The sequence below is a fragment of the Cantharellus anzutake genome (genome assembly GCF_015039405.1).
Source record: "Cantharellus anzutake strain C23 chromosome Unknown EI90scaffold_142, whole genome shotgun sequence".
NCBI lineage: Eukaryota > Fungi > Basidiomycota > Agaricomycetes > Cantharellales > Hydnaceae > Cantharellus > Cantharellus anzutake.
The window spans coordinates 1-67694 of NW_024067092.1; the positions used below are offsets into that span (position 1 = coordinate 1).

Genomic DNA, 67694 nt, shown 5'->3' on the forward strand with positions numbered 1-67694 from the left:
CTGATTGCCGCCGATCTTACATTCAAGAGTCATATGTGCAACTACATTCTACGCGAGCAGAATGTACCCATTTTCTACGTTTATGGAGCGTTTGACATGGTAAATTTTGGTCCCGCGGCTGAACATTGCTGCACAGTATTTGCACTAAACCACATGTTTCAATTAGGGCCTTCACCTTTCCACAACTTCTCAATGTTGGTATGACTTCCTAGACACGCGCTCGCCTTGCTCTGATGAGTCTCGTCGCCACACCTTGTGGGTCTTTTTCTTAGCTCATTTCCTCCGTCATATCGCAAGGATTCTTCGTTTATACCACATATCGTCGTAAGTCCTAATATGCTGCGTCATCATAGTTGGGAGGGTTTGATTCTAATGACTTCTCCATAGTTATATCAAACATTTCCTTAGCACTTTTTCAGGTGGGGGCGTTCTCGTATCATACTTTTTACCGAAGCTGTCTAACCGCTATTCAGCTTTTCTTAATATTGAACGAGACTGCTTTTGGATTGAGTGCGTCCCTGTTTTATTGCTTGGTATCATATAATGATGGGATTGACTGAAGTCGTGTCCAATTATTCACTCAGTGTTAGCGGTGAAATTGTATGTGTGCGGTCGGTCTTTTGGGTCCGCTTTCTTTGATCAAATTCAAAGTTTTCGATGGTCTTTGGGATCCGCGAACCCCCTGGGCTTAGCAAATGCATGGGTACACTCGTGTGTTTGCCATGTTTGGCGTCAATTTGTGACCTTGTTACAGCTGGCGCGCTCGCTTGGAGCGTGAACCGACGTCGGAATGGCTCCCAAAGGTATTTCTCGAGTCAATTGGTAACGACGGTACGATAAAAACTATTGCTTCCCCCACCCAGGGACAGTATCCTTAAGGTTATTATCCTTTATGTTGTCGGAACTGGGCTCATATCGGGGTGAGTGTCCGTCTTGCTGCTGTGAAATATCTACGATCGTCACGCTTTTAGGGCAATTTCTGGCTTATTGGCTGTGGTATGTATGGTCTTCTATCACTAGATCACTTTGGAATGTAATGCTGGATCAATAGGGAGGCTTCCTTCACTTGACGCCAGTTTTTCCCCTATTTGGGCAGTGTGTTGGATCAGGTATATTGATTAGCGTCAGAGCCGTTGGTTATTGACAACTGATATGGATGATTTCTAGTGTCAACAATCGGTTTTCTAGCCAAGTATGTTCATTTTTTCGGCTCATTGGCCGGGACAATATCTATAACTATTGAAGCCTTCATTCTCGTTCCCCATTATACAGTTCTCGTCCTGATAGACCAAAGGGGTTAGGAGGGGCAAGTTGTCAAACTTTCCTTCCTACATTGACCGAATTCTCATTTCCATAATTCGCATTAGGGTTTGAGCACTATGCTTATCACTATCACACGAGACATGGATCAAGAGTCGAATTATGACGGACAGCGGGAAAACGAACTACAGAATCGAATGACGAGACACTATGTGAGTATTAGAATTGGCTGGTCCCTTGATTGCCCCGGGTCCACGATCTCGTACTGACTAGGTGTGCGAACAGCATGAGTATGATGTGGAGGAATCAAAGACTTATGGTGACCGTCCAATGTTTGAAGGTCGTCTCACACCCGACACACCCCTGACTTCACAAACCCTGAACAAGCCTGACTTTTAGGTGAGTCCCCATCTGCGATGCCGAGCGGCGCATCCACGTGACCACAGCGCTACACATATTGATACCATATTAGGTAATGGGCGCCGGGTCGCGGTTCCGTCGAGCTGGGCTGGTCGGAGTCGCCGAGCGTGAACGCCAGAACCTTGGAGGCAGTGCACAGCAATTTTGAACTGGAGTCAGTTGCACCACGGACTTTTAGGTCCTTCTGCTCATTGCACATCTGCAAGCGAATGAAATGCCTAAATTTGTTGTCAATACCTAACCCATAGGACAGCTTTCCTACGACGAATACGTGAACGATTCTCTCAAGTATATAGATACTTCGAGGTTGACCTGAGGAGCATGGTAAACTGTTACCTATCAGCCGTCCCTGCCGTGCCAACGGGAAAAGAGAGGCGAAAAGATTGGCCTGTCAAACCCTGAATTCTCCATTCTAAATATAGTCCAAGTACAGCCCGGGAACAATGAAGTAAATTATGGCGTGCGCATTGAGCTCGGTCCAACTTCCGGGGCATAGTTTATTGCGAGATCAAGGGAGCTGAAAGGCACACGAATGACACTAGTGAGACTTTGATGGATGGGAAACTGGGATCACGAGATACATCATCCCACAAGTACGGCCGCTGGGACTGCAACAAATCCGTTCTTACACTCGAATAGGCACGTCTGGGCTCCAATTGTTCAAACAACAGAATTCGAATCAAAACCAGGGTCCAGTACTAGTATGGCTCTAACTCTGCGTGAACACGTGCCATGTTATGCCTTTTCACTTGACGCTACTTATGGCTTAGGGAATATGCCACTAGTGGTGTCCGGGGATATGGTGAACACACATATTCAAGCGGGCATGTCTGATGCGTTGATGAACAGGAGAATCATCCGGGGCTACATGGATCCGCGGGCTTCTCACGCCCTCTCCAAGAGCCCAAACACGGACGGATATCATACGGACCGAGGGCAATCATTGGTGCGCGATCAGGAGCTGTGCGCAACTCCACATGCTGAGCGGCGATTTTTGGGGAATTATTCGATGCTCCCTCGGCACCGATGGCCCAGAGATTTGGTTACAGACAGAGACTACGTAGCTTACTTTTTATTATATGTGTGGCGACGAAGACGGCAGGGAAAAGTGATATGCTGTATGAGAGATAATGATCTAAAAAGGAAACAAGCGTTTTTGATTGCCCTGATGCGATGAATTACTAATATACGATCCAATGTAGGGTGGACAGCGCTCTCCAGCTGCGGACAACTCCTGTAGCTCCGACGTGAGAGCTACGAGTTTCCTTGGATGCAACGTTATATAATGGACCTGATCAAGCTTTGGGTCCTCCCCGAACCTCGTCTCTCACAGGAGACTTGGGCCTACTTCCCAAGCCAAGAAGCTCAGGCTCGATACGCATGGATAGCACACACCCACCATCGCCAGAGGTCCTAAGTATTCTCCAGACATGGATTGCATTCTCTGTATTAGGCTCCGCACTTTCAGCAACGTAAGTCGCACTTCATCCTTCTGGCTGCTAGTACAGCTGGCTTTGTGCGGTTAGAAGCTACGTTACTTTTCAGAATTACTAATCCAAAATCTACACACAATAGGCTCTTTGGCATTATCACGGTCCAAACCTTTTTCTACTACAAACGTTTTCCAACCGATCATGTTTTCTTGAAGATCACGGTGAGTTAGGAGGATCGATTCCTAGGCGCCCAGTGTCGTCGCTGCCATTTGAGCGAGAAAAGTATGGATTTGGTGCTCACTTCTGACAAACCGTGCGCAGGTTGCTTCCTTATGGCAAGTTTCTGTCTTGTACCCGGTCAAGGACCTCGAGTGTGCTCATCCCCATCCTGCACATGTATTTAAGGATTTTGCTACCACTTCAAATGTGAGCCTTCCGTGGTGGATGCCTGTCAATTCGAATCTGACCTGTCTCCATCTCCGCCCTGGCCTCCTCCCTCGCCCCGGGTAAACAGCTTGTTAACGGCAATCGATATTTATGCTTTCGCAATGTCTCTCGGTTCGGCAGCTGGTAGAAAATTGATCTGGTAAGAACGCTGACTGTTGTTTCATGGCGCGCAAGTGACGTGCATTCTCTCCCCCATGCCTCTCCAAATATCGTCTGGGCGCCTATTAACTTCGAATTGAGCATAGGGCTCAAATATTACCGCAATTTACGAACGTATGCGCAGCCCTTCTGGAATCTCACTGTTACATGTTTGATTTACACCTTTTCACCCAAGCTGCTAGCAGGTATTGTGTCGCAATCACTCTTCGTCTATACCACCTTCCGTCGTCAGTGGCCAATTCTTTTCTTAATTCCTTCTCACATTCTCACAATCTGGCATGGCCCTTTAACTTTGAACCGTCCCGATACTGCAGTACTGCGAAACATGTTCTTGCTGCTCGCTTTGGTATGTCGGGGATGGTCGTCTTCCACTACCCTTCATCGGACTGAGCTCCTGAGGAATAGGCACTCCTGGTGTCATTCGAAGCTGGTTGGGGGCTTTGTACGTTCCATTTAACTACCCACTCAACTTTCTCGAGCGTATCTCACCAATATCGCGCATAAAATTTCTGTCTTGGTAGTTGTCTCCGTATCGATGTGAGTAACCCCAGATACGTGCCTGTCCTCCTCATCATGCGCTAAATACTAATATTCGCTGGATCTCGCCAGATTACAGCGTACATATCAAAACCCCAATCCACTCTACGCCGCACGATTGTGGCCCAGTCGTATATTCGGTCCCCTGAATGCTTGCTGTGACATTGTTGTTGCTGGTGCTCTTGCTTGGGGTATCCATCGACGAAAGAACGGAGCCGTGAGGTGAGTCACTGCTCGTTCCTTCGAGTTATGTTGAGCATAGGAAGCTGAATCTCTATTTTCTCTCGCCACTACTGTTGGAAATCGTAAGCGATAACGTTTTGAGAGACATCATGCTGTACATTGCTTGTACAGGTTTATCAACTGCGTAAGTGGGCCGTGCTGTGATTCGTTCGAGCTTGACGTTCATGATGGAACTTCTTAGGTCAGTATCAATTGTGCTAGCTGCGGTAAGTTCAGAGTTGTTTGGATTATCGTGAACCAGCGAGTTTTACGCCGCGTACTCTTAGGGCGTTGTGGTCGCTTCTCCAAGGGTCATCCCATTCATTGGGCCAAGTGTTGGTGCTGGTAAGCCACCACCTCCCTAGTAACGCTGTTGTCGAGCTGATGTATCCCTAGTCTCAATCATTGGATTTCTTTCAAAGTGCGTTACCCACTTAATCTATCATTATGAATGTATCGCATATTCATTGAGGCTGGTACTTTATGATAGCCTTCACTCCCGTTCACTTCTGTATGATGCCAGGACTCAAAGAGGCGTGAGTATATGTTAGGGAATGATTCGTTCCAAGCGCCGCTGGACTTACCTTGGAACGAAACGTAGGGGATAAGTTTTCTTATTTCCGTCATGCGTGACGTGCAGCAAGCGTCTGATCGTGAAGGCCAACATGAAGTTGCGCTGTGGTCAAGAGTTTCAAAGTTCGATGTGAGTTTACGTTTCGTTCGAGCTCTCTCAGCTTTACTATCTTTATCGCAACCCTTCCTTCACCTTGCCCCACACATCTTATTTATTCGCTGACTTACTTGTATCGCACAGAATGAATACAACGTAGAGGAATCAAAAACATACGATGATAACCCAGCTTTCGAACGACAACCCACATGTGCTAGGAGGCCAATCTCAATGCCTAAACGCGAGAATTCTCACGTGTCCGGGATCGAAGAAGAGATCGTGGAGGTTGATCCTCAGCTTGGGTGTGAAAGGACGACTAGATAACGTTGGTGGTGATGCCGAGCTTCCTCTAGGTTGGATCTTCTTCCATCTAGTAGAGACGGACATTTACGACGACACACAGGCACACAGGCACGCGCGCACATACATCGCATACACATCCCGTCGCTTCTCGTTTACTCCCCGAAATCACCGCTGTGTTATTCCATGTTATTCAATTATCGTTATTACATGTCTGCTTCCATCTACTTCTCTAATTCATCCCACATCTCGATCTTATCTCACGCGGACCTTGCTTCGTTGTTGCCGCATTTTGAAAGTGTGATGCCGGCAGGAACCTGACTCAGCCTTCATGCGACAAGGACCCAATCACCTGTTGGCAAAAATGCTCCAGACATAAACAGCCTATCGGTGCCTCATCGTCCATTTCGGCATCTTCGATGTCGGGTGGGCAAAAGCCACAACTTCCAACTCCGGCTTTCTGAGTGTTCGTCTCGAAGTTCCGCTTGAAGTTCCGTGATTGGCTACCAATTTCTCCCCACGTTCACTGAATCGTGGTTACATGGCATCAGTATGCCTGTGCACCAGTGTCAACTATCGCCGTTGATGACCCGGAATCTGGTGCGTCAGATGCTCGGTGTTCCTGGCTCCAAAGCAGCTGCGAATGCACATAGACTTCATCTTGGATGGTCCTTTTCTGGCCTTACTCGGGCCTTGTTCTGATTGTCGTCTCGAGCTTTGGCAACCCTTACAGACACGCCGACCTCCCAGCCCTCCTTGAAATTGTCTCGATATCCGGTTTCGGGTCTGGCTCCCTGAGTAATGTGAGCAATGCTTTTCTGATTGATCCTTAGCATCCTGGTCTTAATTAGCTGGATGGGGCTCCTTTTGCACATGCGAACAACGTAGACTTTTTTTGGCGTGGTTTACAGTTCAGATTTTACTCCGAACGATTTCTGGGCCGATGGGAGGTTCTTGAAACTCGAATGATTGGTGAGTCCAAGCCGCTGCGCGTTCGCTTGGACCATTCCATGTGGTTCATCACTTTGACGGACACTTGAGACTGAACTGGCATGCTGTGCACTATCACTAGGTTGGCCTTTTATGGTGTGTTGAATTGCTGGAAGTAGCCAATTGCCCCTCGCTACGAATTTCGCCCGCCGATAGGGTATGCATCCATCGCAACATAGGATTCTGCAATCGCTTGTCACCTATCTTACTGTACCCAAGCCGTTGCGCTCGCGGTCTTGATTGCGGCTCACATTGCATCGAAGGACCATATGTACAACTACATTCTACGCGCGCAAAATAGACCCTTATTGTGGCGTTTGACATAGTAAATTTTGGTCCAAGCTGTTGAGTGCGCATTGTGGGCACAGTATTGCGCTTGAGCCATATGTAGGGCCTTTCACCTTTCCACAACTGGGGTATGAGTTCACTCGGAAGCGCGCTCGCCTCGTGCTGATGAGTCTCATCGCCATGTCCTGTTGCCCCCCCTGCTGGTTTCCCCTTTCAGCTCATTTCCGTCCTAATTCATTCACTTACGCATCGCCGTAGTGAGGCCAGCCGATACGCAATCATGGTTCTACATAATAGGTTTTCCATAAGTTACATCAAATGTACTTTTTTAGATGGGGGTTGTTCTTGTGTCATACGTTTAACGGAAGATGTCTCACACGGACCTTGCGCAATTCAGCATTTGTTGGTACAAGACTTCCCTGTGTTGAAGTTGCTTGGTATTAGATAATGATGGGATTAACATGCCCGATTATTCATCCAGTAAAGGTACGCGTTACATATGGAGGTTGGAGTCTTAGAACCTCGGCATTGTAGCCCGCGCCGGACTTATTGTAAGGCGAGCCATCACATTGCGGGGCCCCATCAACAAACGGAGCTGGCCGAACATAATATTGTGTCAGGAGGCATCATCACCAGCGGTCCCGTCGAGCTACTAGTCGGAGTCGTCGAGCGCGCGGATGCCGAGACCTTCGAGGCAGTGCAGTGAATTGAACTACTTGGATTTCGACTGCACCGCGTTATCTTAGGTCCTTCAGCTTATTCAGGCATAAGTATCCGCTCTTTGATCACTGCCTTAATGCAGCAAATGTTACGGTGCATGATTTTGTAGGACACATTTCCTACGATGAGGTGAGGGATGTGAGTTAGTCCAAGCGCCACTGGATTCGGTTCAACTTCCGGCATAATTTGTTGCGAGATCAAGAAGTTGAAAGGCACATAACACATGAATGAACTCCACGAGTACGATCGCTAGGACTGCAATGAATCAGTGGTCTACTAGGACGGGCATGGCTAGCTATTTGACGGTTTTACAAGTGTCACTCGACAGTTCGCAGCAGCTCCAACTCTAACTGTTTCTACGTAAACACGTACCACGTCATGCCTTTGCACTAAGGCTTAGGACCATATAGGACCATGGTATTTAGGGGGGGGGGGGGCATGTATGAGTGTTGATAGGGAACAGGAGACCTGATACCGGGTAACAAAGAACCGCCAAACGCATGGATCCGCGGGCTTCCTTTCTCATGTCCCAACAACGCAATATGTCCAATGAGAAACTTCTGGTTGTCATTGGCAAGTGCGCACACCATCATGAGCTGTGCACACTCCAGAAGCTATTTGGAGGAGTTTTCTCCGCATCGATGGCTGACCTAGAAGTGGATAGAGTTGATTAGTTGGGAAAAGGGACATGCCGTGCGAATCAATGGGAGATAATAATACTAAACTAAAAAGGTTCTGATCGCCCTGATGCAATTATAAGCTTCGGACTTCCCCCAACTCCGGCGTGAGAGGTATAGTTTCCTTGGGTACAACGTATATAATAAACTTAATCAAGCTTTGGGTTTCTCCCCAACCTTGCCCTCTGGCAGGAGACTTGGGGGCCCACTTCCCAAGCCAAGAAACTCCACACGCATGGATGGCCGCAGTTGCGCGCCCCCTCCAGGAGGCCCACCATCGCCAGAGATTCTAAGAAATCTCGAGACATGGCTTGCATTCTCTGTATTGGGTTTCGCACTTTCAGCAACGTAGGTTGCAATTCAGCTTTCGTTCTCAACCTTAAATCTGTCAACGCTTCGCTGGCATTTGTGCCGTCCAAAAGCCGTGTTACTCCTGTAAATCACTAATCCAGAATCCGCACTCATTAGGCTCATTGGGGTTGTCACCGTCCAAACCTTTTTCTACTACAAACGCTTTCCAACCGACCATCTTTTCTTGAAGATTACGGTGAGTTAGGAGGTCCGGTTTCGTGCCACCTGTGCGAGGGAACAAAATATGATTTGGTACTCATTCTTGGTAAATCGTGCGCAGGTCATTTTCTTGTGGCAAGTTTCTGCGATGTACAAAGACCCGAGTGCGCTCATGCTCATTCCACACATGTATTTTAGGTTATTACAACCACTTCAAGTGTGAGCCTTCAATACTGGACGCCCGTCAATTTGAATCTTGTAACCCATTTTTTTGTAAATAGATTATTGATGGCGACCGACTTCTATGCCTTCACAATATCTCCTGGTTCCGCAGTTAGCAAAAGATTGATCTGGTAAGAAAGCTGACTGTTGTTTTATGATACATAAGTGACGTGTATTCTCTCTTCCCCATGCCTAATCCCCAACATTCGAATATCGTCTGGGCTCCGATCAACTTCAAATCGAGCCTAGGGCTCAAATATTCCCGCAATTCACGAACGTATGTGCAGCCCTTCTTGAATTACACTGTTACATGTTTGTTTTACACCTTTTCGCCTAGCTGGTAGCAGTTGTTGTGTCGCAATCACTCTTCGTCTATACCACCTTCCGTTGTCAGTGGTCAGTTCTTAACCACATCTTCATATGTTCACAAGAAATTTTGGCACGACCCTTGATTTTGGACCGTCCCGATTCTGTAGTGCTGCGAAACATATTCTTGCTGCTCGCTTTAGTATGTCGATGACGGCTATCTTCTATCGCCTTTCACGGGACTAAGCTCTGTGGAATAGGCTTTTCTAGTGTTATTCGAGGCTGGTTGGGGGCTTTGTACGTTCCTCTCAACTACCACCCAACTTTCTTAACTCGAGCATATCTCACCCATATTGCGCATGAAACCTCGGTCTCGGTCTCGATAGTTGTCGCCGTATCAATGTGAGTAATTCTAGTTACACGACTTGTTGTCTTCATATCAATATTCACTAGCACGCAACAGATTACAACGCACATATCAAAACCCAAGTGATCCGCTTTTCGCCTCACGAATGTGGCATAGTCGTATATTCGTTCTCTCGAATGCTTTTTGTGATGTTGTTGTTGCCGGTGCTCTTGCTTGGAGTATCCATCGACGAAGGAATGGAGCCGTGAGGTGGGTTGCTCACTTCTTCGTGTTATGTTGAGCACAGAAGCTGAATCGCTCGTTGGCTCTATTTTCTTTCACCTTTGCCGCCGGTGCATTGGAAAAATAAAACTCAAGCGATAGCATTTTGAGAGACATCATACTGTACGTTGCTTGTACAGGTATATCAACTGCGTAAGTGGGACGTGCTGCGGTTCGTTTGAGCTGACTTTCACGATAGAACTTTCTAGGTCAGTATCAATTGTGCTAGCTGCAGTAAGTTCAGGGTTATTTGGATTATCGTGAACGAGTGGGTTTTACCCTGCAAACTCTCAGGGTATTGTAGTCGCTTCACCGAGGGTCATCCCATTCATTGGGCCAAGTGTTGGCGTTAGTAAGTCACAACCTCGCACCCCGCTCCCTTCGCCGAGCTGAGGTATTTTTAGTTTCAACCATTGGATTTCTTTCAAAGTACGTATCCTACTCAATTTAAGTATCATCATGAGGGTCTGCTGCATATCCACTGAGGCCGGTGGCACTTCATGGCAGCCTTCACTCCCGTTCGCTTTTGTATGATGCCACGACTCAGAGAGGCGTGAGTATTTGTTAGGGAATAATTGGTTCCCAGTCCCCGGACTTACCTCCAAACCTTAGGGGATAAGTTTTCTTATTTCCGTCACCCATGACGTGCAGCATGAGTCCGATCGTGAAGGTCAACCTGAGCTCGAGCTGTGGTCAAGAGTTCCAAGGTTCGATGTGAGTTTATATGTTTTATTCGGACTCTCGATTTTTTGCTATTACTCCACCTCACCGCAATCCCTTCTCTCGCCCCGCCCGTCTTATTTGTTTGCTTACTTGCTTGTATCGCACAGCATGAATACAATGTGGAGGAAGCAAAAACATTCAGTGATAACCCCGCTTTCGAGCGACAGTCCAAATGTAGGAGGCCAACCTCAATGCCTGAACACGGGAATTCTGGTGTATCGGGGATTGAAGAGGAGATTGTAGAGGTTGATCCTCAGCTTGGGTGTGAAAGGATGACCAAATGGTGTCAATGGTAATACCGAGCGGCTTGGTTGGCCCCTTAGGCACCATCACTTATGGCTTGCAATTGTGATTTTTTTTTCCTCTGGTGAACGCCCAAGGGATTAGATGGAGGCTGGAATCATGATTGCGGATTTTGACTTGTTGTCATGTGTGTTAACGTTCGGTTCTCGTGTTTACTCTTCTCGCTAGCGTAGCCCGGTCACCATGCACGACCTTGAGATGACCCTGCGGCGAATTTGGAGGTTACGGCTTTTTTATGAGCTAGGGATGCCTTCTGAGTAGTTGTGATGCAAACAACACACTGATCCATAGGGATTGGTCTATTTTTACTTTTTTACTTTTCACGTTTTTACTCTTTTGTACAACGGACTCGCGCAGAAACGCGTATAATTTTTTCTCCCCCTCAGATCTCTTCTATGTCTTACACATCATAACCTTGCGTTTAACTTGTAATCCCCTGCGATGGTCTCCGAGGCGAGCTCTGCAATCGCATAAATTGGAATCTGAGGGTGGGCTGCGGGTGCGAGGGGCTGGCAAAAACAAAAAAAAAAAAACATAGGTTTGCTCAGCAACGTAAGAAAGAGTAGTACAGAAAGCCGGGCACGCACGAAAATACTAGCATCGACGACGCGGAGCTTCTTAATACCCTTCACAGTTGAGTCAGGATTAACGACACCCTCAGGACTGTCCTTGGCCGAAATGGCAAGAGTGCCTAACGAACAGGAAGTGAATCAAAAAATTAACCCATTCGCTAACCCAATAATAATCAGAAACCTACTGGTAGGATGGAAAGCGGAGACTGGAAGATGAAAAGCAAATGTCAGCACCCCCTAGATCAAAACCCTCGTATCACACGCACCCGTATTGTTACGAATATACTGTATAATCTCTTCATCCGTTTGTGCTTGAGCTAATGAACCCCATTCTCCTAGAACGTAGTCTTTGAAAATAGGCGCAGTCAAGAAGTTTCGTGCATGCTTGATGGCTAGTATGGGAAAGAGTATAGTAAGCTTAGCTTCAGCCAAGTCAGTCACACCCGAGCCTTACCGGCCACGGCGGTGTGGAGATCGGGTTCCTTTACGAAGAGTGCAAGATCGATCAAAGGAGCATCGAAAGGATTGCTTGACCCAAGTTTCACGCTTCCCCTAGAACTAGGAGACAAGTTGACCGTCGCAATGGTCATGAAATTCCCCTCCGAAGGTTCGGGATAGAGTGTACTCGCAAATCCGTCATCTAAGATTAATTCAAAGTGCGGTGAATTTGGACCTGGGCAATCGTCGACGATGCCAGGTTGCGACCAGATGGGATCGTCAGAAGGTAAACGGAAGAACCCAATCGATTGAGCGATCGTGTTGGACAAACGACCTAAAAAATGGATAGTTCAGCCATGTTGCGGTGCTTGGCCTGATCGACAGTACTAGTGCGGAGGTTGATTTACGTACCGGCTTTGTTTGGGTTATACAAACATTCTTGTTGTTGAGCGAAGGCAGGATTGTGGGAGAGTTCGTCCCTTGTGCCCTTGTCATTGATAATCCACTTTTTTTTCCCGAAATTAACGATATATTAATATATATGACCTTCCACACCAAAGTGCAAAACGCCCGGAACTCACATTGTTCAAAAGCAGCGTGTGGTCTTGTAGGTTCTTGCCTACTTCGGGGTGATCTTTAACCACTTTGATCCCCAATGCTTCGAGTTCTGATTTTGGTCCAACGCCTGAGAGCAGAAGGATTTGGGGAGAGTTGATGGCGCCAGCGGCAAGAATGACTTCTTTGGATGCACTAACGACAGTCCTTGGACCTAGAATCCAAATCATTTCATGAGGACGATTTTTACTAACCAAAATCATTCCCTAATGCAATAATTTTACCATTTGGGCTTTCGGTAAACTCGACGCCAGTGACAACTGGTACTTTGTCCTCAGAGAACAATATTCTAGTAACATGGGCATTCCGTAACAAATCCAAGTTCAGTCGGGCCCCAACCGCTTTGAAGTAGTTTCTCGAACTATTCCTAACTCCTGTTCCTACGGTTCCAAATAGTCTGCCAATACCGAGAGGTTTCCCAGAGTTAGTGTCCGAGTTCCAGCTGAAGTCCGGGTGCTCGTGTGTAACGCAGACTAGAATAGAATAATACTCAGTCTCGCGGTTGTGAACGCAATGAGAACTATAATTGGATATCTACCTAGAATAGAATAATACTAGGTGAAGGTTTTTTTTTTTTTTTTTTTTTTTTTTCTTGGTGGAACCTTCGGTAGCTTTCGCGGGCGTGATGCCTGAAGGTTTGTAGGGAGGGCGGTGCCTTCCAGTAGTTGATGATTGGTGCCTCGGTGTGAGGGGAATTGCCACCACGGGGGAATGCGTTATCGCACTGGCGAGGATCGCTCCGTGTGGGGCTCCCGTGACCGCGGAGGGTCAGGTATACCCACTAAAACCCCGTTGCACTTTAGCCAATTCTCGGGGAGGCATAGTTCATTCTCCAGTGTACCGCTCCGGGTGTGTAGAACGAGCCATTCGGGTAGAGCTTTATTATGGTATTTTTTCTTGTTCGTGAGGGATCTGTCTTGGTTAAGTTTTTCGTTCATGGCGGCTTTGAGGGAGTTTATGGCTTCGTTGTGCGAGATTTTAATTTCGCCATTTGTGTCGTCGCTGAGGACTCTTTTACATCTTAGTTTCCATGTTTGCCAAGCGCATTCGAGGACGGCGATTCTGAAGAATCTAGTAGCACCGTGGTTTGTGATGCCGCTCCGGCTTTTAATTAAGGTTAGGGGGGCTGCCATTACATGGTGTATATCCATGGTATTGGGCCAGCGTATTCCTTTTGTTGTGTTCATGGATCTTATGGCGGCCCAAAGTTTAGGGCCTTGGTTGTGTGGGCACACAAAAACGATATGGTTCATCGATTCAGGGACGTCGCATTTCGCGCATAGGCCGCGGTCTTCGTATCCAGGGATTTTACTCCAGTAGGGGCCGACTTTGTGGGCGCCGTGGACAAGTTTCCATACGAAGTTTCTAAGGCTGGGGTTCAGTTCATTCTTATTTCTTAAGATGGCGCGCCAGATTAAGTCGTTGTTTGGGGCCGGGCAGTCAAGGCTTTTCAGGGTGTCTCTGATGTGGTCAAGGTTCTTCGTTGATCTTTGACTTTTGTTGTGGTTGTTCTTTGCTGATTCTCGGATTATTAGTTTCGTGGCGGTTGCTTGGGTTAGGGCGCACAGTCTAGCGCCGTTCTGGGTGAAGGGGAGGCTGGTGATGGTGGGTTCGGCATTGGGGGGTTTTGTGGAGCCTGTTGCAGCGAGGTTATCAGCATTTTCGTTGCCTTCGCAGCCGTTGTGGCCTTTAATCCATTCGATGGAGACAATGCCGTTTCTTGTCCGGAGGGAGTTGATGGTGGTCTTTATAGCAAGGGGATGAGGGGATCCGATGAAGTTCTGGTCTTCCGCATTGTCCAGATCTATGGTTAGTGTATTCATGCACCATTTAGAATCAGTTTTGATGTGGAGTCTAGCTCTTCGGGGCGTCGTAGCGGCTGCGTGGTTTATTGCTAGGATTTCAGCAGTATTGTTTGTTTGGGGGAAGGTGCGGTTTGCGGGGAGGCTGGCGTTGTTGGGGTTATCTGTACTGTACCACACTCCGTAGCCGGCGCTGGCATCGATTTCGCCGTTGCCAGTGCAGGACCCGTCTGTGTAGGCAACGATGTCAGTGCTGAGGTTCCTTGAGAGTCTCAGCGTGGGGGGATTTGTCTGGTTGAGTTCTTCGCGGAAGATGCGGAAGTAGTCTGACGTATTGTTTTTCAGGTCGGGGAAGGTTTTGATGGTTTTGACGTTCAGCACGTCGCCTAGGGAGTGGGTTCCGGTGTTTTCTATATCGGTTCTCGAGGGGGGGGGACGGCATGGTAGGACCGATCGGGGGTTGACTTGGGGTTTCAGGTTCGAGATTATGTTTTCAGCGGCTTGGTAGCAGGTCTCAGGGTTTTTACAACCCATTGTACGGAATCTTGTGCAGGGGGGGCAGGAGCAAGATTTACTCCAGCGTCTGTGGAATGGATCGTCTAAAATGTTTGCCATGGTGAGGAGGTCGCCTGTGCGGAAGCAGTCGTGGGTTTTTCTCAGACATTTTGCCGCGGGCGTGTTTTCTCTTGTTCTGACACGGTCTTTTCTTCCGATGTGGTGCCATGCTGGGAGATCGAGTCTGATGCTCAGAGGAAGGTTAATGTCATCGAGGGCTAGGTTATACTTGACTCCTGTGTTGAGTATGGCTTTGATTTCGTGTGGGAGGGTTCTGCTCGTGTATCGTTGCTTGATGAAGATTTGCTGGGTGAAGATGTCGGTTATTCGTGGGTCGCGGGACTCTTCGTCCCGGACGTGTTTCGGGAGTGAGGAGATGATTAACGCTTCTGCGGCGTCTGCAGCCGGTGATCTGTTGGGGGACCTGTTGAGGATTCTCTTTAGTTTTACAAGGTGGATCGCCTCGTTCCTCGCCTTGATGTTTAGGATGTTTCTTCCCCCTTCGCCAGGTGGGTTGTTTAGAGTTTTCATGCTGATTGGGGGGATTTGAGAATTCCAGATGAAGTTTTTTGTTAGGGTGCCGAGCTCTTTTTCAATTTTTTTTGGCATGCCCTGGGCGGAGGTGTGGAATTGGGTCATGCCGCCGATGACCATTTGGGTGATGTGTTTTCGTCCTTCGATAGTCGGGTAGGTTTTTTGCCAGTTTTTAAGACTAGTGCTGACTTTGGCCATGATGTCTGGCCATGGGTCAATCCCGCTTGGGTGGTTTCCACAATGTGCTCCTAGATATCTCGTGGTTTGTCCATCCTCGAGGATTAATATATCGTTGTGGAAGGGGCTGGTCGAGTTGGTGTTTAGATTTCTTGTGTTGAGTAGGGTTTTGCGATATGTTGGTGAGCCCACAGGGATGACTACGGATTTTTCATTGTTGAATTTTGCCCCGGAAGCAGTGCACCAGGTATTGAGGATACTCATTAGGCAGTCCACATCGTCGTCTTTTGAGAGGAAGACCGCGGCGTCATCCGCGAAGAGGGAGACAATGACTCTTTGTGTGAGTGACGGGGTTTTAATTTCTAGGCCTCGTATTTTGTCTGATTCTCTTAACATTATTGATAGGGGCTCGATTGCTATGTTGAACAGGAGGCATGACAGTGGGTCACCTTGCCTTACACCTCTGTGTACAGGGAACTTGTCGCTGATTTCGCCGTTCAGGATTACGCGGGTTTTTGGTTCGGAGTACAGTGATTTTATGGTGTTGATTGTGGGGGCTGGGATTCCCATGGCCTCTAGAGTGCGCCAGAGATAGTCATGGCGTATTCTGTCATATGCTTTCTCCTGGTCAAGGGCAACAATCGCACCATCTTGATTAATGATTTCACATAGGTCTATCATGCGGTTAACCAGGTCGATTTGGTCATGAATACTTCTGCCTTTTATGAAGGCAGCCTGGCATTTATTTATGAGGTTGGGGGCAATTGGGGCAATTTTATTCATGAGGGCTGTTGTCATAATTTTATATTCGGCATTTAGTACGGTTATCGGTCTGTAGTTTTCGATCTCTCTCCTGTCTTTTTTCTTGTACAGGGGGCATAGCCAGCCAGCTGTAAATTGAGGGGAGGATATGCCTCGCGTTTCGATATCATGAATTACATTGTGGAGGAGTTTGACTATGTCTACACGGCTTTCAGACTTAGCTAACCATCTTTCGTGGAGCCTTTTGTAGAGTTCGGTTGGGATTCCGTTAAGGCCTGGGGCCTTTCCATTTGGGGATTGTTTTAGGGCGGCACGGGTCTCATCGTAGCTGATGCTTGTTGACATGGGAATTGTTTGGGTTGAGGGGGAAGTGGTAATTTGCGAGAGGGACTCTGCGATGCAATTTTCCCTTTCAAGGGGGGAGGAGAGGTCGAGGTCTCTTGTTTGTACTGCATTGTAGTGTTCAGCAGTGATTTTGGCCATTTTGGAGGAGTTTGAGGTGTAGCAGGGGGGGTCGGTGTGGGGAATGCGCAGTTCAGTTACTGTGTCATGTGGTTTTTTGTTTTTCCCCCATCCGCACCAGTATTTGTTTATTGACTCGGCAAATAGGCGTCTATTCGTGCTGGCTGAGGTTTTGTTGTTCCTATGGCGGGTCTTCTCGATTTCTTGGATCCTTTCGGTTAGGGCCATTATCTGGTATTGGGTTTCCTCCAGGTGGTGTGCATAACGGGGTGAGTTTAGATTTCTGATTGCTTTGTCTCTACGTTTCTCAAGGCGTCTGAGGGTTGAGTTTAACTTGCCTGACTTAGTTTTAGCGAGTTTGCGTGCAAGAGATATGGTGGCCTGTGTGAACTGGAGGAATATATTTTGTATTCCACCATCGTTTGGCAAGGGGAGACTGATCATGTCGGCAAGAGCATCAGATCCTAGTTTTTCAACTCCGATCAGGAACTCCTGGTCGTTTATTAGGAAGTTTGGGATGGCCCATCTACCTTTGCCGATATGGGGTGCGCGGGGGTCATGGATATCGACCGAGATTAGCTGGTGGTCGGCGGTGGGGATTCCGGGGTTTTGGATGTTCCAGGTGAGTGTGCTGTTGGTTATTTCGTTTGTGGCATAGATTCTGTCGATTCTTGACATGTGGGTTCCAGATCTATGGCCAAAGGTGTAGTTTTTTGATGGTGGGGGGTTGGTCTTGCGCCAGCCGTCCTCTAGATTGTGGAGGTATAGGAGTTCTTTGAGGGCCCTTACCGCGGTATCTGCGTCTTCGTGTTGGGGGGTACGGTCAATCGCGTCCTCGATGATATTGAAGTCTCCTAGGATCATGTCGATTTGGAGGTTTTCTGTGAGTTCACTTAGGTTCTGCCAGAAAGCAGCGCTTTCAATACCCGTTCCTCTGACGTTTGGGGCATATATTGCTAGGATTGTGATCTTTCTATCGGTGGGCCATTCAATCGTGGAGAGGAGGGCACGGCCAGGGATGAGGTTGATTGTTTCTGTTACATTTTTCTTAATAATGTTTTTGTTGATGATGATTGCGACCCCTGCAGCTCTGGAGTGGGCCGGGTCGAAGGAGTGGAAGATTTGGAAGTCGTCACCATAGCGGTCGGATAGTTGGTTTTCCTGTGTGGAGTCAGTGTGAGTCTCAGAGACGCACATCACCGCGGTTTTGTCATTTTTCATTTTGTCTATGATTAGGTTCCATTTTTGTCTAGTTTGTGGGCTGTTGGCCCCCTTGATGTTGAGGGCGGCGATGCAGAGGTGGCCATTTGTTGTCGTCTTTGGGCCACTTCCTCCTCTCAGGCGGAGCAGTCTAGGCGGGGGTTGTGGTTTGGGTCCGTTTTCCGATCCCAGGTGCCCGTCATTGGGTTTTGGTAAAACGGTATAAACTCTCTGCCCTCCGGGCACCGGGGGCTGTGGTCGGTTGACTGGTTGAGTATTCACCGTGTGATTGGGCTTTCGGGTTTTGATCTTTTTACAGGCAGTTGGTGGTTTCCCGATCCGATTGCCAGCCGGGGTTCAGGATGTTGGGGTTTTCTTAGGGGTTGAGCTACTGGGCTTTCCTGTCGCCCGAAGGCTCAGTAAGTGTGGGCTCAGTAGGGGGGTTGTGAGGTGGGGAGGTTCGGAGTAGGGTAGCTGATTAAAATTTTCCGTTCGAATTTCAGATTCAAGTGTATGGGTCATAGAGGTATTTACAGGGCAGGACGGAGTAGCTACGATGGTGTGGGCTGAAATAGTTCAGGCTATTTAATCAATTTTTTGCTAGTTGTCCGCGGTTTTTAGGGTGAAGTCTGTTTTTGTGCGTGTTAGTCGAAGTTGTATTTAGGGGGGACGTAGGGGGGGAATCGCGAGCCGTATTGAGTAGGGGGGCGGCCACGTCCTCTTCCTCGTTGGAAGTTCGAGTAAGGCGCGTATCGGGGGAGTGAGGGGAACGGTCCTCCGTTGGAGCTGGAGGGGATCATGTCACCGTCGATACCGGCTTCCGTGTCAGCCTCTTGTTTGGGGTACCGTTGATTCCAGGCTGAGTGAGAGTGGATCGGGCAGCAGTGGAAGAAGTGGTCGGAAGCCTTACAGGTGTTGCAGACTCTTTGTCTATTGAAGGCGTGTCCTGCCTGGGTTTTTTCACTTACAAATGAGGCTGTTCTGAAGGATTGGGACCATTGGTCATGTGGAGTTTCGCGTGCCTCCTTGAGGGTTTTGAAGGGGGGGTCCATATGCAACTCCCACATGGTTACCGATTTGTCAGAAGTTGGTCTTCTTTTTTCTTCGGTGTTCTCATTGTTTTCCTTCCCATTGGGGGCGTATCCTCTCGGGATTACGCAGACGCTGTCCACAATTACTCTTATCTGGTCATCTGTCATACTTGCCTCCTTGAGGAATTTTTGGAAGGGGCTCGGGTTTTTGGAGATCGTTTGTTTGACGGCTTCTTTTATGTTGTTCGCGTCTTTTAGCCTGTTACCCATTCCCACAATGGAAATCATGAAGGATGAGGGTTTGAATCTGGTGCCGATGGCGATGAACCCGATCGTTTTGCATATCCATAGGTGTTCACGAATGAGGAGGTCGGCAAATTGGGGATTTAGGCCTTCAACTAAGAAGCCCCACGGTTTGGCGTATTGGGGGGTTCCACCACGTCTAAGGTCAATAGGGACAGGGGGGATGATGTTTACTTCCCCGACTTGGTCTGGGAACGCCCTTTCTAGAAAGGCTTCCATGTTGGTTTGGAAATTGCTAGTGTTTTCTTCGCTGTGGGCGGCGTCAAGGGGCATGGCTAGGATGGCACCTGCCTTTTTTAGCCAGGCTTTGGCACGGTCAGGGTTTGCTCCTTCGAGGAGGCGGCCTGGGCGGAGGCCGTGCGCGTAAAAGTTTGCCAGGTCAGGTCCTAGTGGTAGCCAGTTTAGATCGTCTCTTCCATCGTCGGGTTGTTCAGCGATTACCGGTATGAAGGTTGGTTGGTCAGTGGTGATGGGGGATCCATTGCCTTCAGAGGCCGGGCTACGGGACGGGGGGAATTCAATGGGGTTTGTGTTTTTTTGGAAGGTTGTCGAGCCACCCGACCCGAGGTCGAAGACGTCGGGAGTGGGCACGAGGGAGGATTTTTGGTTCTGGGGGGTAATGAGGGGGGGCCTCATCGCTTTTGGAGGGAGGAAGTGGGGGGGGGCCTTTAGGGGGCCTTGAATTCTCGCGGCAGTGGGTGATCTCGCGTGTTTCCTCATTTCATTTTCGGTTACTAAAGTGAGATCTTTGTTTTTACCATTCCCTTGATGATTTTTCCCAAGGAGGGGGCTGGATTGGGCAGAGTCTGGGTTGTCGGAGTCAGAGTCGGAGATATTCTCGTCCTCCACTTGGTCAGCGATAGTGACTGCGAAGTTTTGCGGTGCGTTAGTTATGGCCGCTATCATGTGTTCATCCTCAGACGTCAGCTGGGTTTGAAAGGTTGTATGGAGGGGTATGAATGACTGTTCGGACTGGGCCTTGTCAGAGGTTGTAGAGAGGGCAGGGGGGTATTTACCTCCATGGTTTAATGGGGAGCTTGTTAGGGGCTAGGACGGTGGGCGGACTAGGGGGAACTGACACAGTTTCTGTGGAGTTACCCGCTTTTATTTCCAGCTACTGGGGTGTCCCGGTGTTTTCAACGGGCTGACGTATGCGAAAGGCAGTTCAGGGTTTGGAGGCGGTACAATGTTAGTCTAGGTGCTTTCCGGGTTTTCACTTGGTTGGCGCATACGACGTTGCGTTATTGGAATTTTTTGCATTAGGGCGAATTTAAACGTTGAGTCGCAGCGGTTTGGTTTTAGCTTATGCATTTAGTTGACAGCCAGAGGGTTTTAGTGCTTGGGTTTGATGGCGTCTCAAGGCCGGGACATAAGGGCAGTTTGGCATGTGAGGGTGGGGCCGGGGTCTGGTTGAATTGTAAGGTATAGCAGTTTTCCTTGCCAGGTTGCTGTGGTCCTGTCAGGGCGGAGGTTTGGCAGTGATGGTCTGACTTAGATCGGCAGGCAGGCTGGCCTCTCAGTGGGTCATGATATTTGTAATGCTCATTTGGTTGTAATATGCGTTAGTTCGGATAGGTTGTATGAGTACTCGTAGCAGGGTGGTGGGTGATGGGGTGGATTCTGGAGCACAGACTGTCGCACGTAGGTTACTAGTCGGGGTTTCGACAGAGTGTTGCTCATGTCTCAATGTTACGTTAGGGATATCGTGTGTGGGTTTTTGCGTTAGGGGGAGAGCGTGGAGAGCATGGGGCGTTTAAACCTTCCATGGCCGAGGGCCGCTTTTAGCGGTCTTGGGGTTCGTTGAGGTTTAAGCAGACATGTATTTCTCGGGGCGTTACAGTCCAGATATGGGGAATGCAGAGTAGTCGTGAGACAAGGTGGTTGGGTTGGGTGAGGGGGCATTTCTGGTTGCGCCGCCATGGACGTATAGTGGCCAGGGATCATCAGGGTAGCTATTATGTGTCAGGGAGGAGCCAGTCACGTTTGGTGGCTAGTGGTATGTAAGGGCATCATTGGGGTGGAGGTGACATGTGTAGTCTCGTGAGCCCCGCACAGCGGTTTGGGCTGGTTGGTTAGGTCTAAGGTGGGTGGGGTGATTGGTGAGGTTTTTTTTTGGGATTTAGGGGAGGACCCTAGGCTCGGTTGTCTGTTCGGGCTGCGCCCTCGTCAGGGGGTATGAAACCAACGGAGGTGATACCTCATGACTCTGCGAGTCTTTAGGGGGACACCTAGTCTACGGCGCGTAGGCTGTGTGGATGTTCCTAGGAACTGTCCTAGTTCATGCGGAACTACCCATATGAACCCAATTGCCTAAGCCGCGCTCGGCGTTTTTAAGTGGCAATTAGGCGCTCTTGGTCGACGGCCCTGGGCTCGGGGTCGGCGCGACGCCCGCCCTGGTGCCGCCTGAGCTTTTACCCCCTGGTCGACATTGCCGGCCTGTGGTACTTTTTTTTTTTTTTTTTTTTTTTTTTTTTTTTTTTTCCGTGAATGTACTAGTTTTATGCTATGTCTTTTGCTTTTGCTTTTTACCTTCCTAGTTTAACGACTTTGCGGTCGGGAGGTGAAGGTTTTAGAACAAGTAAACGAGTGAATATGATAAAAGATATACCGACCTCAGTCTCGCGGTTGTGAACGCAATGAGAACTGAGGGCGTCAGCGAAGAAAACATCGAGCTTTTAAGCGTCGATTAATCGAGTGTAACAGGAGTGAGGATTATTACAAATAAAGGAAAGTGAAGCGACCAACAGGTCGGAAAAAGGAAGATAAATGCTAAATAAACATGGAATGATCAGACAGTAGAGACCGACTAGAAATAAACCTAACATCAATCATCGGGCATCTCACCGAGATAATGTAGGTCGGGTATCCTTGCGCTAAACGTCGAACCAACCGTTGCTGTCTTACAACAGTGTGCAGCTATACATTGAATAACTGGTATATTCAAACATTCTCGTGCGACATGGAAACTGGATGTGGCATACCTTGTTTAACCCTTTCGGCGAAAGGAGTTGCGAAATTAGGAAGGGAGACTTGTATAGGGCCTTGGTCTCCGTAGAGGTCGGGATTATAATCCCCGGTGTAGTCGTGACCACTGGTGGGAAGCTTGCGGGTTTCGGACTAGGTGAAGGTCGGAAATGAGATTGCAAGTCGGAACGAGGATTGCGGCTGGAATGAATACAATGAGTCCGAACCTTTTTGGAAAACGAGAGGATATTATCCCACGACCAACGTTGATCGCCGGTGATGTTGGCGATTCGGTCGTACTCTTCGAACGACCCGCGAGTATAGCACATGAAGTTGATCTATATCAATATTCAAGAGATTGGAAGGGACTACGGACAGGTAAATCGCGCACACACCATTGACGTCCCACCGACCACTTTTCCACGTGGGAATGCGACTGTTCTGTTGTTGAGGCCGACTTGAGGCTCGCTCTGATATCGCCACAACCCCGGGCCCTCTGGGCCGAACGCTGGTTGCGGAGCATATACCGGGACGTTCCACGCCGGAGTGTTTGGCGCGCTGTTGGGAAGACTGAGGGTGCAATTCCGGCGCGGTATTAACCAACCCACTCTGTGCCAGCCTCAAGCACGAGAACCTTGAAATTAGGGTTCTCCGATAGTCGCGCTCCAACGACAGCGCCTGCGGTGCCAGCTGCGTATACCATAAGTACAAAGCGCGATCTTGGTAGTATGAGAACGTACCCCCGATGACAATGAAATCGTAGGAGGTTTTCAGCACACTTTCTGCAGTATGAGAGCTAGAGGACATGGCGGGTTCGAACTACTACAGGATGATGTTCTGTTCCTTCGGATCCTTAAATACGAGTGAAGGAGGTATTTCGCTCTGTACATTTTTGCTTCTGTGTGACTGGGTATTCGCATGGATAGTGCGGGGCTGATTGGTCATCTCGCCGTGCAGCTAGCGGACAAGGCTTGACTGGGCAGTTCAAGGCTACAAGACTCAACGTTTCCTTTCATCATCAATCAATTTGTTGATGTGACTATTCTACCTCACACTTAGGGCTCGGGCGGGCTTCACCGACTAGCGCTCATTAGTTAGAGCGCTCGCTTCTCGCTCACCCATTGGCTGGCGTTTGGTGGCATTATAGCTTACCCAGCACTTGCGCTGGATGAAATCCTATCCGGCAGGCGGATACACTCAGGACCCTTTCGCCAAGGTCAGAGACTGGGAAATTCGACCTCTGGTCCGGGGGGCCATGACTATGAAGCAGCAGTTGCATGCTGGCGTCGGATGAAGTGAGCCTGCAGGGTTCAAACTAAATATGGCTTCACCATCTCTAAGGAACCCCTCGGTGGCTTGGGTATTCCCACCAGCTCTCCTATTGTCGCGCTTCAAGATTTCAGTTGGCCGTGGTGATAGCAAGGCCACCATGAATGCAGAACCTCTCATTTCTGTGTTGGTAAACGGCCGTGCTGTATGTACTTTCAGAGAGGCTAGTTGATAAATACCCGCTTACTTACGGCTCTACCAATCCGCTCTATCTGCCAATTATTTGTTCTCCTGTACGGATCTTCGGGGTATATACTATATATTTGCGACCCACACAGGTGTAAGCATGTTCCCGGGCCAGCCACTCAAATTTGGATCGGCACAACAGGTTTTCAGGCGCATTCGGGATGCAGAGGGAAGAATAGCAGCACCATTTCTGAGGGTCCCAGCGCATTGGTTGCGTCCGGAACAGAGTTTTATTGCATGTTTGCCGGACATGGTTAAACTTGCGCGCGCGGTGAACACAAATTGTTTGTAGGCTGCTGGTTGTATTTCGCGCGCCGTCAATCACTCTTGTCTACTGGGGCTTCATCGATGGGGCGCTAATTGGTTAATTCGACCTTCTCATTGGCTGGCGTTTGGCATTCTCACGTCATCTCTCAACCCCATTGATTCGTGCTTTTCTTAACTAGAGTGCCTGCTGCGCATCGCTTATGCTTTATTCATTCGGAGGAGATGATGTCAGTGGTATCGAACCCGATGATCTAATTACACGTAAGCCAGGAAAATAAGTGGTCATTGAGGTCCAAAATGGCGTCTCTGAAGGATGCTGCAGAAAACGGCATATGTCTCCTCGCTCCATCCAGTAACGGCACCGATGAAGGTATTGAAACGTCGAAGAGAACATTTGCGGTTAGTAATCGTTGGTACTCACCTTATTAGCCCCACAGGAATCCCCAACAAATTGCCATTGTAAATCCCTACCCAGCCTAGGTTGGCCCAATAGTATATCTAATTGGAAGATAGTCTGAGTGCGTCGACAAAAGGAGAAAGGACCGCCTCGTATGTGTGAAACGCCCCAACGAAGCAATCAACAAGTAACAACCAAAAAATAAATTGGTCGCCGTAGGACGCGAGGAACGAACCAATGACAAGCGTTCCATGCGGTTGTGTTTCGCATCGAATTAGATACTTCATCGAGTTTGCGGATCAATGGGAGATATTTCTGCTATATAATCTTTCAGACACGCGGGGCGTCCAATCCCGAATAAAGAAGCTACTCCACGCACACGATCGTGAACGATACTAAGGCAAGCGATTGTTTTGCGTGCCTAAATGGGGTTCAGCCCTTGGCTGATGAGGATCAAGGACGGCGGAGCCATTTGTCACCGGGTCCGTACGCGTTACGCAAAGGCAGCCAGGAAGTAAACTGATGCGATGCAAAGTGAGAGCAACAACAGAATAGACCACTACTCGCTGTACAACGAGAACTTTGCGTACTAATAGACTGCGTGGACCATGCTCCGGTGTAATAAATTTATGTGGCGTCAACTCGGATGATGGCAAATGTGAGTGATAAATGGGGTCGGCATCGGTGGCGTTGATTGCATGATGCCTGCTCGGTCTCGATAGTATAATTGGCCACGAAAACGACCGCGTCAGCGTAAGCGCCCATGACAAAGTTGAAGTGGCACGACGGAGAATGGTAGACACCGTGAGAGGGAGGGATGTACTGGATATGAGCAGAAACCAGGAGCAACGAACGAAAGTCTCCCATTGACACGACAAGTGCCGTAACAAACGCGGCCAGTACGCGAGGGAAAGGCAAAATCAAGATTAAATAAGGAAGGCACAGTATGTAAGCAGTGATACAAGTGGCTCACTTCTGTTGAGGTCTACGTGTGAGGTCCAACGCTCTGACGCGATTGTATGGCCCAGGGCAAGCGCGTTTAGGTTTGTCTGGACAGTGGACTCTAGCGAGTATTAGTAAGGCGGGGTCGACTGTCTTTCGGTCATTGGCGTACTAAGATATCGAGAACGGTGCCCAAAATTGGCTGATCGGGAGGCGCAGATTAATTTGAGAGAGACAAAATCGGGGCGGAACAGGCGAGAGTGTCTGATCGTTGTGGAGCTGACGAAATCTGTAGAGCCGAAGGAGGGCTTTATCCATGTTGCGAGGAGTCCTCCCACAAGAACAGAACACCTCTCATTGAATCTCCCATCTGTTGTGCTACGCGTTTCCGCATGATTAATTCGTCATCGCGTTGGGTTGATGCCTCAATGGAGGTATATATATAGCAAAGGAGACCTAGCTGAGTAGTTTTGCTAACTCCCCCGATCATATCGCAGGTGTTCCCAACAGAGTAAAGTTCAACGCGAGTTGCGGCGTGCGATCGAGTACGGGGTATTTGCACGTAGAACCGCCAGAACGGCACTCTAAGGGCTTCCTGATTAGGCGACTTGAAGGGGCTGTACGCACTCTCAAGCCTCACACACGCAACCTGTTGAACTGTCCTACTCGATCGTCGTTGCAATATGTCCAAAATGTTCAGGAAACTCAAGGAAAAATTCTCCAAGAAGAAGGATACATCATCGCAAAGTCTGCCACATGCAGGGGCCTCTGTCACAACCACGCTAACATCGTCAAGGCGGGACACGGGACTCAGCACAGCTTGGAATGGTGTTCTAAGTTTGTTGAGTATCACTGAAAAGACTCTCGATAGTATCCCAGTTCCTGGACTCAAGAGCGCGATCAGTGGCTTCCTTGAAGTAGTCAATCAGCTGAAAGTGAGTAAGATCCAGAACTGGCTCAGCGGGTCCTTAATGCCAATAATTTCGGGTCTTGCAGCAAGTCAGTGGCAACGCCGATGCGATTGGTCAACTCGAGAACAGTGTCGAATTCTTTAACCAGTCGGTATCGGAGCCGCTCGAACAATATAAGGGAAAAGATGCTGTTCCGCCCGAGCTTGCCCAAGCAATCGATACATTATCGGTGTGCGTCCACATCTCCTGAGAGTATCTCAGAGTCGGAACAATCTGAATTTCCGTTTCAGTAATCTTGATAAGGTTATTTCGCCCTTGAAATCGTACCAGGGTCAAAGTCGTGGTCAGCGGTGGGCGGATCGTGACAAAATCGTCGGCGATATCCAGGCAGCTGGGGAAGGGATGCGTGATGCTGTGAGGGCCTTTCAAGTAAGTATTCTCCGCTACCTGTAAGCCATGCATTAAACGTTAATTAATGGACATAGGCTGCGCAAGTAGTCCGACTTGCCTTAGGGATTGAGGTGCGGTTCAGGTTACAACTGTCCTCCTGGCCCCCAAGCTAACCAATAGCGTAGCAACTTCGCTCGGATTCTCATCTTAGCACTCTTTCTCATACACTCGATGCTGGCTATGACACCAGCCGGCAGGGTGCTCCATCCAACTGTTTCCCCGGAACGCGAACCGAAATCCTTGATCACATCAAGCAATGGTTGCACCGACCAATCAGTGATACAAGTAAATCCGTGTTCTGGGTGAATGGCCTGGCCGGGATCGGCAAGTCGACCATTGCTTGTACCATCGCGCGGTACGCCAAGGAGTCTGGCCTTCTCGGGTCAAGCTTCTTCTTCGTCCGTAAACACGCAGGGTTGTCCAGTGCAAAATTCTTCCTTGGGACGATTGTACGGGACCTCGCTAAGAAGCTTCCGACTTTCGGTGCGGCTGTTGTGGAAGCCTTGAAAAAAGATGAGAAGCTTGCTCGTGCCTCCCTTGGAACCCAATGCACCGACCTCTTCTTCGTGCCCCTTCGACGTGTTGATCTTTCGGCACCTCTTTTACTAGTGATTGATGCTCTAGATGAGTGTGATCCAGACGAAGCAGACGGTGCGAAAGGAATACTCCGCCACCTTTTTGACGGCTGCACTGGCATCCCTGGCCTCCGTATACTCATAACAAGCCGCCCGGAGCGCCATATCACTGTCAAGCTTAACCAGCTTGCGAATATTGACAAGGTCGTGGTTCATGAAGTTGATAAGAACATTGTTTCTCACGACATTGAGCTATATCTCCAAGATCGGTTCAAGTCTATTCGCGAAGATTTTAGTGATATCGTCCAGGATGAGTGGCCTTCATCCCAAACTGTCTTAGATCTCACAAGGAAAGCTGGCGGACTCTTCATCTGGGCTGCTACTGCATCCAAGTTCATTGGAGATGCTAAGGTCATGGATCCCGAGCGTCGACTGCGCGCTGTATTGGGTGGTGCAGATCCAACTGATGCGAGTCCTTATGCTGACCTGGACAGCCTTTATAAAACAGTCTTGTCCGCGAGTGTGGATGGAACCCCTCTAGATGTACCTGCCCAGCTTTACCATCTTCTCCATGCTGTGGTTCTGCTGAAGGATCCATTGCCTATGAAAGCACTTGGCACTTTTGCCACAGTCCCTGATCCTAAACCATTGCTAACCCGCATACAATCCATTATTCCACTACCCTCAGAGCCAGAGGGAAAAGTGGAGGTCTATCACCCTTCCTTTCCAGATTTCATCATGGGACGGTGTGAGGATCCTGAACTGAGGGTTGATGTGGAGAAGCATGAGAGGTGGATGGCCCTTTGCTGCCTCAATCTTCTCAATGAGAAGCTTGTTCCTGCTATAGATGAGATTGTTCCATGGAATTCACTCAATGCAGGTGTGGAGAATCTTAGTGCCAAGCTTACCTCAGTGGTGGGAGAAGAAGTGCAGTATGCAGGCCGCTATTGGACATCCCATTTGAGAAAAGTTCAGCAGGTTGATGATGAGGTTAGGGATATGCTGGAGAGGTTTACTGGTCTTGGGAATAATGTGGGAAAGGGCCTTTTGTTACGGTGGATTGCCATGATGAGCATGATGGGTTGTGTAAGTGATGCTGCTAGGGGCATATGGGAAATTCTTCCCTGGATGGTCTGTGATCAAACTGCTTGATTGAGGATCATATTACTGACTATTGAATTAGAGATCCAAAAGTCTCCTGGCTCACATTGCCCCTGTTTTGCATGAAGCTGTCCGGATGATTTTGACCCATGGACCAACCATTGAAGCTAGTGCAGCACACATCAGCCAGTCTGTTTTACCATTCCTTCCTACCAACAGCCAGCTCTTGGGAGCTTTCCAACAAGGACCCAATCCAACTGTAATTGTACATAATGGGCAAGATTCAGATTGGCCCTCTAGCATTGCCACTCTGACTGGACATTCTGATCTGGTGAGATCTGTGGCCTTCTCCCCAGATGGATTGCTCCTGGCATCAGCATCTGATGATCATACCATCCGGCTGTGGGACCCTCACACTGGGAGCCACCTCAAGACACTTGAGGGCCATTCTCATTGGGTGAGATCTGTGGCCTTCTCTCCAGATGGATTGCTCCTGGCATCAGCATCAGATGATTGTACCATCAGGCTTTGGGATCCTCATACTGAGAGCCATCTCAAGACACTTGAGGGTCATTCTGATTTGGTGAGATCTGTGGCCTTCTCTCCAGATGGATCGCTCCTGGCATCAGCATCAGATGATTGTACCATCAGGCTGTGGGACCCTCACACTGGGAGCCACCTCAAGACACTTGAGGGCCATTCTCATGGGTGAGATCTGTGGCCTTCTCTCCAGATGGATCGCTCCTGGCATCAGCATCAGATGATTGTACCATCAGGCTGTGGGACCCTCACACTGGGACCCACCTCAAGACACTTGAGGGCCATTCTCATTGGGTGAGATCTGTGGTCTTCTCTCCAGATGGATTGCTCCTGGCATCAGCATCAGATGATCGTACCATCAGGCTATGGGACCCTCACACTGGGAGCCACCTCATGACACTTGAGGGCCATTCTCATTGGGTGAGATCTGTGGCCTTCTCTCCAGATGGATCGCTCCTGGCATCAGTATCAGATGATTGTACCATTGGGCTGTGGGACCCTCACACTGGGAGCCACCTCAAGACACTTGAGGGCCATTCTCATTGGGTGAGATCTGTGGCCTTCTCCCCAGATGGATCGCTCCTGGCATCAACATCAGATGATTGCACCATCAGGCTGTGGGACCCTCACACTGGTAGCCACCCCAAGACACTTGAGGGCCATTCTGATTTGGTGAGATCTGTGGCCTTCTTTCCAGATGGATCGCTCCTGGCATCAGCATCAGATGATCATACCATCAAGCTGTGGGACCCTCACAATGGGAGCCACCCCAAGGTGCTTGAGGGCCATTCTGATTTGGTGAGATCTGTGGCCTTCTCTCCAGATGGATTGCTCCTGGCATCAGCATCAGATGATCGTACCATCAGGCTGTGGGACCCTCACACTGAGAGCCACCTCATGACACTTGAGGGCCATTCTGATTGGGTGAGATCTGTGGCCTTCTCTCCAGATGGATTGCTCCTGGCATCAGCATCAAATGATCGTACCATCAGACTTTGGGACCCTCACACTGAGAGCCACCTCAAGACATTTGAGGGCCATTCTGATTTGGTGAGATCTGTGGCCTTCTCTCCAGATGGATTGCTCCTGGCATCAGGATCAGATGATCGTACCATCAGGCTGTGGGACCCTCACACTGGGAGCCACCTCAAGACACTTGAGGGCCATTCTCATTGGGTGACATCTGTGGCCTTCTCTCCAGATGGATCGCTCCTGGCATCAGCATCAGATGATTGTACCATCAGGCTGTGGGACCCTCACACTGGGAACCACCTCATGACACTTGAGGGCCATTCTCATGGGGTGAGATCTGTGGCCTTTCCAGATGGATCACTCCTGGCATCAGCATCAGATGATCATACCATCAGGCTATGGGACCCTCACACTGGGAGCCACCTCATGACACTTGAGGGCCATTCTCATTGGGTAACATCTGTGGCCTTCTCCCCAGATGGATCACTCCTGGCATCAGCATCATATGACCGTACTGTCAGGGCACATACCCTGACTTAGCCTGGACCCGGACCCGCGTCCGGACCCGCTCCACTTCCTGCGCACTTCCTGCGCCGCACGCTCTGTGTGCCGCATGATCCGACCCCGGATCCCACCTCATGTGACTTCCGGGTATTCCCGGAAGTTTTCGCCATATTAGGGCCACTGTGGGAAAGTGAGAAGTTAACCTTCTTCTCACTTTCTTACCCACAGTAGGCAAGTGTATCTACTTGCCCCTTTGTTTATATCACTTTCTTACCCACAGTAGCTCTTTGCCTTGAGACTAGGCTGTTACGGGTTGGGCTGTGGGCTATAGAGAGAGGGGTCATGGGGACCCAGGGTCCGTCCCCTGACAGCAGAAGAAGGTTTCAACCTTCGCCCCTGCCCACCTAGGATGTCCCGCATGGGCCATGAGAGCCCGGACTGAGTCGGAGCTGGGCACGGGCCGAACACGCGATTTTCGAGTGGCAGCCGTGCCACGTCATCACTTCCCCCAGACCATTACACATTCATTACCTGCGATACAACCACACTCCCATTCCCTATCCCAGCCCCTTGCAACGCTGTCCCACAGATTGTGTTCCAATCTGTGAGGTTGAGTTGAGGGTCATCCCACCGCTTCCCAGACACCTCGCTGAACGCGCTAAGGAGACATAGCCGCCCGACTGCTGCCGACGTACCGGCCGAAAGGCACTCTGGAAACGGGGTCACCTACCCACTGCCAGCCTCGTAACTGCAGATGCAAGAATGATGACCCACTAGAGACTACCCACCCGGTCCCCCACATTATCCCACCGCTACCCGGACACCTCGCTGAATGCGCTAGGGAGACAAAGCCGCCCGACTGCTGCCAACGAACTGGCCGAAAAGCACTCTGGAAACGGGGTCACCCACCCGCTGCCAGCCTCGTAACCGCAGATGCCCAAGATAACCTGGATGAGACCACCCACCCCCGCTTTCACTTGCGACTGAGAGTCGCATGCACACGCAAGCGCATTTTTTGGATTCATGACGGAGAATGAGCATGAGAGGGAATGGATGCCGCTGGTGAGAGTGCCCAGGATCCCTGCTATGGCCGCTTAGGCATGCGGCATAGAGGGAGGGTTGTGTATCCCAGCCGCATCACGGACCCGCTATGGCTCACAGACCCGACTCCCTGCAGTGCCGGGCACCCAGGAGAGAGTTTGACATTAGAATTTCAATGGAGGATGGACATGAGAAGGGAAGTGTCAGGGCAACCACACCTGACCATACAACCCCAGAACCACCTTCCCTGACCTCCCCCCACTTCCCTGATCCTCCCATCTTCACACACCTTTTGCAACTACAGCCCGCACGCGAACCCGCAGGAAAAATCACGTGGGTCAAGGCGAGCAACTCGCCTTAACCCACGTGACACCTTTTCCACATCGCGGGAACATGCTCGGCTCCTACCCTTAGTCACGTTACGAACTTGAGTTCGAGGAGCTTGGGGTAAGATCCAGCACCTGGCTGCCTGGGACACCGCAAGTGTCCAGTTCTGAGGTAGGGCCGCCCCCGGACAAAGGCCGGGCCCTGACAGGAAGGATAGGAGCTGACGAAGGAGCCCAAGGTCCCCTGCTGTGACCGCTTGGGAATGCAGCACAGAGGGAGGGTGGTGCTCAGCCCACATCAGGTAGCCCCACTGTCCACGCACCCGGACTCCCCAGTGTGCAAGATGCACTTGGGGGAGAGTTGTTTTCCACACGCGACCCCGCATGGCCCAGTCTCGGGCCCGACTATCTTTACCGCATACCCGCTACCCACCCCGAAAATTTTTTTCCTTTCCATACTTTCCCCATCCACCCCTGAAGAGGAGCCCAGTGTCCTAGGCAACGGACCACCATGTGCAGAGGAGGGGGGAGAGGGGGTTTTTGAGGTTTAGCCACTTCGGGGCGAAGTGGCATTAGAGGGAGGGTGAGGAGCGGGGTGTAGACCCTACCGGACCCCCTGGGACTCTCCCACTATTGCCGCTACCTCGGCGCTACCACACCCCCGACCCCGCATACCCAGAGGAGCGCAGCCCGGAGGTCAGAGTGCAGGCACGCAGACGATGGCCCAGAGGTCAAGTGCTGCATGACCACCCTCCATACCCGAAGCGGGCGCAGCCCCAAGGCCAGATGCGATCACGGGGACGACACGACTGCAGCTGGGGCATCATGAGATGATGAGGGATGCAGGCTGGAGGTCGCCGAGTCGCGAGCAGATGATGGAGGGTGCTGAAGGACCCAAATTTTTTTCAGGCAAGTCTTAGGGGAGCGCCGCATATGCGGCGATGGACGACTAGTTTAATTTTTTTAACTTAACTCTTATTTTTTCGCCGCCTTTTTAACTTAGAATAGTTTTACATTTCCACCACCACATCATCTCCCGCTCCCGCTCCCACCCGCTTTATTTTTTGTTTTGCTTTGTTCTAACCACTTGAGGGATGGGTTACCTGGGGACTAGGGCCACTTCGGGGCGAAGTGGCTTAGAGGGAGGGTGATGTCAGGGCACATACCCTGACTTAGCCTGGACCCGGACCCGCGTCCGGACCCGCTCCACTTCCCGCGCACTTCCTGCGCCGCACGCTCTGTGTGCCGCATGATCCGACCCCGGATCCCACCTCATGTGACTTCCGGGTATTCCCGGAAGTTTTCGCCATATTAGGGCCACTGTGGGAAAGTGAGAAGTTAACCTTCTTCTCACTTTCTTACCCACAGTAGGCAAGTGTATCTACTTGCCCCTTTGTTTATATCACTTTCTTACCCACAGTAGCTCTTTGCCTTGAGACTAGGCTGTTACGGGTTGGGCTGTGGGCTATAGAGAGAGGGGTCATGGGGACCCAGGGTCCGTCCCCTGACACGTACCATCAGGCTGTGGGACCCTCACACTGGGAGCCACCTCAAGACACTTGATGTCTATTCTCATTGGGTGAGATCTGTGGCCTTCTCTCTAGATGGATTGCTCCTGGCATCAGCATCAGATGATCATACCATTGGGCTGTGGGACCCTCACACTGGGAGCCACCTCAAGACACTTGAGGGCCATTCTGATTTGGTGAGATCTGTGGCCTTCTCTCCAGATGGATTGCTCCTGGCATCAGCATCAGATGATCGTACCATCAGGCTGTGGGACCCTCACAATGGGAGCCACCCCAAGACACTTGAGGGCCATTCTGATTTGGTGAGATCTGTGGCCTTCTCTCCAGATGGATTGCTCCTGGCATCAGCATCAGATGATCGTACCATCAGGCTGTGGGACCCTCACACTGGGAGCCACCTCAAGACACTTGAGGGCCATTCTCATGGGGCGAGATCTGTGGCCTTCTCTCCAGATGGATTGCTCCTGGCATCAGCATCAGATGATTGTACCATCAGGCTGTGGGACCCTCATACTGGGAGCCACCTCAAGACACTTGAGGGCCATTCTGATTGGGTGAGATCTGTGGCCTTCGCTTCAGATGGATTGCTCCTGGCATCAACATCAGATGATCATACCATTAGGCTGTGGGACCTTCACACTGGGAGCCACCTCATGACACTTGAGGGCCATTCTCATTGGGTAACATCTGTGGCCTTCTCCCCAGATGGATCACTCCTGGCATCAGCGTCACGTGATCATACCATCAGGCTGTGGGACCCTCACACTGGGAACCACCTCAAGACACTTGAGGGCCATTCACATTTGGTGACCCCTCAGGCTTTTGGCATACTTAACAACATGGAAGGGCGATGGGTTTGCATTGGCACTGCTTATATTTTTGCTATACCCCTTTCCCTAACCACTTTGGTTTCCCATGGACCTTTTGCAGCCTGTGGAACTGAATCTGGAAAAGTCTTCATTCTCAATATTTCATGTGCCCTTGATAAGTCTGGCAGTATATAGACTGCTGCTAATTGCACTTACAGTAGTGTCAGGGCACACCCACCTGACCCCACGCTGCACCCCGTGCTGTACTGCACTACTTGTCAGGGCACACCCGCCTGACCCAGCTCCACCTGCCCTGACCTGGTATCCCGCTCACCTCTACTCCCCACCCTTCATCACGGTTCCTCAACTCCTGTTCTTCTTTCTATCCTTTTGTTCTTTTATTCCTTTGTTCTTTGTTCTATCTTTATCTACATGGATGACCTTTCCCCATACCTATGTATTATTGACCCGCCTGTGATGCGCGCACGACACACCCAGCCCTGGGCGACCCAGACGGCCTTGCGGTGCAACCCAGCACGTGCGTGTGCTGCACATGCCCTCGGGATCCCCCACAGGGACACCCGGATGACTGCGGCTGTATGCGGGGTGATGTGGCAAACCTCATGTGACCCAAGCCACATGTACATAAAGGTACCTGGGGTGGGAACCGAAGAAGTAACCTTCTTCTCACAGTTCCCACTTCAGGTAAGTAGCATAGCCTCCCCTTTTAATAACAACTCACAGTTCCCACTTCAGTCTGAGTGGCCAGGGACCATTGTTCCGGATCGGGCCTGTCAGTACACACGCCCGCTCCACACCCCACGATGGCCTCAGTGCCGGGCATTATGTCAGGGACGTGTCCGGGGTAGAGGGGGTCCGGATGTATCGCCTGGCAGAAGGGCCCTCACGGGGTGCGAACCGGGCGTGCGTACTGGCAGGTCCGGGAAGGGACAGCAGTCCCTGGCCACTTAGACTGAAGTGGAGAATGTGTTATTGTTATTAAAAGGGAAAACTATACTACTTACCTGAAGTGGAGAATGTGAGAAGAAGGTTACTTCTTCAGTTCCCACTTCAGGTACATTTATGTACATGCGGCTTGAGTCACATGACGAGTGCCACGTCACCCTCGGAGACAGCCGCAGGCATCTGGGTATCCCTGTGGGGGATCCTGAGAGCGTCTGCTGCATGCGCATGTGCTGGGTACAGCGGGAAGCCGTCTGGGGTGTGTGGGCCGGACGGGTCAATAGTACATTGATACAAAGGAAGGTGGTCTGTGTAGATAGAAGGAAATAAACAAGAAAGGGAAGATGAGAGGAATGAGATAAAGAAGGGGAAGAAAGAGAGAAAGGAAAGGGGAGGAGAGGGAGGAAGGAGGAGGGAGAGGGTTGGACAGCGGGGAGCGGGTGTGGTGTGGCTGGGTGGGTCCGGGTGGACCCGGGTCAGGTGGGTGTGCCCTGACATCACCCCCTCCTTAAGCCGCTTCGCCTCGAAGTGGTCAGGTGGTTCTCTCTCTCTCTCCCTGGGGCTAGGGGATGCGTCCTGTGGAATTCCTTGATCCGGTCGGGGGCATGGGCTAAGTGGTCCCGCTGGAGCCACTGGTTCTCTGAGCTTGGCCAACCAACAAATTTTACCAGATACCAGAGTTTCCGGCATAGCCACTTGGAGTCCAATACCTTCTCGACCTTGTACTCTTCTTCTCCATCTACGAGTTCCGGGCCTGGGCGGGGGTCAGTGGGTCGTTCTGCGATATCGTCTGGGCGGTGTGGCCTGATGTTCGTTACGGATACGACTGGGTGAACTCCCTTCTGTCATGCGGTGAGTTGGAGTTTGATGGTGGCTGGGGAGACGACTTTGACGATCTTGAAGGGGCCAAACCATTTGTGGTCCAGCTTTTTGGTTGGATGGTCGGTCGTGTAGTTCTGGGCGCTGAGCCAGACTTGGTCACCTTCTCGATATTCTGGGGCCGCCTCACGGTCTTGGTCGTAGTAGTGGGCCATCTCGTCCGCTGTGTGTTCCAGTGCAGCCTTCGCCTCCTCCTGCATTTTCATCATCCTTGACGAAAACGCGTCAGCAGCTTCCACTTCGGACGTACGTGTGGGTTCCGTCCCCATTCTGGGGTGCTGGCCGGTATTGAGTTCGAAAGGGGTTCGGTGGGTGGATGAGTGGATGCGGTTGTTGTAGGAAAATTCCGCTAGCGGGAGCCAATCTGCCCAGTCGTCCTGTCGATGGTTGACGAACACCCGGAGGTAGGCTTCGATCTCTTGGTTGACTCGCTCGGTCTGTCTGTCCGTCTGGGGGTGGTAGGGCGTTGAGGGGGTTAATTTTACGCCTAGGAGGTCTGCGAGCTCCCTCGAGAAGCGGGAGATGAAGGCACTTCCTCTGTCGCTGAGGATCTCCTCAGGGAGCCCGTGATGCTTCCAGATGTGAGGTGAGGAGGTAGGCATCTTAGATCGGATACGCAGGGCAAAGGACCACGATGAGAGAGTAGTAAAAGCCATGCGAGAGCTAGGGGAGGGAACGCTAAGGTCAGATGAATGGGAAAGGCAAGGCAAATTGGTCTTGTACCGGGGGAGGGTATATGTCCCAAAAGACCCCCAACTCTGCCACGACCTAGTGAGGCTACACCACGACGCGCGGGTGACAGGGCACCCAGGGTGGTGGAAAACCCTGGAACTTGTCTCCCGCGACTACTGGTGGCCCCGGATGGCGGAGTATGTTGGGCGATACGTATGTGGGTGTGACACCTGTAACCGTGTCAAATCCTTCCCCTCACGAAAGGTTGGGAAGCTTACCCCGAACAAAGTCCCTACCCGTCATTGGCAGGTAATTTCAGTGGATATGGTGGGAGAGCTCCCAGAGTCCAAGGGATATAACGCCATCCTGGTGGTGGTGGACCGCCTGTCCAAACATATCCATGCGGTCCCCACTGTGACGACCATAGACTCGGAGGGTATCGCGCGGCTCTTCCTAGAGTCCACCGAGAATGCCTCTGTTGCGCGGGCCTCAAACCAGGCTGGTTGGAGGAGGGTCAACCCTTCGTTGTCGTCTTTCCCTTTCGGGTGGTCAGCACGACGGGAGAGGGCATCGGGTTTTCCCATGAGCTTCCCAGGACAATGGACAAGGGTGAAGTGGAAGCGGGAGAGGAAGAGGGACCATCGGGCCTGGCGGCGATTTAGCCTCTGGGCCATCCGGAAGTACCCCAGGTTGCGGTGGTCGGTGTAGACCTTGACCTTCTCTTCAGCACCCTCTAGGAAGTGTCGCCATTCCTCAAGAGCTCGGATGATCGTGAGCATCTCTTTGTCATACACTTCGTAGTTACGTTCCACGTCCGTGAAGCTCTTGGACATGAATGCCACCGGGTGGAACTCCCCGTCGGGTTGGAGCTGGGAGAGGACCGCACCGGTTGCGAAATTGGAGGCATCGCATTCGAGTTTGGAGCGGCCGGAGTCAGAGGGGAAGGAGAGAACTGGGGCAGTGGTGACAGCTTCTTTGAGGGCACAGAAGGCATCGTCTTCGTTCGTGCCCCAGTTCCAGGTTTGGGCCTTTCGGGTCAGCTTGTGGAGTGGGCATGCCTTCTCAGAGAAGTCTTTGATGAACCGGCGATAGAAGTTCACAAACCCCAGGAAGGACTGCACTTCCTTCACTTTGGTTGGGGTTGGCCAGTCAAGGACTCCACGGACCTTTACAGGGTCCATGGCAATGCTGCCCTCCGAGATGACGAGGCCGAGGTACTCGATCCGGGTCCACTCAAACTTGCATTTTTCTGGCTTCAGGAAGAGCCTCCTCTTTCGCAGCGTCTCCAGGACTTCTCGGACGACCTTCCGATGCTCCTCCAGGGTGGCCGTGAAGATGAGAATGTCGTCCATGTAGCAGATAACGACTTCCTGGTCAATGAAATCCCTAAGGATGTCATTCATCATGGTTTGGAAAGTCGCGGGGGAGTTACACAGCCCAAAGAACATTACCATAGGCTCGAACAGCCCTCTGTTGGTCGCAAATGCTGCCTTCCACTCGTCCCCATCCTTGATCCGGACGTTGTTAAACCCCCAGCGCAAGTCCAGGGCAGAGAAGTATTTGGCGTTCCGGAGGTGGGCGAGGACGTCCGAGATGAGTGGGAGTGGGTACAAGTTCTTTATGGTGATCTTGTTCAGCTTCTGGTAGTCCTGTACTAGGTGCAGTGATCCGTCCTTCTTCTTGACGAAGAAGACTGGTGCACCCATCGGAGACTTAGACGGTTGTATCCACCCGTTCTGCAGGTTCTCGCACAGGAACTCATCCAGCTCTTTCTGCTCCGGGCGCGAGAGGGGGAAGGTCTTCCCTCTGGGCAGTTTGGCGTCTGGTACCAGATCTATAGCGTGATCCCAGGGCTTCCGGGGGGGCAACTGGTCGAAGGCTTCTTTCGAGAACACGTCCCGGAAGTCCTGGTAGTGCTCTGGCACCAGCGTCTCGAACGATGCGGGCTTTGCGTCCGGGTCACAGGCCTCCTGGGCCATCCGCTGGGAGGGGGTTGTGGTGGCCCTCAGGTCGTGTCCCCAGCCAGGGGGGATGATTGCAGCGTAGATCCCATCCCCCAGCTCTAGTGCAGGGTCCTGGTCGTCTCGTGCTCGGGGCTGTCTACAGGCAGATGGGCAGCGGGACATGACGACTTTCTGTTGTGCCCAGTCTACCTCTGGGTTGTGGTGTAGCAGCCACGAGTGCCCTATGATGAGGGACTGTCATCCTAGGTTTGCAACTGCGAAGCAGGTGCGCTCTGTGTGCCGCCTGAACGTCAGGAGGGCTTCCAGCTCTTCGGTTATGGCTCCATTCTCGTTTGGGGTTCCGTCAATGTTACGGATGGGGATGGGTTGGGGGAGAGGGGTTGTCTCGAGCTTGTGCTTCCGGACGAACTCAGGGCTTACAAAGTTCCCGGTGGCTCCTGAATCTAGGAGGGCGGACACTGACACTGATGCGAGGGAGGTCAGGGCAGTTAGTTTCACCGTAAGGTTGAGGGATCTGGGGGATTGCTTGGAGAGGACATAGATGGCTGGCGGGGATACTGCCACTTCGGGTGCCATCTCTATGGTTCTCTTACTCTCACGGGTTGAGGATGCGTTTTTTCTCCTCTTCTTTGCAATAACTCGGTGAAGTTTTGGCATTGGTGTTGACTCACGCGTGCTGCGGTATTTACATGAGCTATCTTCTACGGGCGCCCGGGACGCATCCCTCACCGGTCACCTTCCTGAAAATCCCCCTGAGCCTCTGTCTCTGGCTCTGTCCCTTCCGTCTCTGGCTCTTCAGTCAGCTGCCTCTTCAGCCCTTCCATCAATGCCCGAAGGTCCTCAGGGTGGAGACGTCGCGCCCGGCGGACTCTGGGGTGCAGGCAGTCTCGTAGGATGTGCCCCTGGGTGTTACAGTTGTAGCACCGTCTCTGGTCAGTCCTCAAGCGGTCGAGGTCCATCGGTTGGGGGCCCGTCCCTGTCGTGGGGCGAGCTGCCGGGGTGGAGGGTGGAGGCAGTGGTGCAAGTCGTGGGGCCCGGGCGTGGGTTGTGCCTGAGGTGGGGTCACGATTGACAGGGGTCGAGTTGGCGGGAGCGTGGGTTTGGGTGGGAACACGCATGGTTGAGTGGCCTGGAATCGTCACCACTGGTTGTCCAGGAGCTGTCATATCCATCCCCGGCCATCGACTTCTGGTCCCTCTGATCCCTCCATTCCAACTCCGCTCCTCCCTCACTAACCTCGGAGCCCCCGTATTCCGCAATCCTCTCGGCACCCCTCGATGGTCACCACCCCCTCATTTCAATTTATTACCTATGCCTCCCTAAGTACGGAGCCCCGAAGACTTCCGGACAGCTCCGACGTCCGCTAGCGCACCCCCGCCTCCGCTGGGCAATACACTTGCCTGCCCTGCAGAGCCCACCTTCGGGCCTATCCCTCCTTTCCGTTTCTGGGTTATTGCCTGCCTTTCCGCTAACCCCGCGAACCGACTCATCGGTAATATTCAGTCGGCTAATGTTAAACCCCGTTAGCTCCGCTCCGTTCGGCTCCGCCAATTGCGGAACCGTCTCCGCTGTAACCATATATATATCCCACTTGTACATAGGTTACGCCCCAGTAGAAAAATCAACTAGAGTTACCCCCCTAGGTTCTAATTGCCAGTCAGTAAGTTAGGGCACGGACGTGTCACTAGGCACAGCGCTCTTGGCAGAAGTCGCTGAGGCCGAAGCCCTCCGTTACGGAGACATTCCTTCGTCTCGAATCTGGTCTCTGACAGGAGCATGGCTTCGCACTTCCACTCGGCCCAAGTAGTGGGCATGGGGCGGAGCCGGTATATGCTCTCCCGGAGGCGGGAGTTGATCGCCTGCTCGAAGCGGTCGACTAGTCCTACGTCACCCAGCCTTGAGGCGGGTCCCAATATCTCGAACTCCTGGATCACTTTATCCACAGAGTCGCTTCCCTGGCGGATGGCTGCCAGCTTCTGTCTAGCTGTGGCCTCCTGGTTCGGGTCCTGGAACATGGCATCGAGTTCTGTGTTGAACTCGTCCATGGTGAGGGGGGGGGAGCCGGCTGTCAGCAGGGTGATTGTGCGTTGCGTGGCCCATGCCCCTGCGGGTCCTCCTTTCATGTAAGACAACACAAACAGGATCTGGGAGAGGGCGGTGGGGAACTCAGCTGTGCGAACGTGGAAGTAAATCCCACACTCGGCCTTAAAACGGTCGAGGTCCTCGCTAGCTCCTGAGAAGGGAGTGGGGGGGGGCGACCTTGGGTGGTTTGGGTCTGGGTGCAGGTGCGGGTGCGGGGGTAGGCACGGGGGCGGGTGCTGGTGCAGGTGCGGGTGGGGGGTGGTTGCGGGCTTGGCTCTCCACAATGGCTTGGAGCTCTTGGAAGCGAGCCAGCAGTTCTTCATACTGCTCTTCTGACACCATGGCTGGGGAGGCAGGGGAGATGGGGGAGGCGGGGGAGATGAGGTTGAAACCTTCTTCTGCTGTCAGGGACGTGTCCGGGGTAGAGGGGGTCCGGATGTATCCCCCGGCAGAAGGGCCCTCACGGGGTGCGAACCGGGCATGCATACTGGCAGGTCCGGGAAGGGACAGCAGTCCCTGGCCACTTAGACTGAAGTGGAGAATGTGAGAAGAAGGTTACTTCTTCGGTTCCCACTTCAGGTACATTTATGTACATGCGGCTTGAGTCACATGACGAGTGCCACGTCACCCTCGGAGACAGCTGCAGGCATCCGGGTATCCCCGTGGGGGATCCCGAGAGCGTCCACTGCATGCACGCGTGCTGGGCACAGCGGGAAGCCGTCCGGGGTGTGTGGGCCGGACAGGTCAATAGTACATTGATACAAAGGAAGGTGGTCCGTGTAGATAGAAGGAAATAAACAAGAAAGGGAAGATGAGAGGAATGAGATAAAGAAGGGGAAGAAAGAGAGAAAGGAAAGGGGAGGAGAGGGAGGAAGGAGGAGGGAGAGGGTTGGACTGCGAGGAGCGGGTGTGGTGTGGCTGGGTGGGTCCGGGTGGACCTGGGTCAGGCGGGTGTGCCCTGACACATTACCCCCGGGCCCTCTCAACCCCGGATGCGTCCCTGACAGCAGAAGAAGGTTTTAACCTTATCTCCCCCGCCTCCCCCGCCTCCCCAGCCATGGTGTCAGAAGAACAGTATGACGACCTGCTGGCCTGCTTCCAGGAGCTCCAAGCCATTGTGGAGAGCCAAACCCGCAACCACCCCCCACCTGCACCCGCACCCACACCCATGCCTGCACCCATGCCTGCACCCATGCCTGTACCCACACTCGCACCTAGGCCCAAACCACCAAAGATCGCTGCCCCCTCTCCCTTCTTGGGAGCCAGTGAAGACCTCGACCGTTTCAAAGCCGAGTGCAGGATCTACTTCCATGTCCGTGCAGCCGAGTTCCCTACCGAACTATCCCAGATCCTCTTCGTCCTCTCCTACATGAAGGGAGGACGGGCCTCGACGATGGATGTCAGTCGAGGGGGAGTTCTGCTACCACAGCAAACACCCGGCACGGGCCTAAACCTTCACGCGGTGCCCCTGTTTAAAACTAATTAGGCCTCTAACATCTGAAGGGAGGATGACGTGGCCACCGTGGTAATGCCAATCAACCGCAACCCCGTAAGCCCAGAGCCGCACTGGCTGGAGAGATGCAAGAGCGCGGGTGCATGTCCCGCCGTCAAGCCAACCCTTCCTTTTTCTTCTCACCACTACCTTTTTGGGATGACGAGCGCGATAGTGGCAACGCCAATGGTGACCTCCGTAAGCCCAGACGGGACTGGCCAGAGGACTGTGGGTTCAAGTCCCACCGTCACCCCAACCCTTCCTTCTTTTTCTCTTCTCCACTACCTTTTGGGATGGTGAGGTGCAATAGTGGTAGCGCCAATGGTAGCCTCCATAAGTCCATGGGCAGGCCGGAGGAGTGCAGGTTCAAGTCCTGCCATCACCCCAACACCCTTCCGATTCATCTTTCTCTCCACTACCTCTTCGTGACGAGGCGCGATAGTGGTAGCGCCAACGATAGCCCCATATGCCGACAAAAAGTTGACTGCAAGGAATGCAGGTTCAAGTCCTGCCGTCACCCCAACACTTTCATTTCTCTCCACTACCCCTTCTACCAAAGGCCTATCTGCCACATGCCTTTATTCAACAAGCATGAGCAAGATGCCACCAACACCCATCGCCTTTCGCTGCCACTGGAACATTCACCAGCCTACCGTGACATAAACCCGTGAAAGCACCCTCCAACTCACCCACCCGCAAGAACCGCGCACTCAAACATTGACTTAACCATAGGCACACAGCAGCAAAACATGCGACCCCAACACTGGGGGTCGCGTGTCCTTTTCTCTATCCAACCTCTTTCCACCTCCATTCTCCCTCACCCGTTGTTCAACCTCAGTGCAGGGGTCGCATGCCCCTTTATGTGTTATTGCTTCATCTCACTTTATTCTCCTTCACACCATTGATTACTCGATGTCTCATACTTCCTAGGTCAAACAAATTCCTTTCTTCACATCCTTATGTTCTCCAAACTTTTTTCACCCGAGTCACTATAGTACGGCATATGCCGATAGGCACGGTTACGTACTCTAAAATGAATCCATCCATCCATCCATCCATCCATCCATGAAGGGAGGACCCGCAGGGGCGTGGGCGACACAACGGATGATCACCCTGTTGACAGCTGGCTCCCCCACCATAACCATGGACGAGTTCAACACAGAACTTGATGCCATGTTCCAGGACCCAAACCGGGAGGCCACAGCTCGGCAGAAGTTGGCAGTCATCTGCCAAGGGACTGACTCCGTGGATAAGGTCATCCAGGAGTTCGAGATATTGGGACCCGCCTCGAGGCTAGGCGATGTCGGACTGGTTGACCGGTTCGAGCAAGCGATTAACTCCCGGCTCAGGGAGAGTATATACCGCCTCTGCCCCATGCCCACCACTTGGACTGAGTGGAAGCGCGAAGCCACACTTCTGGACAACCAGTGGTGACGTTTCCAAGCCACCCAACCATGCACACCCCCACCCAGACCCCCATTTCCACCAGCTCAACCTCCACTGACCACGACCCCATCCCAGGTGCGACCCGCACCTCTGCCCCCCACTCCAGCAGCCCATCCTACGCCAGGGACGGGCCCCCAGCCGATGGATCTCGACAGGTCGAGGACTGACCAGAGGCGGTGCTACAATTGTAACACCCCAGGTCATCTTGTGCGAGAATGCCCACACCCCAGGGTCAGCCGAGTACGACGTCTCCACCTGGAAGACCTGAGAACACTGATGGAAGGGCTGAAGAGACAGTTGACCGAAGGGACAGAGACGGTGGAGGGGGAACCAGAGGTAGAACCTCAGAGGGATTTTCAGGCAGGTGACCGGTAAGGGATGCGTCCTGGCCGCCTGTAGAAGATAGCTCGTGTAAATACCGCAGCGCGCATAAGCCAACGCCAATGCCAAAGTTTCACCGAGTCATTGCAAAGAAAAAGAGGAGAAACGCATCCTCCACCCATGAGAACAAGAAGACCCCAAGGGCAGTAACGCCCAAGGTAGCGGTCTCCCCCCCAGCCATTTACGTCCTTTCCAAGCAGTCTCCCAGATCCCTTAGCCTCACAGTGAAACTGACCACCCTGACCTCCCTCATGTCAGTATCTGTATCAGCCCTCCTGGACTCAGGAGCCACTGGGAACTTCGTAAGCCCCGAGTTCATCCGGAAGCACAACCTAGAGACAACCCCCCTCCCCCAGCCCATTCCCGTCCATAATGTCATGACTGACAAATCCCGGGACTCCGTCAGCGGTGAACCAATGCCGATAGGCGAATCCGCCGACCCAAAACCCATCCTAACCAGCCCCCAACCTGATGTCTGGCCCCCTGCCTTATTGCATGAGACTTGGCCAACAATCAGAACCTAGACCCTGCCGGCATTCCGACCTTACCTCCAGTTCCCGAGCCCTTGGCGCTCCCGGCATTCAGTCCCTCCAGTTCCTATGCCAGCCTTGTCTCCATCTGAACCACACTCATTGCTTCCCACTATGTGGTCACAGCCATGCCCCGCTTCTGTGCATTCCGCACCCTCTGCCCACTCTGTGCCCTCTGCCCATCTCTGCACCCTCTGGCCACTTCTGGTTGCCCTTGACACCTCTGGTCAGGTCAACACTCCCACTCCCCTCTGTACCTCTGTTGGCCTTCATGCTGTCCTTGTGTGACAGTGCTGACAGATCAACCTCTGTTCACGGACTTGTGTCGGCACCGCACCGACCCCGCTTATTTGCGGACTTGTATCGGCGCCGCACGCTGACCTCCGCTTTTGTCCTCTGGCCCTTTTTGTCACTCAGCAACATAACATTCATTCCTTGCCAAGTGCCTATTATGTTCACCCCAATATTGGCATTTGATCCGTGTGCTATTGCACTTTCCTATTCATTCATTTAATCTGTCAATATTGGTACTTGATCCGCTTTGACTTCATTCATTCCTTGCCTCCCATTTCCCAGGTCCTTGTCCTTGGTTTAGTTTGACAAGTCCCCGCTCATTTCCGCTTATTTCCGCACCGGACCGACCGGTCCCTCTTTTGATTTCTCTTATCTACTTATACCTTGTAAATACTTTCAGGGACCTCAGTCTGAAATCAACTAGAGTACCCCCCCCTGTCTGTTCTGAGTCCCTCCTTCTGCAAAAGGGGCTTCCCCCTTCTGAGTCCATGCTCGTGGAGTCTGCGCTCCTCCTACAGGTCCGCTCCGGCGGCAAGTCTTGTTTGAAGTCTGCTGTAAGTGTCAGTCTGTAAATACGGGATCTCCCCCAAACGTCAAGCTCAGGGCACAGCGCTCCACCTGAGTCGCTGAGGCCGCGATCCCACTCTGCTAACCTTGAACAGTGCTTCCAGACACGCCGCATATTTCCGCCCGCATATCTGCATGCGTGCTCCAACAGACCTCTGCATCACCTCCAACCTCAACTCAGACAGAACCCAATCCGTCTTCCATCTGCCTCCTGACAGTGTGTTAGACACTGATCCGGGGTCGGCACCGAAGGTCACCGATGCGGGCCGCTATTGGCCGCGATGCCTGCGATGCCTCAGACAAGGCCCGAGGGTAGGGCATTTGGCCTCAGCAACTCTAAAGGGAGTGCTGTGCCCCCTAGCTGTCTCTTGGCCCTCATTTCAGACTTACTGGGGTTGCCTTGTTGGGGTCAGGACTTAGGGGTCATGGTCAAATCGATATTAGAGCTAAGGTACAATAAAGTATCATACAGGATATATATAGGAGGAAGAAATGAATGGAAGCGGACCCGGGCCGGAGGCCGAAGGGTCCGGAAGCAAACAAGAAGAAGGAGCGGGGTTGGCCGCACAGTGGCCGGCAATGACTGAGGGTCAAAACAAACAATAACAGATAAATAAACGAAGGGGTGTAGGGCTGCGATAGCGGCGATGGTATCGTAGCGGAGTAGGCGATGTCGTGGAGTCACGCTAGGTTGGTGCCAGAGGCGGACTCGGGGGCAGGGAGGTCAGTGTGGCTGTGGGGGAGTCGGCCAAGTGTAGGGGAGCCTAGGGGCAAGTGGGGGAGTGAGCAGGGAGCCCTAAGGGAGGATAGGGCTGAGGTCGGGGCTCGTGCTCGCGCTCGCACAGCAGGAATAGGCTCGGGCGGCATTGGGACGGGCGGCTAACAGGCTGGGATGCATGGTTGTGACACAGTGTTCCGACTCTGACAGTCTGCCCAACTCCGACAAATAATCCCGTCTCTGACACGTAATGTCGATGGAACCCCAAACGAAAATGGAGCTATAACAGAGGAGCTAGAGGCCCTCTTGACCTTCGGGCGACACACAGAGCGGGCACGCTTCGCGGTTGCAAATCTCGGGCAACAGTCCCTCATCATAGGACACTCATGGTTGCTGCACCACAACCCAGAAGTGGACTGGGTACAACAGAAAGTCGTCATGTCCCGCTGCCTGTCCTCCTGCAGACAACTGCGAGTACGAGATGATCAGGACCCTGTACTGGAGCCCAGGGATGGGATCTACGCTGGTATCATCCCCCCAAGCTGGGGCCATGACCTGAGAGCCACCACGACCCCCTCGCAGCGGATGGCCCAGGAGGCCTGTGACCCGGAGGCTGAGCCCATGTCGTTTGAGACGCTAGTACCAGAGCACTACCAGGACTTCCGGGACGTGTTCTCCAAAGAAGCCTTTGACCAATTGCCCCCCCGGAAGCCCTGGGACCATGCTATAGACCTGGTACCGGATGCCAAACTGCCCAGGGGGAAGACCTTCCCACTCTTGCGCCTGGAACAGAAAGAGTTGGACAAGTTCCTACACGAGAACCTACAGAATGGGTGCATACGGCCGTCCAAATCCCCTATGGGAGCACCAGTCTTCTTCATCAAGAAGAAGGACGGGTCCCTACACCTGGTCCAAGACTACAGGAAGCTGAACAAGATCACAGTGAAGAACTCGTACCCGCTCCCCCTCATCTTGGACGTCCTCGCCTGCCTCTGCAACGCCAAATACTTCTCAGCCTTAGACCTACGCTGGGGGTTTAACAACGTCCGGATCAAGGATGGAGACGAGTGGAAGGCGGCATTTGCGACCAACTGGGGGCTGTTTGAGCCCATGGTGATGTTCTTCGGCCTGTGTAACTCCCTGGCAACCTTCCAGACCATGATGAATGACATCCTGAGGGATTTCATCGACTGGGAGGTTGTCATCTGTTACATGGACGACATCCTGATCTTCACAGCCACCCTGGAGGAACATCGAAGGGTCGTCCGAGAAGTCCTAGAGACGCTGAGGAGAAGGAGGCTCTTCCTTAAGCCAGAGAAGTGCAAGTTTGAGCGAACCCGGCCCGGATCAAGTACCTGGGCCTCGTTATCTCGGAGGGTAACATCACAATGGACCCGGTGAAGATCCAGGGAGTCCTCGACTGGCCCCCCCCCAACCAAGGTGAAAGAGGTACAATCCTTCCTAGGATTCGTAAACTTCTATCACCGGTTCATCAGAGACTTCTCTGAGAAGGCACGCCCCCTTCACAGGCTGACCCGGAAGACCCAAACCTGGAACTGGGGCCCGGATGAAGATGATGCCTTCCACGCCCTCAAGGAAGCTGTCACCACAGCCCCCATCCTCTCTTTCCCTACTGACCACGGCCGCTTCAGGCTCGAGTGCGATGCATCCAACTTTGCAACCAGCGCGGTCCTTTCCCAACTCCAACCGGATGGAGAATTCCACCTGGTAGCATTCATGTCCAAAAGTTTCATGGATGTAGAGCGCAACTACGAAGTGTACGATAAGGAGATGCTTGCAATCGTCCAAGCCCTTGAGGAATGGCGACACTTCGTGGAAGGTGCTGAGGAGAAAGTCGAGATCTACACTGACCACCGTAACCTGGGCTACTTCCGGACGGCCCAGAGGTTAAATCGACGTCAGGCCCGATGGTCCCTTTTCCTCTCCTGCTTCCATTTCACCCTCGTCCACCGCCCAGGGAAGCTCATGGGGAAACCGGATGCACTCTCTTGCCGTGCTGACCACCCAAAGGGAAGGGACGACAATGAGGGGCTGACCCTCCTCCAACCAGCCTGGTTCAAGGCCTGTGCAACAGAAGCAGTCTCAGTGGAAGGTGAGGAGGCGGATATCCTAGAGAGGGTACGAGGAGCGAAGGATCATGATGAGCGGGTGGTGAAGGCCATGAGGGAACTGGGAGAAGGGATGTTAAGGTCGGACAAGTGGGAGAGACAGGGAGAGTTGGTCCTCTACCAAGGCAGGGTGTATGTTCCAAAAGACCCACAACTCTGCCACGATCTGGTACGGCTACACCATGACGTGCGGGCGATGGAAAACCCTGGAGCTCGTCTCCTGCAACTACTGGTGGCCTTGGATGGCAGAATATGTTGGGCGATACGTACGTGGATGCGACACCTGTAACCGCTGAAAGAGAGAACGAAGGAAGGTCAGTTGGGAGGTTCAAACGAGACCACCACCAAGCTGTTCCCTGGTTCTTTAGTTAGGATGGGGAAGTGTACTAGTATTTATTGTAAATATAGTACCAATCCGAGTGTTTTGGCTAATTCTATTTTTATGGGTTAGTTTTAAAGTTCCTGGGAATTGACTTACAGATAAACCGAGCCCTGCGGAGCTGTTTCTTTATTGAAATTTCTTAATTTGTCTAGGTGTAATTCTGTGTAGTGTTGTTTAATTTGGAATTTAACTTGAATTTAATCTTCTACTTGGTGAAGTTTCAAAGATTCTATTCAGTTAATGGATTTGGATTGTGTCTGGAGTGTCCCTTGGGTTTGTTTTATTTTTGTCTTATTTTATTGCTTGTTTTAACAGTAGCAAGATAACTGTTTTGTGTTTACACTTTGAAATCTGGAGTGTTAACCAGCTCTCCTGTTGAAATATTTACTTAATATTTCTCTCCTTAATTGCTGCCTTTTACTACAGTGGCAATCTTAACTGTATATCACTTTTTCGCACTGGAGTGACAACCAGAAATGCTTGAGAAAAATAATACTCTATTTTCTTACTTCTCTAAGGGGGGCGAAAAGTCGCAGAAAGGGTCTCCCTTTTATACTCCTTGGGTCACCTTCCTTTTTCACGCTCTACCTTCTATTTACAGGATTTATTTACAGTGTATTTTTCTCAAACTGAATAAAAAATGAAATTTTCACGCTATAGTTCTACTGCGCTTTTGCTGTGCTGAACTGCGGTTCTACTGTGGTCAGACTGCGCCTAGAATCCTTATTGTCCTCCCTCACCTAAGCTATTTTAATGGTTAATTAGAACTTGGCTGCACTGCATTTGTCGCAGTTACCTATTTCAAATTCCCTATATATACCATTAAATTTGCTATGACTCGATGATTCTGAATTCAAACTTCGCATTACTATGCGTACGGCTGTGCTGAGACCTTCAGCTGATTTATTCCATTTTTATTTAGTGACATTTAGTTAAAATGAGACTGAAATGGTAAATGAGTGAATTATTCAGGTTTAAAACTGAAATAAAAAGTTGCTAGTAGTCAAGAATTACTCAAACGAATGTGTTATAGCTCTCCACTTCATTAGAATATTGTTCCCTAAAATTCCTGCCATGGTCCGTTGTAGTTTAGTGGTTTTCGTGAATTTCGTTCATATTCCCTGATTCCCCTTTGTATTATCACATCCTAATCCTTCATATGTATTGTTCGTTGTTATAGTAGGTCGTCCTTGAAGATATCATATTTTTATGTATTTTATTTAGGACTCTGGACCTCTTGAAGCTGTCTTCCCACGTGTTTTCAGGTTTCTAACTTCATGTCCTTGTATCTCATTCATTTCTGGATGTTTTCTCACGTTCTTGGTATCATAAATTTTTATTTATTCCCACCTTTCCAATGGTACTAAGGTTGTGTCCTATTTCCTGGTATTCGTTGAGTTAGCAAAAGTTCGCGCACAGATTCAGTAATCATGTGCATCGTTCCCATAGTCGTTCGTATGCGGGTGCCATTTCCGTTTAATTGTTTGGGATTTATGATATGCGCGGGTGTTTATTTCTTTCATATGGGCTTCTGTGATTTATTTCAGATTTTTCCCTCATGATCTAAGGTTGTTTTGCACTTTCCGTGCTTTGTTTTGACCAGGCTCTTCCTTATTTGGACGGAAATTGGTCTTCGCGATCTGCTGAAGTGCGGATCTTGGTTCTGATGGCCGGTTCCCTGTGCATCGCCACCCTCACATGTCATTACACATGATGCGGATTTCTATATTCCCGTCATGGGTATAACTTCACAACGGCTGGACCATTTGGGCTGAAAATTTGCATAACTATAGTTCCCCATTTTTCATAATTTCCGTGTAAATTTCCTTGTATGTTTTAATTATGGATCCTACGCAAACATCGTCTTTTCCCTGAGCTCGGACTTTTGATGTTGCTATTCCCGTTATTGGATATCTCATTAATGCATGATCCTTTTATTATGAAAGTTTGGGAGAATTAAGATTAGATCCCTTCCTTTCTAATGGGCTATCAAGCTTGTCTCGGTCGTTACTGGTTAATCTTCGCGCTTGCCTTTTAGACGTTGTCCATGTTTTGCAGGAGTTTTAGTCATATCTCCGTCGTTTATGGGTAGTTTCTCCTGTAATTACTTTCATTGGGTCCGTTTGGGGGACATCTACATTTCCTATTATAGACACGACTTTGAATTCTGCATTAGTTCCTGAGGAATCCTTGTTCCGTGGTACTTCCATCCTTGGCTACGTGTGCGGACATGGGAAAGTAGTTTCCGTGGAGGTTCTCTGATTGTTTTTATAGTCAAATCTTGGTCGATTGTCCTAATTCTTGGTTTAATATTTGCTATAAATTCCCCTGAGAATTCCGTCTCGTTGATGGTAAGCTTGAAGTATTTTTGCTATTTTTCTTTCTTTCGATTTATCGCGTATAGTCATAATAATTCGTAAAAATTCGTAAAAATTCGTAAAAATTCAGGTCCTTCTATTTTCTCATATCTACTTGTCGTATGACGTTTTGTGATTTATCTGGCATATTTCCATAATGGGTTTCCATAGTGTGACCATTATTTCTCCTACACCGCGTTAAATCCTTCCCTGCACAGAAGGTCAGGAAGCTCACCCCAAATAAAGTCCCCACCCACCATTGGCAGGTAATCTTGGTAGACATGGTGGGAGAGCTCCCAGAGTCGAAAGGTTATAATGCCATCCTAGTTGTAGTGGACTGTCTGTCCAAACGCATCCACGCGATCCCCACTGTGACGTCTGTGGACTTGGCTGGTATCGCCCAGCTCTTCCTGGAGCACGTCTGGAAGCACCACGGGCTCCCAGAAGAGATCCTCAGCGACAGAGGGAGTGCCTTTGTCTTGCGCTTCTTGAAAGAACTTGCAGATCTCCTGGGGGTCAAGCTAACCCCCTCAACACCCTATCACCCCCAGACTGACGGACAGACAGAGTGGGTTAACCAGGAAATCGAAGCCTATCTTCGGGTGTTCGTCAACCACCGCCAGGACGACTGGGCAGACTGGCTCCCACTGGCGGAATTTGCCTACAACAACCGCATCCCGTCGAACCCCCTTCGAGCTTGACACCAGGCAGCATCCCAGGATGGGGATGGAGCCCACACGTATGTCTGAGGTAGAAGCTGCCGACGCCTTCTCGTCCAGGATGATGAAGATGCAGGAAGAGGCGAAGGCAGCCCTGGAGCACGCAGCAGATGAGATGGCCCGCTACTATGATCGGGGTCAAGAGACAGCCCCCAAGTACCAGGAGGGCGACCAAGTCTGGCTCAGCGCCCAAAACTATACGACTGACTGCCCGACCAAGAAGCTAGACCATAAGTGGCTAGGCCCCTTCAAAGTCGTCAAGGTTGTCTCCCTGGCTGCTGTCAAGCTCCAGCTCACCGCACGGCAAAAGGGAATACACCCAGTCATATCCGTGACGAACGTAAGACCCTACCGCCTGGATGAGATTGCAGAACGACCCCCCGACCCCTGCCTGGGCCCAGAACTTGTAGATGGAGAGGAGGAATATGAAGTAGAGAAAATACTGGACTCTAAGTGGTTACGCTGGAAGCTCTGGTATTCAGTAAAGTTCGCAGGTTGGCCGAACTCAGAGAATGAATGGCTCCCCCAAGACCAACTAATCCATGCCCCTGACCGGATCGAGGAGTTCCACCAAACACACCCCCACGCCCCAGGAAGGGAGAGAACGAACCCCCTGGCTGCTTCGAGGCAAAGCGGCTTAAGGAGGGGGTGATGTCAGGGCACACCCGCCTGACCCGGCTCCACCTGCCCTGACCTGGTATCCCGCTCACCTCTACTCCCCACCCTTCATCACGGTTCCTCAACTCCTGTTCTTCTTTCTATCCTTTTGTTCTTTTATTCCTTTGTTCTTTCTTCTATCTTTATCTACACAGACGACCTTTCCCCATACCTATGTATTATTGACCCGCCCACGACGCGCGCACGACACACCCAGCCCCGGGCGACCCGGACGGCCTCGCAGTGCAACCCAGCACACGCATGTGCTGCACATGCCCTCGGGATCCCCCACAGGGACACCCGGATGACTGCGGCTGTATGTGGGGTGACGTGGCAAACCTCATGTGACTGTCAGGGCACACCCACCTGACCTGGCCCCACCCGGCCCCACTTCACCCGGTACCCTGCCACCCAGTCTCCTCCTACCTCCTCCCCCCTTCCTCCTTCTTTCTTTCTTCATTTCACTTCCTCTTCACTTATTTCACTTTCTCTTTATTTTCTCTTTATTCTACATGGACGACCTTTCCCTGTATCAATGTACCATTGACCCACCCACAGTGTGCTCACGACATGCCCAGCCCGGGCGCCTCAGGTGACCCCCCGCTATGCCCAGCTCACGCGTTCACAGCAGATGCCCTCGGGATCCCCCACGGGGACACCTGGGTGACTATGGCTGTATGCAAGGATGACGTGGCACCCGTCATGTGACCCAAGCTGCATGTATATAAACATACCTGAAGTGGGAACCGAAGAAGTAGCCTTCTTCTCACCCTTTTCCACTTCAGGTAAGTAGCATAGCATTCCCCTTTTAATAATAATAACACCCTTTTCCACTTCAGTCTAAGTGGCCAGGGACTGTCTCCTGAGCCGGGCCCGCCAGTATGCACACCCGCTCCACACCCCACGAGACTTCTAGTGTCGGACATCTCACCTGGGCCCCCTCTACCCTGGACGCATCCCTGACAGTACCACTACATACCTAACCCCGCCCCCCCCCTGGTCGCCGCACGTGCCACACACACTCCTGCCTACTGAGCGGCCACCTCCAGGATCTCCCATGGAGACACCCAGGGAGGTGCGGCTGTGTGCGGAGGTGACATGGCTTCCTCCACGTGACCCTAGCCACATGTATATAATAGTGCCTGGGGTGGGAACAGAAGAAGCAGCCTTCTTCTCAACTTCCCACTTCAGGTAAGTACCTGTTAGACACTGGTCCGGGGTCGGCACCGAAGGTCGCCGATGCGGGCCGCTATAGGCCGCGATGGCTGCAATGCCTCAGACAAGGCCCGAGGGTAGGGCATTTGGCCTCAGCAACTCTAAAGGGAGTGCTGTGCCCCCTAGCTGTCTCTTGGCCCTCATTTCGGACTCACTGGGTTTGCCTTGTTGGGGTCAGGACTTAGGGGTCATGGTCACATCGATATTAGAGCTAAGGTACAATAAAGTATCATACAGGATATATATAGGAGGAAGAAATGAATGGAAGCGGACCCGGGCCGGAGGCCGAAGGGTCCAGAAGCAAACAAGAATAAGGAGCGGGGTTGGCCGCATAGCGGCCGGCAATGACCGAGGGTCAAAACAAACAATAACAGATAAATAAAGGAAAGAGCATAGGTGTCACGGCCGTGCATTCCGGCCCACTCCCCGCCCGTCCCGATGCCGCCTGAGCCCATTCCCGCTATGCGAGCGTGAGCGCGAGCCCCTGTCAGGGCACGGCACGCTGCCGCCGCCCCCACCTCCTTTTCCTTTTGTCTCATCCCCTCATTCTCTCTTCTTTCCTTCTTCTCTTTTTCTATCTTTATACAGACGACCTCTCTTTCTTTCCTACCCTTGTAGCACGGATGTGTCCGATGCTGAGCACCCCATAGGGGCACCGCAACGCCGGATACACCACGCACTTCTACTTGTACTTCCCCTCCAACACTCGGGATCGACCGCGGAACCACCTGCGGTAACCCGGCTTCGTCCAAGGGTGACGTGGCAACCCCACGTGACCCATTCACACATGTATATAAACTAAGCCGAAGCAGGACCGAAGAAGTAACCTTCTTCTCATTTCCCGCTTCAGGCAAGTACCCTAGTTTAGTCTGGCTTCCCACCCTAATAACAATACATTTCCCACTTCAGCCTAAGAAGCCACACAGGGACGTAAGCCCGAGTAAGGGCTATCCACTACACGGTCTCACCGCCCCGCCACTGTCCGGGCCGCTAGCACCGAGCGTTACGCTGCTACCTCTGCCTTCCCCGAGCCGTCCCTGACAGCCCCGACCTCAGCCCTATCCTCCCTGCTCACTCCCCTGCTTGCCCCTAGGCTCCCCTGCACCTGGCCAACTCCCCCACAGCCACACCAACCTTCCCACCCTGAGTCCGCCTCTGGCACCGTGCCCAGCGTGACTCCTCTACCCCGCCACTTGGCCCCTACAGGGCCGCTACCATTCCCGCACCCGACTCCGGCCCAACTCCGGCTCCAGCGCCGCTACGATACCATTGCCGCTATCGTGGCCCTACACTCCTTCCTTTATTTATCTGTTATTGTTTGTTTTGACCCTCGGTCATTGCTGGCCACTATGCGGCCAACCCCGCTCCTTATTCTTGTTTGCTTCCGGACCCTTCGGCCTTCGGCCCGGGTCCGCTTCCATTCATTCCTTCCTCCTATATATATCCTGTATGATACTTTATTGTACTTTAGCTCTAATATCGATGTGACCACGACCCCTAAGTCCTGACCCCAACAAGGCAACCCCAGTGAGTCTGAAATGAGGGCCAAGAGACAGCTAGGGGGCACAGCACTCCCTTTAGAGTTGCTGAGGCATCGCGGCCATCGCAGCCTATAGCGGCCCGCATCGGCAACCTTCGGTGCCGACCCCAGACCAGTGTCTAACAGTAGGGCCGCGATAGCAGCGCTGGACTCGGAGTTGGGCTGGAGTCGGGCGTGGGAATGGTAGCGGCCCTGTAGGGGCCAAGTGGGTGGGGTAGAGGAGTCACGCTGGGCACGGTGCCAGAGGTGGACTCAGGGCGGGAAGGTTGGTGTGGCTGTGGGGGAGTTGGCCAGGTGCAGGGGAGCCTAGGGGCAAGCAGGGGAGTGAGCAGGGAGTCCTCAGGGAGGATAGGGCTGAGGTCGGGGCTCGCGCTCACGCTCGCATAGCGGGAATGGGCTCAGGCGGCATCGGGACGGGCAGGGAGTGGGCCGGAATGCACGGCCATGACAGTACCATAGCTTTTCCCCTTTAATGATAATCCAACTTCCCACTTCAGACCAAGCGGCCAGGGACGCTCACCCCACGACGGGATCGCCACTATGCACAGCCACTATTTGTCCCACCGAGTCCTGCATGCAGGGACCTCACCGCTTTTGGAGCTGTCCCTGACAAGTAGCCTTCAGTGTCATATCTGTACATACCCAATCCTGATTTGACTCCTGGACCCCTCTCCACCACCTCTGGAGTCCCACCCTATTCCTGCCCATTTTGATCTCTACCTTTGGACCTGACCCCACCTTCCTCTCCTCCTGACTCTCTCTTGACTAATCTCCACCAAGGTACGACCTTGTCAGGGACAGCTCCGAAAGCGGCGAGGTCCCGGCATGTGGGACTCAGTGGGACAAGTAGTGGCTGTGCATAGCGGCGATCTCGTCGCGGAGTGAGCGTCCCCGACCACTTAGTCTGAAGTGGGAATGTGAGTTATTATTAAAAGGGAAGGCTACACTACTTGCCTGAAGTGGGAATGTGAGAAGAAGGCTACTTCTTCGGTTCCCACTCCAGCTGTTATTATATAAATGCGGGATCGGTCACGTGGGGCGTGCCACGTCACCCTCGCACACAGCCACGGCTCTCCGGGTGCCTCTGAAGAAATTGCACGTTGCCTGCCTGGACTTACTCCATGATATCCAAATGAGGTAAACCAGGTGACTGGACAAATGACATAAAATGGACAAGCCTGGTATCGAACCCAGGACCTCTAGCGTGCATCCATACACTACTCGCCTGTTATGCCAGGGGGGGGTACCCCTTCCCTGATGGTTTGGGAGATCACTTGATCCCTTTCTCCAACAGCCTCCGCAGGAGATCCCAAGAGGGCCCGCTGTGGGTGCGGGGTAAGCGCAGCGGCGATGGCGGTGATATAGGAACAGCGAGATACAAGAGGGGAAATGGGCGTGCGCGCCGGTGATACATTGAGCAGCGGGAAAGGTGGTCCATGTGAGAAAGAAAGAAAGAAAGAAAGAAAGAAGGAAGGAAAGGAGAAAGGAGAAAGGAAGAGGGAGAAGCGGTGCGGAGCAGGGGAGCGGAGCGAGGGTCGGGCGGGGCGTGCCCTGACAGACCTCCCACTCCCATCCCATACCCCAAACTCAGACACCATTCATACCTCCGCTCCGAGATCCTGTCATGATCCTGACCTTGGACTTTGACTCCACCCCAGCTTAAGTCCATTGCATTGGTGACTTCATTCCATGTAAACACCATTGCCAATATTCCTTGGACTACCAACCCCACCTCCATAAGCTCCGCTACCTCCAAGCTTCATGGACTTTCCTCAGCACTTTCGCTGTTTGTGGTGTATATTTCGCACTTTTCCCTCACTCTTATTTGGACTACTGCTTCTTTCTATTTAGCCAGTTAGTCATCCACCCCACTTCCCCTTGCTCTCCTGCCCCTCTGGGCCTTCGCCCTCCCTGCCTCCTTTCAGATGCACCATAGAGTCTAACCCTTGACCCTTGGTGTAGTTCCCCATCCATATTTCCCTTTGTCTCTGTTCGGACACCTTTGTTCCATTTTGGACCCCCTTTGTTTCTCATGCTTCTGTCTCCCCTTATATATAGACAATTGTACATACTCACTTGCTCCTCAGTCAGTACACAACCTGAGCAACCTGAGCAACCTAGTCTACTTGAATAACTCAAGTACCTATGCCCCCTAGAGACTTTACCCTTGATATGCCTGAAATTAAGGACCAGCAGGACAAACAGCAATGGCACAGCACTCTGTCAGAGACCAGATCCAGGACAAGTGATGATGTAAGGGGGCAAGGGATCTACCACCCTAATGAGAAAGAGAGGGGGCCACAGAGTTAGGAATGCTTGGGGGAGGTTCAGATGAAGAGGAAGGGGGGGGGGAGAAATGGTCCGGGTGCGATGTGATAAAAATGAAAAACTCGTAAATCTCACTAATAATCAAACTGATGGGAACTCTGTCCCTGAACTATGTCTTGAGCCTCTTTGGCTTCGTATTCGCCACTCTGGGCACTGGTAACGTCTGCTAAAACTTCATGTCTGTTGGGGAGCACCTCTCTCTGTTGGGGGAGTCCATTTTGTAAATACAGAAAAGAGGCAGTTATAAATATGAAAAAAGTATGCATGGAAATTCAAATGATCTGACGGGTTTAGGACGGAAACAGATCCACAAGGAACACTTAAGAAAAAAGCAATATCAAAGCAATATTGATGTTGTTAAGGAAATAAAGAACCATGGCGATCGCCTCAACCGCTGAACCAAATCCGTCATTCGTAACATTGTTCGACTTGTGCTAACAAGGGCTTTCCAACGATACCAAATTCGTCCGGATTGGTGGAGAATTGATGGAGATATGGAGGAAGCGGTGGAATATGCGGGTGACAGTTACCCAATTTGGAAACTGATGGTTGTGCGTGGTCAGGAATGGCTTGAAAAAATCGGAAAAAATATGGGAAATGTGGAAGGGTATCTGGAGCAGCGGTAGATGTGTTTCGGAAGTGGAATGCTTGATGTGGGTGGTAGAATTGCAATAATCGGCTCATTTGTGTGGTACCGGCTGTGCCTGCCTACATCAGGCCTAGCTCTTTATCGTGGTCCCTCACGATATCCTCAAATCCTCCTAACAAATCACCTCGGTCCAACAGTGTGAAATCCTGCACAAAATAAATAGTCTTCTGGGTATCTGCTCCTGTGCCAACATGTGACATCTTCAAGTCTTTGCCCTGTCAGATGACTCTGGCCTCTTCTTGTGCAATCGCCTGTGAGCTCTAGGCTTTCGGGTACATGACTTGCCAACTGGAACACTTGGATCTCTCTGGGATCATTCAGCTGTCAAAACCGCTCTGACACAATGTCAATGATCTCATGAACCATGAGATGTGGATCTTTGGCCACCATGCATGTGGGTCACTAAGCTGTTAATGGGCCCCACTGAGATGTCGGATACTGTTGATTAGTTAGGTAGTATTGTAAATACAACAATGGTGGACTTGCCTGAGATGTTGGATACTGTCGATTAGTTGGGTATCTGCATCTGCAGGCTTTGCCCTTAAATACATGCGTGAGTGGCAACAGTGATATGCGAGAGACAAAAGGAAATGAACTACAAAGGTAACTGGACACTTTGTGGTCCAGTGCCAAGTTGCAGGAGCACCCCGATGCCTCTCCCAAAGCCCAATCTGTCCGGTCCGAGCTCCTCCAATCCGGTGGTGATGTACTGGGTGGATTACCGCCCCTGACTGCCTGTGGCATTGGACTGCTAACTTCAACACTCCCCCTCAGTCCAACGTCCACACGTTCCTTTAGCCTACAAACTCCATCCCTAGCATTAGTGTCAGGGAGCGGCGAAGTCCTGGCACAAGGGACTCGGTGGGACAGATGTCGGCTGTGCATAGCGGTGATCCTGTCACAGGGTGAGCGTCCCTGACCACTTAGTCTGAAGTGGGAAGTTGAATTATCATTAAAGGGGAGAAGCTACAGTACTTACCTGAAGTGGTGTCAGGGCAACCACACCTGACCATACAACCCCAGAACCACCTTCCCTAACCTCCCCCCACTTCCCTCATCCTCCCATCTTTCACAACTACAGCCCGCATGCGAACCCGTGGGAAAAATCACGTGGGTCAAGGCGAGCAACTCGCCTTAACCCATGTGACACCTTTTCCGCATCGCGGGAACATGCTCGGCTTTTACCCATAGTCACGTTACAAACTGTACAGTACATTTCCTTTTATAGCAGCCAAGCGGGGAATAGGGAAACTTACCCTTCTTCTCAACTCAATCCCCGCTTAGTGAGTTTGAGGAGCTCGGGATAGGATCCAGCACCTGGCTACCTGGGACACCGCAAGTGTCCAGCTCTGAGGTAGGGCTGCCCCCGGACGGAGGCCGGGCCCTGACAAGTGGGAAGTTGAGAAGAAGGCTGCTTCTTCTGTTCCCACCCCAGGTGCTATTATATACATGCGGTTAGGGTCACGTGGAGAAAGCCATGTCATCTCCGCACACAGCCGCACCTCCCTGGGTGTCTCTTGGGAGATCCTGGGGGTGGCCACCCAGTAGGCGGGAATGCGTGCGGCACATGTGGCGATCAGGGGGGGGTGGGGTTAGGTATGTAGTGGTACATGGAGAAAAGGGAAATCGACCGTGAAATAGAAATAGAGAGAAAAGGGAAAAGGAGAAAGGAGGAGGAGCAGGGAGTGGTAGCGGGGAAGCGGGGTAGGGCAGAGTGGCACGGGGTCAGGCAGGGTATGCCCTGACAATTAAGCAGAAGCACTCATGCTTTACCTTAGCTAGCAACTTCGTAAGGATGTCTGCAGCCATGTCATTCGTCCCGATGAGCTTGAGGTCGACTGTCCCATCTGCAATGCATTCCCTGATGGCGTGATTGTTGATATGTAGGGTAGTGGGTCCAGTGATTCCTTCATGCAATTCTTCGAGTAGTCGTCGAAGCCATACATATCGTTTCCTTGGCAGCTTCGGCTGCGGCAACATACTCTGCATGTGTTGAGGATGAGGCGACGTTGTGTTGTTGCTTGGACATCCATGAGACCGCTCCTCCTGAGAGAAGAAAAGCATACCCAGATACGGATTTATGGTTGACCACGTCATTTGCCCAATCTGCATCCGTATACCCTATGAGTTCTCCCCCTCCTGTCATGTATACAATACCTTGATTAATGGTTCCAGCGAGATATTTCATGATGTGCCTGATTCCATCAACATGTTCTTGTCCGAAAGTCGAGGCAAATGAGGCCAGTGCCCTAACTGATGCACAGATGTCTGGGCACGTCCCCAGTGCAGCATACATTAGGGACCCAATTGCTTCGAGGTATGGGTATGAGGAAACTTTTGAGCGGTCTTCTGCTGAAGTTGGCTTGTAATGAATTCCTGAGGGCAAAGGGGTAATGATGGGTGTGCAATCAGTCATGCTGAAACAGGCAAGGACATCCTTAATATACTGAGATTGATTGATCGACAATGTTCTGGAAGATATATCTTGGCGAAGTTGAATGCCCAGGATCCATGAAGCCTCTCCTTGGCTTGAGACTTTGAATTGTGTGCCAATAGTGTCTTGAATGGAGGTTAATAATTTTTTGTCATTGCCGGCCAGGAGCTTGTCGTTGATGTAAACGGGGATGATAATGATGGCTTGTCCTTGTTTAAACATGAAAACCGAGTGGTCAGCATGTGTTCACCAGAAACCAATTTGAATCAGAAAGTTGTGCAGTGTTGCATACCACTTGCATCCTGCCTGCTTTAGCCCATAGAGCCCTTTCTTTAGCTTTGCGATTTTCTGCTCCTCCCCCTTTTCCTCGTAACCCTTCAGCTGTCTCATGTATATATCCTCTGACAGTGTCCCATTTAAGTATGCAGATTTGATGTCCATTTGTCGCACTCTCCACCCATGGCGAGCACAAATGGTGAGAAAGACGTGAAGGGATGCCGACTTCATGACAGGTGCGAATGTCTCCGAGTAGTCAATGCCTTTGTGCTGGCCAAACCCCTGGGCAACGAGCTGGGCCTTGAAACGAGGACCTTCCCATCAATGCTGCGCTTCTTCGTGAGGACGAAATGACAACCAATGATGTTCCAGATGCCTGCAGGTGGGTCAACAAGCTCCCAAGTACCTGCATCTCTGATGGCAGCAAGTTCCTCTTAGATGGCGGCATGCCAGCTATCTCTCTCAGGGCCAGCTAGAGCTTCTCGCAGAGTTGGTGCATCTGGCAGATCAGTGTCCTCAGTCAGCACGGGGTTGGTAAGGTGGACCTCATCCAGGGCGATGTCGAGGACATCCTCCATTGCTACAGTGGCTGCAATAGGTACCTCGTTCAGTAGGTCTTCATATATGTTTGCAATGGCTTCCTTCCGCTGGCCATGCATGCCATATTCCGAAGGATCAAAACGCTGTGGGGGACGTTGTTCCCTCACAGGTTGGGTATTCTGCTGGGTGGCAGCAGGAGAGGGAGGTGAGTTGCCAGGAGATTGCGCATCCAGGGCTTGGGTCATGGGATCGTTTCCGGAAGACGTCGCCTCCGTCAGCTGATCGGATACATCCGACTCATCATCCGAGTCAGGTGTTGTCTCGAAGGTAGCACGTGGCATCACTCTGGCTTCCTCAGGGAATATGGGTGACCTGACAATCTCAACCTTGTGGGTAAGTACATCATATGCCTTGTACCCAGAGGAATTCTCAGGGTACCCCAGAAACTTGGCTGGCCATCCCCGCTCACCCAATTTATGAGCCCCCAGATCCTTTGGTTGGTGGATGAACATATCAGCAAACCAGACCCTCATGTGTGAAATGGTCAGCTTCTTCCCATGAAACCGTTCGAAGGGGGTCACCTTTGTGGAGGCATCTATTGTCCTGTTCATGGCATATACTGCTGTGGCAAGCGCATCAGCCCATAAGAAATTAGGGGTGTCAGCATCTTTTATCAGGGTGCGCCCTTTGTCAAGAATTTTTCGATTTGCCCACTCAGCTACCCCATTTTGTTCAGGTGTGTGGGGGACCATGTGCTCCATTGCGATTCCCTTCTCCCCACAATATCCTTCCAGGGTTGAGTTCAGGTACTCGCCACCTCGATCTGTCTGCAGGATCTTTATGTGCGATCCATATTGGTTGGCAAAGTACGTGTCCATCTTGACAAACCATTTCGAGAAATCTGACTTGAGCGAGCATGGGTAGAACCAGATGAAGCTTGAGAAATTGTCAACAAGTGCACAGAAATACTTCCTCCCCCCCAACGATGTCACTTCCATCGGTCCGCATACATTAGAATGCACGCGTCCAAGTCGTTCCTTGGCCACATTATGTCCCTTTCCAAAACGTCCCCTCACCATCTTCCCTCTGATGCATGCCTCACAGTCAAAACTCTTTGAGTCATCCGGGACGCCTTCTACTCCCAAAACTGATCGGTTCCTGATCATTTCCTTCAGCGTGTCCTTTCCAGGGTGGGAAAGGCATTTGTGCACAAGGTCGAAGGATGGTGTGGTAGCTACTGCAGTGGACTTGGTCTTTCACAGCGATGTCAATGATGAGGATGGGTGATTAAGATAGAACATTGGTGCAAATTCCTTCAATGTTTCAGCTATCAGCTTTCCATCTGCTTGCATGATTCTGCAGATGCCGTCAATGTCAAACATGGTCCGGAGGCCTCGGTGGATTAGGACCCTACAAGATATGAGCCCATATGCAAGATTGGGTACATATTGAACCCCTAGAACTTTTCTGGTGACACGTTTCTCACCGGCCATACAGGTGATCAATACAGTTCCCACACCAAGAGATGGAATTAGGCTCTTGTTTCCTAGGCGGATTTGTCTGGGGGGGTTGTAGGGTGTATATTCCACGAAGTCATCCCTGTTCGGACAGAAGTGGTTGCTGCAGCCGGAATCAATGATCCAGGGTTTCGGGGTGTTGGACCGCTTATCAGCTACCAGTGCAGAATCAACGATATATTCGGCACACATCGCTTTTGCCTCGGATTCTTCGGTAGCGTTGGCATTCTCTCTTTTTGCTGTCCTCTTTTGCTGATATTCTTCCCTTTCAGCCTGCGTCGCCGTACATTTCATGTGGAGATGACCTATCTTCCCACAACTCCAGCACGTCTGGTGTGTTACCCAAGTCGGGTCGTTCCTTTTCCCCCTCCCATAGCTTTTCTCTGCAGCGAGGGCTTTCGGGGTCTGTGAGCCTTCCGCTTTCATTCCAAGGTCTCTTCCATTAGCTCGGGCCCGCAGCTCCTCAGTTTCAACTTCCTTCCTCAGTTTGTTGAGATCCCAGTCCATGTCATTGGTTGCTGCTGGGGCATTCTGAATGAGCATGGTCTGCAGAGTGCTCATGCAGGATGGAAGACAGTGGATGAGCTGCATAGTGATCATTTGGTCCTCGATGTGCCCTCGGTCACCGGGAACATGTTTGTTTACCTCATGAGCGAGGTTCATGAGGCCAGATAGGAAGTCAACAATGGATTCATAGTCCCTGACTTTTGCCTCATAGTATTTTGTTCTCGCATAGTATTTGGCGGAGGCCTCAGTGTGCTGGTAGGCACTCTTCAAGGCTTTGAACAGGGTAATAGTGGGACTTTGGGCATGATGGAAGACATTGTCTTGGACTGGTTCACTGAGAGAGAGCCATAATCTTCGGCAAGTATTGCTTTCTCCCCCAACCCATTCAGTGTGTTTGGGTTTTGATTTATCAGACGGTTCAGCCAGGCTTCCCTCTAAATATCCCCAGGTGTGTCCCATGGCGAAACGGAGGTTGGTGGACCACCTGTTCCAGTCATTGCATCCTTTCAGCTTGGCGATAGCAAAGACGGCTTTATCAATGGTTGAGTCTTTCATGGTGTGTTCCTCGGAGCTGATCCAGAACAGGTAAACAATGGCAAGTCAGGACAGAATGGCTTTTGAGCAATAGTCCAACAGTGCCAGGGATTCTTTGGTCAACTTAGAGCAGCAGAGTGGGACTGGGCTAATAACCTGTTAATGGGCCCCACTGAGATGTCGGATACCATTGATTAGTTGGGTATCTGCATCTGCAGGCTTCGCCCTTAAATACATGCATGAGTGGCAACAGTGATATGCGAGAGACAAAAGGAAATGAACTACAAAGGTAACTGGATGCTTTGTGGTCCAGTGCCAAGTTGCAGGAGCGCCCTGACACCTCTCCCAAAGCTCAATCTGTCCAGTCTGAGCTCCTCCAATCCGGTGGTGACGTACTGGGTGGATTACCGCCCCTGACCGCCTGTGGTGTTGGACTGCTAACTTCAACATAAGCATCTTGCTGAGACTTCTCCAGATGCTCAGAGGGTCTTTATATTGAGATATACATGCGACTGTCAGCTCAACGCTGCGATAATTCTTGTTGACTTTGTCATATGGAACTCGATGACATTGAAGGCCGGGAGGCCTTAGCTCTTTGAGCTTGCGCTCACCCGTCTCTGACTCTGAGCTATTCTGTGACTCTGTGTGCATCGCAACTGTGTTATAGCAAGGGCCAGGAGGCCTGAGCTCTTTTGACTTTGACTCTCATGCATGTGTTTGGCCATCAAGCATGGTCAACTTTGGGCTGTCAACGCTGGGTGACTCTGGAGTGCTCAACACTACCTCAACTGACATGATCTGATCACTCCCCTCGCTAGGAGGATCCTTGGGCTGGGTGATGCTACTTGACATAGCGGAAGCGACATGGCAACAAGCCGATTCTGGGCAAAACTTTGGATTTGGGTGATGGCCAGGAGGCCTTAGCTCTTTTAACTTCCGCTCTCGCCTCACTGATGTGGTCTCTTCGATGCTTGAAGCTTGACACAGGTGCTCTGGCAGTCTGACTGGTGTGTAATCAATATGTGATTCTGGTACGTGGGACTCAGAGTCAACTTGTGCTCAATCTGAGACTGGGACATCGTCCTCTGACGATAACTCTGGGATATGGACACTAGACTTGGCTTGGATTGAGGTGCTATTCATTGAGCTGCCATTATTTTTGTCTGGTGAGTCCATGCACAATGTACTTCGCACGAGTGACTGTTCAACCTGACTATCTAGGTCTAGGATCGTCATTACTCCCTCTAGGTCTCTGGGAAACTCTGAGACTTGAACAGTCTTGCCCATTTCGGCATCAAGTGGACACTCTGTGTCATTCAATTGCATCGCTGTGCAACTTGTATCTTGCACACATCTCTGCAGCATCATGGCCACTGCATCTAGGAGAACCACAGGTCGAATGGGAGGATCAGGAACATTGGTGTGCCGAGCTCTCTTTCCCATGACTAGTGTTTGGAAATCATTGCTAACTTTGCTTGATTTGGACTTGTCACCACGCAAATAGACATTTTGTCTGGAACTGCACACTCCGCCATCAGCAAAAGTCCGTTATGCTCCGGAGTATCAAGAGTGGCTGGAGCATGTGGGTGTTAGGTACGGGTCAGCAAACGGGGACGACTGGCAGGGACAAGGCTCCGGGGTTGGGCTTCAGCCTCAGCGACTCCAAGAGAGCGCTGTGCCCACCTACTGTCTCAGTGCCCACATTTCGAAGTGGCTTGGGCTGCCTTGTTAGGGGGGACAAACCATGTCGATATTCAGACTAAAGTTATGATGATGTAATATACAAGTATATATATAGTAAGGAAACTGAATGGGTCAAGTGACAAACAAACAAAAAGGGGCCAGCATCTGGGTCAGAGTGCATGGTCATGACAGTGGGAGACAAAACAGCAGATTGGGCACTCCTGGAGCCAATAGTGTTCTCCTGGGAGGGGGTTCAGGAGCAGCTGGGAGTGGTGAGGAGTATGTAATGTGCCAGGAGCAGTGGGAGGAAAATTTTGGTCTCTAAAAAGTTGAAAAAAAAAATATAGGGAAAAATCAAAAAAAAAATTCAGGAACTATAGTGCCTTTAAAGTGCTTTCAGGACATATAATTATTTGCAAAATTGAGGAAGAAATGATGGAGAAAAATGGAAAATACTTTTGGAGACCTGAGAAATAATGAGAACTGAATTGATGGGAAAGTCTGAAAATTGAATAGGAAAGTGAGGGGAAGCCTTGTAGCATTGTTATTTTCTGCTGTTCTGATTTTTCCTGATTCTTCTTGGTCTCATTCCCAGCTGCTCCTCAATACTCCAGGAAGCTCCTGAAAGTTCCTGGGAGGGTCCAGGAGCAGCTGGGAGTGAGACCAAGAACAATCAGGAAAAATCAGAACAGCAGAAAATAACAATGCTTACAAGGCTTCCCCTCACTTTCCTATTCAATTTTCAGACTTTCCCATTAATTCAGTTCTTGGGTCTCCAAAAGTATTTTCCATTAGCTGCTCCTGGACCCTCCCAGGAGCTTCCAGGAGTATCCAGGAGTATCCAGTAGCAGCTGGGAGTGAGACCAAGAACAATCAGGAAAAATTAGAACAGCAGAAAATAACAATGCTACAAGGCTTCCCCTCACTTCCCTATTCAATTTTCAGACTTTCCCATCAATTCAGTTCTCATTATTTCTCGGGTCTCCGAAAGTATTTTCCATTTTTCTCCATCATTTCTTCCTTGATTTTGAAAATAATTATATATCCTGAAAGCACTTCAAAGGCACTACAGTTCCTGAATTTTTTTGATTTTTTCCCTAATTATTTTTTTCAACTTTTTAGAAGTCCCTATTTTTCAAATTTTCCTCATTTCCCTCTATATCCCCCCCTCATTCCCCCCCTCATTCTCCCCCTCATTCTCCCCTCATTCTCCCCCTCATCTCCCCCTCATTTCCCCCCCTCATTCTCCCCCATTTCCCCCTCCCCCATGTTCTGCCAGCCCGAAAGTGATTAAGTTGCCAGATTAATCATATATCAGGCCATAAATTTTGATTGTGTATTGATGAGTCTCAGTGTCCTTGATATATAGTATAGTGTTTGATCTAAATGTTAAGCAGTGTCTTGTTGTGTTAGTCTTGTGGTAGGAGGTATTCATGGGGGATCTTCCCTCTTTTTTTTTCCTTTTCATTTTCAAATGCTCCAGGAGCTCCCAGAAGCTTCTCACCCCTATACACTTTGAAGCATTTAAATTGTATTTACTGGATATGTTTGTGCACAAAGCAATGCTCCAGGCCCTCCTGGGAGTGCCCTGGAGTACCTAGCCAACTCCGGAGGAAATGGGCTGTTCCTGGACCGGCCAATCTCCTCCTGATTCTCCCAGTGCTCTCGATACTCTGGAGCACTCAGGAGCATAACAATTTTTTGCTGATGGCTTTTGTCACATCGTTTGGGTCAGCCAAGGCAAGGACTGGCTCGTCTGCTTCTGATGCTCTCATCTGAGGCATTTCTGAGGAAATTTGTATCCGGTGCGACTACTGGACTTATCCGGAGCTCCAAATTCTTATGACATAAACCAGCATGACTGGACAAATGACATAAAATGGACAAGCCTGGTATCGAACCCAGGACTTCTAGCGTGCATCCATACACTACTCGCCCGTTATGCCAGGGGGGGGTACCCCTTCCCTGATGGTTTGGGAGATCACTTGATCCCTTCCTCCAACAATTTCAACGGGTTCTATGCACTCAAGGTGGAGAATCTCTGCTCCAGCCTTCAAGTCTGCTGGGAGCTCACACATCTCTGCTGCCACTTCTGCACAATCGCACAATGCATTCAAATCGCTCAGAGCA

The 67694-nt window shown here is 51.2% G+C and overlaps 11 protein-coding genes across 11 annotated transcripts; 7 read left to right on the forward strand and 4 right to left on the reverse strand.

Annotated features, from left to right (window-relative positions):
- On the forward strand, nt 1-1400 carry EI90DRAFT_409810 (uncharacterized protein). Its single transcript, XM_039067579.1, has 11 exons — nt 1-99; nt 167-255; nt 409-419; nt 474-510; nt 585-600; nt 652-703; nt 755-803; nt 864-879; nt 972-996; nt 1052-1109; nt 1168-1400. The coding sequence occupies exons 1-11, from the start codon at nt 34-36 to the stop codon at nt 1241-1243; spliced, it is 495 nt and encodes a 164-aa protein (XP_038908728.1). The 5' UTR covers nt 1-33; the 3' UTR covers nt 1244-1400.
- EI90DRAFT_3089297 (uncharacterized protein) lies at nt 1173-2121 on the forward strand. Its single transcript, XM_039062288.1, has 5 exons — nt 1173-1192; nt 1246-1306; nt 1368-1472; nt 1546-1659; nt 1733-2121. Exons 3-4 carry the CDS (start codon nt 1380-1382, stop codon nt 1657-1659), a joined length of 207 nt encoding a protein of 68 aa, XP_038908729.1. The 5' UTR covers nt 1173-1192; nt 1246-1306; nt 1368-1379; the 3' UTR covers nt 1733-2121.
- Nucleotides 2122-2155: 34 nt separating this feature from the next.
- EI90DRAFT_410873 (uncharacterized protein) lies at nt 2156-2916 on the forward strand. The gene is made up of 2 exons (XM_039067580.1): nt 2156-2381; nt 2451-2916. The coding sequence occupies exons 1-2, from the start codon at nt 2237-2239 to the stop codon at nt 2855-2857; spliced, it is 552 nt and encodes a 183-aa protein (XP_038908730.1). The 5' UTR covers nt 2156-2236; the 3' UTR covers nt 2858-2916.
- On the forward strand, nt 2842-5496 carry EI90DRAFT_3089302 (uncharacterized protein). The gene is made up of 18 exons (XM_039062289.1): nt 2842-3152; nt 3256-3334; nt 3435-3448; nt 3519-3539; nt 3628-3699; nt 3806-3833; nt 3895-3946; nt 4034-4065; nt 4125-4161; nt 4241-4256; nt 4329-4478; nt 4567-4623; nt 4681-4705; nt 4766-4823; nt 4875-4899; nt 4969-5014; nt 5080-5181; nt 5293-5496. Exons 1-18 carry the CDS (start codon nt 3061-3063, stop codon nt 5470-5472), a joined length of 1086 nt encoding a protein of 361 aa, XP_038908731.1. The 5' UTR covers nt 2842-3060; the 3' UTR covers nt 5473-5496.
- Nucleotides 5497-8358: 2862 nt separating this feature from the next.
- On the forward strand, nt 8359-11253 carry EI90DRAFT_3294120 (uncharacterized protein; the record flags this gene model as incomplete). Its single annotated transcript, XM_039067413.1, has 16 exons — nt 8359-8471; nt 8592-8670; nt 8755-8852; nt 8915-8986; nt 9105-9132; nt 9193-9363; nt 9422-9458; nt 9548-9563; nt 9625-9777; nt 9886-9942; nt 9999-10023; nt 10084-10141; nt 10194-10218; nt 10297-10342; nt 10402-10503; nt 10620-11253. 16 exons carry the CDS (start codon nt 8359-8361, stop codon nt 10806-10808), a joined length of 1269 nt encoding a protein of 422 aa, XP_038908732.1. The 3' UTR covers nt 10809-11253.
- EI90DRAFT_3294121 (GMC oxidoreductase-domain-containing protein) lies at nt 11115-12745 on the reverse strand (the record flags this gene model as incomplete). The annotated part of the gene is made up of 9 exons (XM_039067414.1): nt 11115-11324; nt 11403-11506; nt 11573-11593; nt 11654-11779; nt 11842-12159; nt 12237-12330; nt 12407-12594; nt 12635-12700; nt 12724-12745. The coding sequence occupies 9 exons, from the start codon at nt 12743-12745 to the stop codon at nt 11223-11225; spliced, it is 1041 nt and encodes a 346-aa protein (XP_038908733.1). The 3' UTR covers nt 11115-11222.
- Nucleotides 12746-22448: 9703 nt separating this feature from the next.
- Nucleotides 22449-22918, reverse strand: EI90DRAFT_2859436 (glucose-methanol-choline oxidoreductase; the record flags this gene model as incomplete). Its single annotated transcript, XM_039053793.1, has 3 exons — nt 22449-22568; nt 22626-22788; nt 22839-22918. Coding segments are annotated over 3 exons (363 nt in total), but the record flags the coding sequence as incomplete, so codon positions are not given.
- A 1656-nt stretch (nt 22919-24574) lies between these two features.
- EI90DRAFT_411552 (uncharacterized protein) lies at nt 24575-25937 on the reverse strand. The gene is made up of 5 exons (XM_039067581.1): nt 25808-25937; nt 25524-25721; nt 25383-25470; nt 24789-25231; nt 24575-24727 (listed from the first exon to the last, which is right to left on the reverse strand). Exons 1-4 carry the CDS (start codon nt 25839-25841, stop codon nt 24805-24807), a joined length of 747 nt encoding a protein of 248 aa, XP_038908735.1. The 5' UTR covers nt 25842-25937; the 3' UTR covers nt 24575-24727; nt 24789-24804.
- Nucleotides 25938-26034: 97 nt separating this feature from the next.
- On the forward strand, nt 26035-26715 carry EI90DRAFT_3022164 (uncharacterized protein; the record flags this gene model as incomplete). Its single annotated transcript, XM_039057743.1, has 3 exons — nt 26035-26286; nt 26348-26493; nt 26553-26715. 3 exons carry the CDS (start codon nt 26035-26037, stop codon nt 26713-26715), a joined length of 561 nt encoding a protein of 186 aa, XP_038908736.1.
- Nucleotides 26716-31620: 4905 nt separating this feature from the next.
- On the forward strand, nt 31621-34304 carry EI90DRAFT_3135643 (quinon protein alcohol dehydrogenase-like superfamily; the record flags this gene model as incomplete). Its single annotated transcript, XM_039064737.1, has 2 exons — nt 31621-31778; nt 33293-34304. 2 exons carry the CDS (start codon nt 31621-31623, stop codon nt 34302-34304), a joined length of 1170 nt encoding a protein of 389 aa, XP_038908737.1.
- A 7747-nt stretch (nt 34305-42051) lies between these two features.
- Nucleotides 42052-43003, reverse strand: EI90DRAFT_3294123 (uncharacterized protein). The gene is made up of 3 exons (XM_039067415.1): nt 42851-43003; nt 42447-42722; nt 42052-42239 (listed from the first exon to the last, which is right to left on the reverse strand). The coding sequence occupies exons 1-3, from the start codon at nt 42970-42972 to the stop codon at nt 42152-42154; spliced, it is 486 nt and encodes a 161-aa protein (XP_038908738.1). The 5' UTR covers nt 42973-43003; the 3' UTR covers nt 42052-42151.
- Between the last annotated feature and the right edge of the window lie 24691 nt (nt 43004-67694).

Coding starts and splice junctions, on each gene's coding strand:
- EI90DRAFT_3294123 (XM_039067415.1), bottom strand. CDS start 42,972: ATGGAGGTGGAAAGAGGTTGGATAGAGAAAAGGACACGCGACCCCCAG. Junction 42,723..42,850: donor TGCGCGGTTCTTGCGGGTGG/GTGAGTTGGAGG, acceptor TGTGGCAGATAG/GCCTTTGGTAGAAGGGGTAG. Junction 42,240..42,446: donor GCACCTCACCATCCCAAAAG/GTAGTGGAGAAG, acceptor GCATCTCTCCAG/CCAGTGCGGCTCTGGGCTTA.
- EI90DRAFT_410873 (XM_039067580.1), top strand. CDS start 2,237: ATGGGAAACTGGGATCACGAGATACATCATCCCACAAGTACGGCCGCT. Junction 2,382..2,450: donor AAAACCAGGGTCCAGTACTA/GTATGGCTCTAA, acceptor CTTATGGCTTAG/GGAATATGCCACTAGTGGTG.
- EI90DRAFT_411552 (XM_039067581.1), bottom strand. CDS start 25,841: ATGATCGGGGGAGTTAGCAAAACTACTCAGCTAG. Junction 25,722..25,807: donor TAGCAAAACTACTCAGCTAG/GTCTCCTTTGCT, acceptor GTAGCACAACAG/ATGGGAGATTCAATGAGAGG. Junction 25,471..25,523: donor GCACCGTTCTCGATATCTTA/GTACGCCAATGA, acceptor TACTCGCTAGAG/TCCACTGTCCAGACAAACCT.
- EI90DRAFT_409810 (XM_039067579.1), top strand. CDS start 34: ATGTGCAACTACATTCTACGCGAGCAGAATGTACCCATTTTCTACGTT. Junction 100..166: donor TTTATGGAGCGTTTGACATG/GTAAATTTTGGT, acceptor TGTTTCAATTAG/GGCCTTCACCTTTCCACAAC. Junction 1,110..1,167: donor TGGGCAGTGTGTTGGATCAG/GTATATTGATTA, acceptor GATGATTTCTAG/TGTCAACAATCGGTTTTCTA.
- EI90DRAFT_3089297 (XM_039062288.1), top strand. CDS start 1,380: ATGCTTATCACTATCACACGAGACATGGATCAAGAGTCGAATTATGAC. Junction 1,473..1,545: donor ATCGAATGACGAGACACTAT/GTGAGTATTAGA, acceptor GTGTGCGAACAG/CATGAGTATGATGTGGAGGA.
- EI90DRAFT_3089302 (XM_039062289.1), top strand. CDS start 3,061: ATGGATAGCACACACCCACCATCGCCAGAGGTCCTAAGTATTCTCCAG. Junction 4,624..4,680: donor TGTACAGGTTTATCAACTGC/GTAAGTGGGCCG, acceptor GGAACTTCTTAG/GTCAGTATCAATTGTGCTAG. Junction 4,824..4,874: donor TGGGCCAAGTGTTGGTGCTG/GTAAGCCACCAC, acceptor ATGTATCCCTAG/TCTCAATCATTGGATTTCTT.